Consider the following 72,089-nt stretch of genomic DNA (forward strand, 5'->3'; position numbering starts at 1 on the left):
CCGTGCCTAGGTGGTCGGGCAGTCACCGATAAGGCGGGAAGCTATACGGATACACCATGACCTTTTGGCATGGGCAGCACCACTAGTGGGTGGCATGAGATGGTATCCCGGACGCGGGAGGCCTGGATGCGGGCTAATATTATTGATTATCATACCATTCCGACATGGATGGGCATCTTGCATATGATGCATATGTGTTATGATAATAAGTATGAGTAAGACAACATACATTACTTCTTTTATGATTATCAGTCAGACCCAAATGTTTCGTGATGATGTTTCACTATATTATAGATGTCTTCTTTTATTGTTTAAGCCGCTCATACTCAGTACAATATTCGTACTGACGTCCTTTTTCTTTGGACGCTGTGTTCATTCCCACAGGTAGGCAGGGAGGTGAGCTTGGTCCAGATCCTCGATAGCAGTCAGCGGATTGAAAGCACTCCATCGTCCGGAGGTGCTTACTAGTATTCTTTTGGTGTAAATGCATATTTTGGGCACGGCGGAGTCTTGTTCTGTCTATGTATATATATATATATATATAAAACTACGCTGGACAAAACTATACAACTCGACAAGGCCATCATGAGAGACTATGCATAAAAAATATAGGCGGGGGGAGGGGGGGATTACAACGTCTAACTATTTGACCGTCTATAAGCCTCTACAAGAGTATATGAAATAATAAGGTCAGGACAGGGTCCTTGCCATACCCGTATACACACAAAAGTATAACGCACCAATAACACAACAGCAATTCCGGAACAACAGGAGGGCTTCAATATTAGCTGGACATCAATCTACAGTGGCGGATCATTAATTTGTCTACCAAAACCTACGAGCGTAAAATGCAGTGCCCCCAGAAAAAGAATGCCATCATGGACAAAGTACCGAGTATGTAAGTTTTGAGAGTAACATAAAAGACATATAAAAGTAGATAAATGAAATGAATGCAACCTGTATGTCTGAACTGCCTCTATGGGCCAATGATATGCATAAATACTATGCATGCCTGCATAGCGGTCATATATATATATATATATATATATATATATATATATATAACGCCTGTCAAGCCTCTGTGGGCATCCCATCATATTATATCGACCTCTGTAAGTCATCATCATCATGTGACCAACTGATCAGGTGGTAGTGTGTATATGACGTCGTCACCTTCCCCACATACTCATATATATAATACATAATATACGTACAGATAACGTCTGAGGGGTCATACATCTGTACACACACACACACACACACACACACACACACATATATATATATATATATGTGTGTGTGTGTGTGTGTGTGTTATATCCCGCATTTTGTACATTCGGATAATTCAAGATAATCGCGAGAAGTTAAGGACAAGGTTATATTGTGATTTTGTTTAGCACACAAGTTATTCATGAAAGTTCTTGAAGTGGAAATATTAATAAAGTCTAGGGGCAAAAAGGGAAATTCACAAGATGTCCCATGGAAATATTGAGGAAGGATAAGGGCAAATTTGGAATTCAAAAAATGTTTTTTCATGAATTCTAACAAAAAAAGATAGTCTTGTATAAAAAGGACAAGTGGGCCGTCCAAGTTGGGGTGGGCCTTGGCCCAAATAAAAGAATTGACCATGTGTATATTAGAAGACTTAATAGCCACATTTGTCATATTCCACACTTGCGAAAATTCAAGAAACTTGGAGAAACAAAGAGAGGGCCATTCGGCCATAGCAAGCAAAATTTGGAGCTCTCAAATCTTGATCAAAAAAATATTTTCTTCTAGCATTATTACTAATTTGAATGTCCTCTTTAACATGGTATAATTGTTAGATAAAGAAGACCTCTCTATGTTGCAAGTTCATAATCAAATCCAAGTGTGAAGCTAAGGGAAAAAGGTAAGAATTAACCTTCTTTTATATGTTATGGATGGTTATGTATGTTCTAGTATGTATAAATGGGTGAAATTCATGAAAATATGCATTATGTGTTGTGGCCGTGTGGTTGTGGTATGGTATGGAAGAGAATGAATCAATTTTTCTTAAGTATTTTGGTTATTGTTGTAATGGAATCTATGATGGGAATGAAAGTTTAATGATTCTAGTTGAAGTTGTAAGTGTTGGAGAGTTGTTTTAGAAGCTAATGTGATTTTAATGTCACTTTTTGTATTTATGGAAGGTAATGTTGTAATGTGTGAATTGTTAGTATAATTCATGAATTTGAAAGGAGAAAATGTGTTGTTGTTGTTGCTATTGCATTTGGGAAGTTTCGGGTGGAATGACATATTGGTTGGATTATTTTGAATAAAGTATAGATTCTTTGAAGTATTCTTGAATAGTTTTTGAATGGTTGCGGATTAGAAATCGAATATGTAAGCAATTATGACTTGAACGTAAATGAAACGCCGTCAAAGATTGTAGAAAGAAATTGCTAATGTTAGTATGGTTTTTGAATTGATTGTGTCTATTGTTAGAATAACTGTTGGTATTGTTGTAGATAATGTGGGCGATTTAAATTATCGGATTTGTTTTTGATGATATAGCCGAGTTGGATTCTCGGGGATGGTAGTATTTACAGTGGAAATGCTGCCGAAATTTCTGTAAATAAAGTGTTGGTTTAGAATGGGACTCCTAAGTGTTATGGCTAATGTTTGGTATGTATGAATATTGTTGTAGATCTTGCGAAGCCAAAGACTTAAGGTCGGATTAACGTAGAAAGCAGTCAAGGCATATAAGGCTTATCTTTCTTTCTTTGGCATGATCCTTACGAATAAGTATATGATGTATATGTATAACTTCGGAAAGATTCTTATTCTTAGAGGCACTAGGATGGCTCACATTCTTGATTTCCATAAGCTGTTTCGTATGGTGCTAGTGTGTATCTATGATGTCCGAGGTCCGGTTAATATGTTTCCTTATGGCCTTCGAAAGATAATTGATATGACTAAAGTTTTGATCTTTCAAATGCTAGCATGTTCGATTATTCCATTGAGTCTTTGATATATTTTGATAGGTGCATATGGTTCCAAAAGTTTTATTTGATTTGGTCTATAACGATATCCTAAAGGTACTTGACATGATTATGGCTTTGATTTCCCAAAAATGGCCTCTGAAACGCTTATAGAACGTTTTGTAGTTCAAACGCTCGTAACTTTCTCATACTAAGTCGGATTGACCCGAAACTTGTTTCCGAGCCTTCAGTTGTTGGTAAGTATACTGATCTATCGAGTCTTAATTCATACGCATATGGTTTCTCACTACTCTGCTCGTGCGTGCTACTATTAAATTGTTCGCCAAGTCTCGGGCCAGTTATATCATTGTGTGCACTACATTATACTTGCCACTAACATGTTATGTTATATGTGGATTGGAGCCGACGCCTCGGTAATATTTTATGGGGTCAAAGGGATCGGAACCGACGCCTCGGCAACATGATATGTTCTATTTTCTGTATATTTATATATATATGAACAAGAAATGTTTTTCAAAGGAAGTATTACTATTGATATTTGTATATAATATATATGGATCGGGCTGCACGTTCCGCAGCAGTATATATATATATATATTTATATATATATATATGGATCGAGCTGCACGTTCCGCAGCAGTATAATATATGTATGGATCGGGTTGCACGTTCCGCAGCAGTATAATATATGTATGGATCGGACTGCACGTTCCGCAGCAGTATAATATATGTATGGATCGGGCTGCAGTTCCGCAGCAGTATAATATATTTATGGATCGGGCCAAACGTTCCTCGGCACTATCACATTACCTATGGATCGGTGATATGTATATGTATATGGTGGCATATGATGTCGGCATGTATGATCTGTGTTTGGAAAGTAAGTATTTTGGTACTTTGGATGATTTACTCAATTTCGGTACTTTTTCTGACATATGACATCGGTAAGCATGATTTACGTTCAGAAAATAAGCACCTTGTATTCTGACTAATGTGCTTACTTTTTATACCGTTGTTCCAGTTATGTTTCTGTTTTCTGTATTCCATGTCTTACATACTCAGTACATATTCCATACTGACACCCTTTCTTCGGGGGCTGCGTTTCATGCCCGCAGGTACAGATGCTTACGTGAGTGGTCCATCAGCTTAGGCCATCCATTCTGCTGTGTTGAAGTGCTCCTCGTTCCAGAGCCCACACTTTTGGTACAGATCTTTTTGTTGTACATATTTTTGTATATATGACTATTTTAGGGGTACGGCGGGGCCCTGTCCCGTCATATGGTTATGTTATGTTTTTTAGAGGCCTGTAGACATGTATGTGGATCATGGGTCATTTTTATTCGGTTATGTTTGTGTGATATGCGCCTTAAGAGGTTCCAGTTGCTATGATAGCCTTAACGGCTTGTGCGTATGTATACGTATGTATATGTTTTTGGGCGATATGTCTTTCGACAACCTTAGTGGCTTCTGTATGATATGTATGTTACAGGTGACCGCTTGAGACGACATCTGTCCACAGCATCTGTATAAATTAATATATGTTGGATATGGATAAGTCATTGATATGTTGATTTGGTAAGTGAATGTGTATGGGTGTCTGATGAGTCGTGAAATTACGGCTCATTCGACGCCAATTACTTAGTCTATTGTAATTGCCCAAGTGCTTTTGATGTCGTTTCTCGTGTTTTTGTGTCAATTTGTAGAATAACATGTGCCGGAAGCAACTTGAAGCAAAACGAAGCAAAATGAAGCAAAAACCCAGCAGAACTGAACAATGGCACCACCTGCGAATCGCAGGTACCACATGCGAGTCGCAGGTGGTGCAGCACCTGTTGACAGAGAGGGCCAAATAAGACACCACATGCGAGTCCACATGCGACATCACCTGCGAGTCGCATGTGTAACATGCGAATCGCGTATGGTGTCGCGGATACTGCTCAACACACAACTGAAGACGCGACACCTGCGATGCAACCTACGAATCGCAGTTTGAACATGCGACGTCATACGCGATTCACACTCTATACATAGGGGCATTTTTGTCTGGAAATTGTTCCCGTTTTGGATCTGCTATAAATAGATTGCTAGGGTTTTGAATTGGATTATCCTGCAGTTTTTGGCATAAACTCTTGTGGAGTCATTTACTGTTGGTTGTTGAAGCATTTTAAGACAACAACTTCAATCTCATTCCATCTTGTATTTTGTATTGTAAGTTCATTATGTTTACTTGTAAGATTTCTTTGTTATCCAGAATTATGAGTAGCTAATTTTAAAGTTAAGGTTGTGGAACCCGTGATGGATATTATGTGAATGAGTTTCTATTATTGATATATGCATAATGGTTGTTGGTATTCATTCAGTTTTAATACTTTAGTGTTGGGTGATGATTACAAGCATTATCCTAAGCCATTATATTAACTGTTCTTGGGAAAGAAAGTTAGTGTTGGTAAGATTGAATGACAATAACTCGAGGCGTTAACCCTCGTTTAATAGACTAACTTAGGAATAAGAATAAGTCTAAATTGGCATTATTGGTCGCTCTTCGATTGTAACTCTTTTATATTCGGAAGAATCATAAAGAGGAAATACGACTTAACTGTTGGGAAACATTAAGAAGCCCTTAAGAGACCAAGTGCATATTTATAGAACAACCATTAGAAATATATCACATTGAAACCTGAGGCATAATATCTAATCAAATTGGGAACACAACCTTAGTCTCTCTTTCTCACATTAATTATATTTTAAGTCAAACTATTCAATTACATTATTCAACTATCAATTCAAACTATCCGGAATAGGATTAAAGCATTTAAAGACTGGTCTCGCATACGATTAGTACTCTTTTCTCTCCATATTCCCTATGGGATTCGACCCCAACCTTGTTGGATTACTATATTTGACAACATCCACTTTACGCCATTAATAGGTGTAATTTGAGCGTATTAGTGTCCAGCTCGGGCACTAGTCACGGTCCACGGGGTTGGTTCGTGACAAAAGTGGTATCAGAGCGGTTTCTCAGAATGTCTACTGGTCGTGTCTAGTAGAGTCTTTATCGATATGTTGTGCACCACATCTATAAATGTCACACCCTGCCTTTACTAGGGTGTGATGGGCACCCGACCCCATATCCGGAGCCGAGCGAACCCGCTGACTTTTATTACGCACCTAAATTTTTTTTTTGAACCTCTAAATCAAGTATACATAATAAAGCTTACTGAAATATTCTTTTGTTACTTTCAAACCAAATAAAATCTGTAACTGTGTAAAACTTGTATCATAATACAAACTGACTTCCGAAACCCACAAATCTATCTGGAAAGTCTCTAACATCAATCCAGAAATCCTAGCATACAAGCTCTGACTCGGAAGCACTCCCAGGAACAAGTGGGGTCTACCAACTTCGCTGGAACTTCTTCTATACTAGCTTCTGCTCATCTGGGTGTACCTGCGTGGCATGAAACGCAACCCCTGAAGAAGAGGGGTCAGTATGAGCAATGTACTGAGTATGTAAGGCATAAATAGTAACATAGTAAGAGATGAACATGCGAACATTAACTGTATGGGAATATAGAACATATCATAAGAATAAGGAGTAACCTGTACATGTGAGTGCCCCAGAGGGCGGATGCCATGCATGCTTATCTGGTCATATCATATCATATCTTTACCTTTAAAAATATATCATATCATATCTTTACTTTTGAAAACATATCATATTATATCTTTACTTTTTAAAACATATCATATCATAGCGCCGAACAACGTCGGCTCCCCCATATATCTCCCGCGTCCAAAACGATATTACCCGATGTGGGATTTGCCTAAACCAATGTGGGATTTTCCTAACCCAATGTGGGATTTTCCTAAGGCAAGTCTTATACTCACCCCCCACTCTGGGACTCAGCGTTCTTGCTGAGGTTTTCCCCACCATTGGGTTTGCCCCACCACCGGCTCCGATACCAACTGATCAGGTGGCTACACGTATATAACGCTCTGCCCTTTTTCCCATATTCCCCATATACATACATACATACATACATATATATATATCATATATAATATAGTAGCATGCAGGAGAGCCCAAAGAAAGTCATGTATCTATCGGAGTGACGTAAGGTCGGCAACCTTCGATTATATTATGGAATAGCCATAGGCGTCGTGTCTCACCTTGAAGGGAAAATTAATATAAGGCGAGACTATAAATGAAGAGTGTCATCATGAGAAAACATAGAACAGGACCATAAGGCATCGTTTCATATACTTGGAATCTTTAAAGTAGTCATTATCCACAATAGAGTTGAGATATCAAGAATTAGTTTAACATTTTCTTATTATCATATTCATGATAAGAACATATCGTCAACATATCTGTCATAGACATTTTCTCATATTTGACTTCATCGTTGTCATTATAAAATCATATTCATCATCTTAGTCATAAAATCTTTCAAACTCTTAAAACTTGATTTTTGGAAAATATGGACATTTTGAAAGAAAACCAATTATGAATTATTAGGAAAAGACTTATAACTTGGAGTCATAGACTTCTAGATTTTGCAAGTAAGGAAGATATAAAAACATTCAAGACATTATGACGTGGGGATCATGCCTTTAGAAGAAAGGAGACGAGCCTTACATACCTGTGCCGCGCCTTACTAGCTACGCTTATTCGTCCAACTTGTTAGTCTACATTCAAGAAGATCGACATTATCGTTAGATTCGTCAACATATACTTATCTTAACCTTTCAAGTACATTCACTTATGGTCTGCCGAAATTTCGGCAGCACCTCCCCTATAAATACACCATCCCCGAGATTCTAACTCGGCCAATTTTAATTAACAACAATCCGGGAATTCAACCCGGCCAAACTATCAACAATACCAACAATTATTCTAGCAACACTTCAACATTCAATTCAATTCAATTCGATTCAATTCACATAACTTCGAAATGATTCAATCAACATACTACTTCGTCCAACACTTCCCAATTCCAACAAAAACAGTAACAACTTAATTCCTTCTTTCAAATTTAATCACAACAACCCAACTTACAATGTTCCAAACTCAACAAGAACAATGACAACACATTTCTTTCTTCCAAATTTATAAACTACATCAACATCCCACACATTGACAACATTAACCACAATAACACAAGAACTATATGAAAATCACATTATCTTATCTAACAACCTACCAACGATTCTAACCTCAATTTAAATCATTAAACTTTCATTTCCATCATAGAATCTACATAACAACAATCAAAACACCAAATAAAATTTATTCATCTTATCTTACCATCACCACCCTTATTCGGCCACCACAACAACATACATATTTCCATGAATTTTTCATCTATTTCCAGACATTACAACAACAAGCAACACACTAAGAACAATTAATTCATTCTCCTCTACACCATGCAACAACCATACGGCCACAACATACATGTACACGGCCAACACACAACATCCATATTCTCATGAATTTCATCCCTTTTTACATACTACAACATGCACAAACATTCATAACATATAAAAGAAGATGGAATCTTACCTTCCTCCCTTAGCTCCACACTTGACTAGAATTTGTAAAGTGCAAGAACAAATGTTTTTCTTGCTTCAATAAGTACTCCACTTTGCTAGGGACCTTCCAATTTGTAGGAAAGTAATTTTTGAAAAAAAAAATCTCAATGTTCTCTTTTTCTCCAAGCTTGGCCGAATGGCCCTTGATATTGCTCTTCCTCTTTCTTTTATTTTCTCCTTCCCCAACTCTCTTGATATGAAATGAAGACCTCTCACCTATTTCTTAAATTTCTAGGAAAAGATGATTTATTTTGGTCATCTCTCTTTTTTTTTTCTTTTTTTTTTGTCACATGGCCAATATGAACCCCTTTTGGAACTTTCATGAACCTTATGTAAAATTATCATTTTGCCCCTCAACTTTCCTCAATATTACCATTTTGCCTCTAGCCTTCAGCATTATTTTCATGAACCATTTTGCGAATTCCTCTTTTTACCCTTAACCTTTCTCAATGTTTCCATACTACCAATGTTAGTAAATGATATTTATAACCAATTTGTACATTGAAATACATTTGGAAAATGGTCATTCCCTTAACTTTGCCATGACTACCTTGAAATATTCGAACGTATAAAATACGGGATATAACAATAAACAGGAAGCTACAGGATATTTAGGATGTAACCTTTCCTTCGATCTTAGATCGTGCGATAGAGATATAATATTAGGATGGTTCCCTTCCAACGAATTGTTGTGTCTACAGCGAGGCTCCAAAAAAGAGCGATAGTGTCAGTATTTTGGGAACTTGTTTCTAATCCTCTTCCTGCAGGTGAACATAGATTGACGAAAGATGAAAAGGACAGCTTTTGATGGTGGGGGTGCTAAGAAGACCCGTAGGATATCGCCAGGATCGAGTAAGAGGAGCCTCAGCTATTCGATTGAGACTGATCCTTCGGAGGATCTAGCAACAACTCCTCCAAAGTTTTGACCCCCAGGGAACAGGACCCTGCGGAGGGAAGTTACGATACAGATCCCTCAGAGGACCCGTTGATGATACCTCCAGAGTTTCTTGCCCATAGGAAGGAGGATAGTTATGATACAAATCCATCAGAGTATTCTTCTGGGACACCGGAGGAGGAGATTTTTTGGGGCCACGCTACTTGCTCCTGTGGTGGAGCACTATGTTAGACAGGCCTCCCCGGTAAGTGTTACAGACTACTCTAGTCCTTTGTCCTGGCCGTCAGTAAACCAGGAATTGCCTGGTTATCTATACTCCTCTGATTCAGATGCGAGCAACGACGAAAGTCAAACGAGCGGATGGCAGACAGACGATGATGAAGAGCACACTTCACATAGCAGCTCCCCAGATCAGACTCGAGACCGATCGGCTATAGGTATATGAGTTTTCTTGGAATTTTATATGTATGTGTAACTTCTATATAGTATCATTTGATGACGGCAAACGAAAATCTAAAAAGGGTCGATGACCTAGTGGTTATAAGTAACGGCGACTGGATGTCTCCACCACCAGTGGGAACCTAGGAACCCTGGATGAAAGGTAATCATATGTACAGATGGAAGTGAATATTGATGATTCAAAAAGGGAAGCACGGTAATTGTATGGTTAGAAAAGTAAAAGAATCCTCTCTAGATCGGGGTGGGACCCACTACAAGAACCCTTTTAAAAGTTGTTAAGACCCCGACTTGCCTTAGATTATGTGATGAAGGTCGTACGGGGTAGTGGATGCAATTATATTAGCATTAACGCATCGAAATGCATTAAAGTTTTGAGGTTAAGCGTGCTAGGGCCAGAGCAATTTTGGGATGGGTGACCCCGCTGAGAAGTGTACTAAAATTTCCACAAATATAGATATAAGAGACAAATGGGAAATTTGGGGTAACCTAAAGGAAATTATAATACGCAGAGTGGTTAGAAACCTTAAATAGGTTGTATAGGTTAAGGTATAATAGGCCGGTGAAGAAGAAGAATGCGCAACGCAACTTTGGAATCAGAGTAAGTTTGAATAAGCGTTTGGGAAATGTTTTGTAAAAGAAATGGTAGTAAATGTATATGTATGCATAGGACATCCCATTTATGACTATATCGATCGATAAGTGGACCCTAGCAACCAGTGTTGCGATGTATGAAAGACATTGACTGGACGGAATTCAAGGGACAAAGCGAAAGGTATGTTGCCGATGTTATGAGATAAACTGATACTGATTTCAGTACAGGTTAAGATTGGAAACTTCTAATACAACGATACTTGGAAAGGAAAGAGAGTGAGAAAATGAAAGATAAGGGGATCAAAATGTCGGAAAAAGTGAAAGGTAAGAAACATGATTGAGTAAAGCCTCCAAAAGAGCCGACGGGCAAAGCATGAAACTATTTGCGTAGAAATTTGAAGGACAGGTCTGTAAAAGGACTAGAATGTGATAGTATAGGACAAAAAGAGGAACAGGCTTGAGGAAGGTTAAAGGTGAAAATAGGACAAGCATATGGGAGTACGGAGGATACTTTAATAAGTTGGTGATAGCAAATCGACTACTGGCCAAGGAAGGACTCGAATCACAAGTTGTCATAAGTATAGTTGAATTGCGAAGGATGAGAGATGGCAAAGCAATATCACGTATATACGTCTGGATACTGACAAACTAGCCTTGGAAAGGAACATGACCATTATTCTTATAAGCGACAAAGTCATCACTGGATAAATACTTAGAATGTAAAATTAAGAAGGAAAGCTCGAAAGGGATACCGAAGAGATAAACACAAAGAATATGTCATTTATAAGCAAGGTGATTGCTCATTAGCAAGGAAACAAAGAAGCAACCATATAAGGAATAGATTGTGTCTATAACAGATGTTCAGGTGATAAAGTTATATGCCAAAGACGTGGTTTCGGTTAAAGTATTGAGGCCAACAATAATAAAGAAGATACGATCTAGGAATCCGAAAGAAGAAATGAAGAGGAAGTATACCTAATTGTTTTCTACGCCACAGGCAACTTAAGCCTTTAAACGAATATGTTGAATGATCGTATGTAACGACTATAAAGGAGACCCCCCGAAGTATCACAATACCCCATGAGGTAAGTTTAACATTCGAGGATGAATGTTCTAAAGGGGGGGAGGATGTTATATCCCGCATTTTGTACATTCGGATAATTCAAGATAATCGCGAGAAGTTAAGGACAAGGTTATATTGTGTTTTTGTTTAGCACACAAGTTATTCATGAAAGTTCTTGAAGTGGAAATATTAAGAAAGGCTAGGGGCAAAAAGAAAAATTCACAAGATGGCCCATGGAAATATTGAGGAAGGCTAAGGGAAAATTTGAAATTTGGAAAATAATTTTTCATGAATTCTAAAACAAACAAAAAAAGATAGTCTTGCTTAAAAAGGCCAAGTGGGCCGTCCAAGTTGGGGTGGGCCTTGGCCCAAATAAATGAATTGACCATGTGTATATTAGAAGACTTAATAGCCACATTTGTCATCATCCACACTTGGGAAAATTGAAGAAACTTGGAGAAACAAAGAGAGGGACACTCGGCCATAGCAAGCAAAATTTGGAGCCCTCAAATCTTGATCAAAGAAATATTTTGTTCTAGCATTATTACTAATTTGAAGGTCCTCTTTAACATAGTATAATTTTTAGATAAAGAAGGCCTCTCTATGTTGCAAGTTCATAATCAAAGCCAAGTGTGAATCTAAGGGAAAAAGGTAAGAATTAACCTTCTTCTATATGTTATGGATGGTTGTGTATGTTCTAGTATGTAGAAATGGGTGAAATTCATGAAAATATGGATTATGTGTTGTGGCCGTGTGGTTGTGGTATGGTATGGAGGAGAATGAATCAATTTTTCTTAAGTATTTTGGTTATTGTTGTAATGGAATCTATGATGGGAATGAAAGTTTAATGATTCTAGTTGAAGTTGTAAGTGTTGGAGAATTGTTTTAGAAGCTCATGTGATTTTAATGTCACTTTTTGTATTTATGGAAGGTAATGTTGTAATGTGTGAATTGTTAGTATAATTCATGAATTTGAAAGGAGAAAATGTGTTGTTGTTGTTGTTATTGCATTTGGGAAGTTTCGGGTGCAATGACATATTGGTTGGATTATTTTGAATATAGTATGGATTGTTTGAAGTATTCTTGAATAGTTTTGAATGGTTGCGGATTAGAAATCGAATATGTAAGCAATTATGACTTGAACGAAAATGAAAAGCTGTCAAAGATTGTAGAAAGAAATTGCTAATGTTAGTATGGTTTTTGAATTGATTGTGGCTACTGTTAGAATAATTGTTGGTATTGTTGTTCATAATGTGGATGAGTTAAATTCTCGGATTTGTTGTTGATCATATAGCCGATTTGGATTCTCGGGGATGGTAGTATTTACAGGGGAAATGCTACCGAAATTTCTGTAAATAAAGTGTTGGTTTAGAATGGGACTCCTAAGTGTTATGGATAATGTTTGGTATGTATGAATATTGTTGTAGATCTTGCGAAGCCAAAGACTTAAGGTCGGATTAGCGTAGAAAGCAGTCAAGGCATATAAGGCTTATCTTTCTTTCTTTGGCATGATCCTTACGAATAAGTATATGATGTATATGTATAACTTCGGAAAGATTCTTATTCTTAGAGCCACTACGATGGCTAACTTTCTTGATTTTCATAAGCTGTTTCGTACGGTGCTAGTGTGTATCTATGATGTCCGAGGTCCGGTTAATATGTTTCCGTATGGCCTTCGAAAGATAATTGATATGACTAAAGTTTTGATCTTTCAAATGCTAGCACGTTTGATTATTCCATTGAGTCTTTGATATATTTTGATAGGTGCATATGATTCCAAAAGTTTTATTTGATTTGGTCTATAACAATATCCGAAAGGTGCTTGACATGATTATGGCTTTGATTTCCCAAAAATGGCCTCTGAAACGCTTATAGAACGTTTTGTACTTCAAACGCTCATACCTTTCTCATACTAAGTCGGATTGACCCGAAACTTGTTTCCGAGCCTTCAGGTGTCAGTAAGTATACTGATCTATCGAGTCTTGATTCATATGCATATGGCTTCTCACTACTTTGCTCGTGCGTGCTACTATTAAATCGTTCGCCAAGTCTCAGGGCAGTTATATCATTGTGTGCACTACGCTATACTTGCCAGTAACATGTTATGTTATATGTGGATCGGAGCTGACGCCTCGGTAAAGCCAGTAACATGTTATGTTATATGTGGATCGGAGCTGACGCCTCGGTAATATTATATGGGGTCAAAGGGATCGGAGCCGACGCCTCGGCAACATGATATGTTCTATTTTTTGTATATATATATGAACAAGAAATATTTTTCAAAGGAAGTATTACTATGGATATATGCATATAATATATATGGATCGGGCTGCACGTTTCGCAGCAGTATATATATATGTATGGATCGGGCTGCACATTCCGCAGCAGTATAATATATATATATATATATATATATATATATATATATATATATATCGGGCTGCACGTTCCGCAACAGTATAATATATGTATGGATCGGGTTGCACGTTCTGCAACAGTATAATATATGTATGGATGGAGCTGCACGTTCCGCAGCAGTATAATATATTTATGAGTCGGGCCGAACTAATATGTTATATATATATATATATATATATATATATATATGTGTGTGTGTGTGTGTGTGTGTGTGTGTTTGTGTGTGTGTGTGTGTGTGTGTGTGTGTGTGTGTGTGTGTGTGTGTGTGTGTGGATCGGGTCGTACGTTCCTCGGCACTAATATCTTATATATATATATATATATATATATATATATATGTGTGTGGATCAGGCCGTACGTTCCTCGGAACTAATATGTTATAAATGGACCGGGCCGTACATTCCTCAGCACTAATATGTTATATATGGATCGAGCCGTACGTTCCTTGGCACTATCACATTACCTATGGATCGGTGATATGTATATGTATATGGTGGCATATGATGTCGGCACGTATGATCTGTGTTTGGAAAGTAAGTATTTTGTTACTTTGGATGATTTACTCGTTTTCGGTACTTTTTCTGACATATGACATCGGTAAGCATGATTTACGTTCAGAAAATAAGCACCTTGGTATTCTGACTAATTTACTTACTTTTTATACCGTTGTTCCGATTATGTTTCTATTTTTTCTGTATTCCATGGCTTACATACTCAGTACATATTCCATACTGACCCCCTTTCTTCGGGGGCTGCGTTTCATGCCCGCAGGTACAGATGCGCACGTGAGTGGTCCGTCAGCTTAGGCCATCCATTCTGCTGTGTTGAAGTGTTCCCTCGTTCCGGAGCCCACACTTTTGGTACAGATCTTTATGTTGTACATATTTATGTATATATGACTATCTTAAGGGCACGACGGGGCCCTATCCCACCATATGGTTCTGTTATGTTTGTTAGAGGCCTGTAGACATGTATGTGGGTCATGGGTCATTGTTATTCTGTTATGTTTGTGTGATATGCGCCTTAAGAGGTTCCAGTTGCTATGATAGCCTTAACTTCTTGTGCGTATGTATACGTATGTATATGTTTTTGGGCGATATGTCTTTCAATAAACTTGGTGGCTTCTGTATGATATGTATGTCACAGGTGACCGCTTGATACGACATCTGTCCTCAGCATCTGTCCTCCAATTTCCTTCTCCCTAACCCTAGCATAACTATCACATAAAATCAGAAACATGGAAATAAGATGAAATCTTACATCAAGAAATCATGAACACTTCAATTCCAAGATCACTTCACCTTGAAGTATCTTCCAAAGCTATTACAAGACGGAAAAACAAGCTCCAACAATACGTTGAAAACCTTTAGCACTTGATTCTCACTTTTAATCCTTGATTTCCCTTGGGGAGTTGATTACATAAGTTGGATAAATTACTAGAGGTGCTTGGGGTATGAGGAGATAAGGGAAAATGATATAAAAATGAGGGGATATGAAATATAACATAAGAAAAATCTAGCACCGACTTAACTTTTACGGACCGTAAAAAATTATACAGTCCATAAAATGGTCACAGAATATCCTCCCCCACTGTTACCATTATACAGTAGGAGTTTGTCTATTCTACGGGTTTTAGAACATTCTGCAGTCCGCATAATTGCTCCCCAATGCCAAACTTCATCCAAATGTATTCTCGTCGATTCGTTTAACTCTAATCCTTCCATCACATATTAAGCATGAAATTAAATCCTCGTATACTTAGGATGAACACGTCTAATCTCACATATCCTTGAAAATAATACCGCTTTCTGAATCTATAGCAACCAACTCATAAAGATACTTAACGTATAAAAGTACGGGGTGTAATATAAAACCTCTTCGGGGGCCAAGGCACTTGGCTAGGGGTCTTAGGTAAAACCTATGATATAAGTACCTTTCATGTATGCCATATCGTGCAACCTTAATTCTTAAGCATTTGTGGCTTTAGTATCCTCCGGGAGAGTCCCATTCTGCAAATAATTTACTATTTCACTCCGCTATTGCTATGTTAGGATTGTGGTATTTACCTCGTGCATGGAGGGGTTCAGAGCGAAGTGCAAGAGGTTCACTACAAAATCTAATTCTGATTCCGTTATGGTGGTCGAGAAGTCGAGGTTTTCTAATGCATCGGCTTAAATGTTCATTTCCCGAGGGATCCGGGCAACTTTCCACCGTTGGAAATGTGCTAGAAGCATTTTGATTTTGCCTAAGTATTCCCGCTGATTTACAATTAGTTGGGAGTCACTTTTTAGCTCGACCACTTCAGCTCCGAGTGCTCGAACCAGTTCCAAACTTACAATTGGGCCTCATACTCGGTCTCATTGTTAGTAAAAGAAAAATATTTTACGGCCTGCCTGATCACGACCCTTGATGTGGTTATCAGGGCTTCCCAGTATCGTACCCTTTGTATTGGATACCCCATCTGTATATAGGACCCATTCTCTGGAAGCAATCTCAAATTCCCGGGCCGCTTCCTTCTTAGCGTGGGGCATCAGACCCGGACTGTAATCCTTCAGAAACTCCACTAGGGCCTATGACTTGATAGCAGTCTGAGGCTTGTAGGTGATATTGTAATCATATATCCCAATTAACCAACTTACAAGCCTGGTCGAAAGGTCTGGCTTGTGCAAGGTGTTGCTTAAAGAAAACGTCACCACGCAAATGGGATGGCATTGAAAATAAGGTTTCAATTTTTGGGCCATGACTACTAGAGTCAGATCAGATTCTTCAAGATATGGGTATCGAGCTTTAGCCTCGGTCAAGGCTTTGCTAATATAGTAGATGGGTGATTGCATACTTTTAACTTCACGGACCAATACGACACTTACCACAGTGTCAGAGACAGCCCAGTAGACCAGTAAGAGCTCGCCTTCTTCTAGGATCACGAGCAACGGAGGGTGCGATAGATACTTTTTCAAGTCTCTCAATGCCTGCTAAAATTTCAAAGTCCATTTGAAATATTTCTTCTTTTTTAACATGCCAAAAAAATATTAGCAACGCTCAGACAATCGAGATATGAACCTTCCTAACCCGACCAGCCGTTACACCTCTTGGGATTTTCTCGATTGATTGGATATGGATTGGGTTAGCTTTTATTCCCTTGCTGGTCATAATGAACCCCAAGAATCTGTCGGAGTTTACTCCGAAAGCACATTTCTTTGGGTTCAATATCAAATTGTACCTGCGTAGGATGTCAAATATTTCTTGCAAATGCTTTATATATTCCTCTATTCCAAGAGATTTAATGATTATGTCATCTAAATAAACCTCCACACTTTGTACCAGCTGGTGTTCAAACATCCAGCTGGTTGATTGATGGAAGGTGGTGCCCGCATTCTTCGGGCCAAAAAGGCATGACGGTATAATAATAGGTACCATGGTATGTTATGAACAAAATATTTTCTTGGTTTGTTAGGTCCAACTGGATATGGCCGAACCCTGAGAAAACTTTTAAAAAGCTAAGTAATTCATACCTGGAGACCGAGTCGACAATTCTGTCAAGACGGGGCATAGGGTACGAGCTGCTTACGCATGCCTTATTCAGGTCTTTTAAATCAAAATACATTCGAAAGTCATGAGGAGTTTTAGGGATTACCACCACATTGTCTAGCCAGTCATGGTGTTTCACTTTGTGGGTTGACCCTAGCTTGATGAGTCGAGCCACTTCCTCTTTGACGAACTAGCTACGCTCCGCTGATACCAAACGCCTCTTTTGTTTCACGGGCTGACTGTCCGGGTGCATGATTATTTTGTGAATGGCTAACTCCGTCGGGATACCTGCAGCATCCACCCCTCGACCAAGTAAAGCTACATGAATTATTTGCTAAGAAGTTAAGTAGCTTCCCCGAGACTCAGAGTTCAAGCCCAAGCCCAAGCCCAAGTATACCTGCTCCTCGGAGGTATCTGGTCGATAAACAATCAACTCTAGCTCCTCCGCCATGGATATCCCTGCATCCGTCTCATATGGTGTGATGAACCCTTTAGGTACTCTGTCTATTGCGTCCTCTGGGGGAAATCTCAAAGGGACCGCCCTCATAGCATGTAGTCAGGGCCTGCCTGGGACCAAATTGTATGGCATCTATCATTCAAGGACGTCAAACAGAGCTTCTAAAGAGATTTCTCCCACATGAGTGACCAGCTTGATCTGGTCTTAGGTGGTTTCGCTCGATAGGTTGAACTCGATTAGAACTTTTATTACCAGGATTACTTGGTTCGTCACCTGCATCTCTTTGAGCACTCGAAGGAGCACTATATTCACGGAGCTTCCTGGGTCTATAAATCACATGTTTAATATTAAAATCAAAGATTTATAAGGATATTACCAGTGCATCAGTGACTTTTCCTCTGCTTCATCGAAGTTATGAAGTATGCCGGGTGATTTCTCCCTCCTTTTAGGAAGGGAGACGGGTCCTATTACTGCAATTCTTGAGATACCGCTCCTATTATCTTTCTTTCAAAGATCACGTTGATCCTTTCCTGTGGCGTTGACCCGTTGCGACAAGTCCCGGCCTCTTTCTCTCTGTCATGCTTGTTTCAGTTATCTAAGAACTCCTTTAGATGCCCCCTACGGAGCAAGTCTACATTCTCGTAAGTCTACATTCTCATAATGGATATGTTTGCAATCCTCAGTTAAATACCTTGGAATAGTGTCGTACTCACACCACAGATCTACGTCCCGGCGGTTGGGGTTGGACCTTATGATCGTCGGTAACCTGGCCCCGCCATGTCTTTCATTTCCATGACTAATTAACCGACTTCTGCATCGAAGTTATAGGATGCCACACTCGACAGACCCGAGTCTTTTGGCGGCCCATATCGTGGTGCGTCCCTGTCCCTCCTGGGCTGGCCCTGATCACACTACAGCCTATTGTTTCGGGTCTCATTTCTTGGAGGGGGGCGAGCCGCATAGGGATTATACCACTCTTATGGACCCCGTTGTTTAAATGGAAAGATAGTTTTAGGCTTTTTCTAGGGCGTCCCTTTGACTTCAATTCCGACTTTTGTTCTGAGATCATTCTCAGTCCTCATCTTGGTCGTGTACCTTATTTACTTCATTCCAGGACTTGACTTGGAACTCCCTCAAGCTTTCCTTTAGCTTTTTTGATGCGTCTGAACCACGGGTGTTTAAACCATTAGCGAATTCAGTGGCCGCCCAATTCTTTGGGATAGCTGGTAAAGTCATCCTTTCCTGTTGGAACCTCTCAACATAACTGCGGAGCGATTCATCCTTCCTTTGTTTGATGGTGAAGACGTCCTCTTTGTGTGTCTCCACTTTTCACACCCCCACATAAGCCTTTACAAAAGCATTTGCAAGAGCAACAAAAGAATCAAAAAAAAATTGGGTAAAAGGATATACCATGAGAGTGCTCCCTTTATGAGCGTTTGATTAATTTTTTTCAGCATGACTGATTCAATCTCGTGCCATTTGATATTGTGCCCTATGATTGAAGCTTCGAAGGTCGTGATGTGCTCTTCCAGGTCCATAGTCTCGTCGTATTTAGGCATTTTCGGTATTTTGAACTTTCTAGGGATGGGTCCAGAGGTCGCGCTTGATTTATAAGGTATCTTTCCATACTTTCTCACCCCCGCTCCTTTCAAGATTGGGAGAGCCCATAGTATCTGGCTCATCCGATCATGAAGTTCTTTCTTGAGCCAGGAGAACCTCGCCATGTCAGTGTTTTGCTCAACCAATCCTAGCCCTGCTTGCTTCACATCTTTCGCAGATGTCTCCAGCACTTTGGTGTTCACTGGGTCATCCAACGAGCGCTCTCCCGAGGCCATGCCAGACAGAGAGTTTAAGATTGTTTCCATACATTCCATTCTTGCATCACTGGCCGGTAGAATCTCAGCCAGGGTGGCATTCGAGAGGGGTTCACCTTCCTTATACATCCCTTCCACCACAGAATGAAGGCGCCTTCTTTTTTTGCTAGAATAATGCCCTCTAGGTGGTGCCTCCCTGCTTTCCGCTGAGTGGTCGAGTTGATCTTCCTCGATGGGGGCTTTGCCATGGTATTTTGTCGAAGGTGGTGTTATCTCCTCTCTTTCTTCCCATTTGCTCGGCGCTAAGTCATTCTCCCTCGGTCGTGAACCCTGCGGATCCCCTTTCGTCTAGAATACTACTTTTTGATGAACTATTTCCTGACTCAGGCATAACTGACTGTAACGTTATTGCTAAAAAAAAATGGAACCATCATGTGTCCCTTCTAGATTTTATGCTATAAATCAGGACGACTTCACAGTTGTCTATCCCCACAGATGGCGCCAGACTGTTTTCCGGTAAAAACGGATAATCTGTTAGAGATTTTTATTTTAAGGGTTTAAAGACAAGTAGGTCGTATCCAATCCTGAAAACTCTCCTTTCGGGGTCAGCGTGTTTGTGATTATAATAGCTATATCGAAAGAGCCGAGCTTAATAACAAGATAATGTAAGACAAATTGATATTCCAAGATAAATGATGTGCCCGGATGTATATTGCTCTTGAGAGAAAAATAAGAGATAGGTTACAAGAGAGGAAGTGAAGATACCTTACGTGATAAGCTATCTATATAGAAATCAAAACAAGACTTTTCAACCCTAACGTTCGACTGATGTGACCCTTCTACACCCCCATGTGCTTCCCAGCCGCAGCGCTCTGATCGAGATTCATTGATGTGACCCAAATTGGTGAAAGTGGATGTCAGCTGCAGAAGCCGTCCCGGTATCCCCGAGTTCCTGGGTGCGGAAAACAACCCGGGCACGGATTTATCCCAATACACCTATATGTTGAAGAAATTTCCAGGACATATCCTAGCACTTTCTATGAAGCTTCCTCCAAATATATGAATGACAAAGGATGCTTCCTCACACCTAGGAGTCACCTTCCTCTCACCCATGAAGCTTCCTCCAAGCTTCCTCACACCTTCCACCTATCTAGTTTTGGTCCTATAAATAGAGAAGCTTGTAAAGCTTTCTATCATCAGACATTAGATCATCACAACACAACCAAGAAGAGTTGTGTAATATCCTTGAGAGATTTGTGAGGTGTCTTTTGAGAGTTTTTTTTTTTGTTAGAGCTTGTATGTCTCTTATTTCTATTCTTGAAAGTAATAGAAGTATTTTTCTCTCATATTAACTCGATACTTTAATTACCCCAACAAGTGGTATCAGAGCCAAGGTTTTGTCTGAGTATGCTCTGTGGTTGCAGCATAGTCTGAACTTCCACATCAGAAAAGAATTACCTTGGTGCTCTTGAATTAGCTGCCACGACACCGGTCAGTTTTGTAATTTTGAAAAATTGCAGTTTGGTCCCTCAATTTTTTTTGAAAATTATTCAGAAGGTGAAAAATGACCATTGACGAGTCAACTTCATCTTCTGGAGCTATGATTATGCTCACGGATACCAACTACACGTTGTGGAAACCTCGGATGGAAGATTTCCTCAGTTGTAAAGACCTTTTTGATCCAATAGAGCTGAAGGGTATTAATCCTGACCCGCCCAAGTCAATAGAGTGGAAGAAAATTAATAGAAAAACTATTGGTCAAATCCGACAATGGATTGACCATAGTGTCTTCCACCACGTTGCATAAGAAATCGATGCTTATGTCCTTTGGAAGAAGTTGGAAGACATGTACCAGGCCAAGACCGCTCGGAACAAGGCCCTTCTGATGAGACGCCTTGTCAATATGAATCTCAAAAGTGGAACTTCTGTTGCCGAACATACCAGTGAGTTCCAGAATCTGGTAAATCAATTATCTTGTGTAGAAATGCCACTTGGAGACGAAATGCAATCTCTACTACTTCTTAGTTTCCTTCCTGATAGTTGGAAAACACTAGTTGTGACTCTCAGCAACTCAGCCCCATATGGCAAACTTACCATGTCTGTGGTCAAGGATGCATTGTTCAATGAAGAGGCAAGAAGGAAAGACATGAGCACAGATCAGACTCATGCCCTTGTGATGGAGAATTGAGGAAGATCACAAGGAAAACAACAAAGAAACAGTAGAGGAAAATGGCAAAGTAGAGGCAAAAGTCGGGGGAGATCATCGGATGGCCGGAAACCTTCTTATTCCTGCCACCATTGCGGTATAGAGGGTCACATGAAGAAGAATTGCTACAAATGGCTAGAGGAGCAAGGCAACAGCAGTTCTCAACCGAAGAACAAGGGTGGTGAAGCGCTCATCACAGTCTCAGGTGATGTAGCGTACTGTACCACCCATGATGAGACATGCGTTCACGTCTCAAGAGAAGACACGGAATGGGTGGTAGATACTGCAGCATCCAACCACGTAACTCCCCACAGGCACTACTTCACAACATACAAAGCAAGAGACTTTGGAGCGGTGAAGATGGGTAATTCCAGTTCCTCTAGAATAGCCGGAATTGGTGATGTACAAATAAAGATAGGTACCGGGAGCACAATCACTTTGAAGGATGTCAGACATGTGCCAGATCTTCGGCTCAATCTCCTGTCAGTGGTATCTCTTGACAAACAAGGGTATGAAAACCATTTTAGCAGAGGCACATGGAAAATGTCAAAGGGCGTTTTGACAATCGCTCGAGGACATATTTGTGTCACATTGTACAAAACGCATTTGAGAATTTGTACAGACAACCTTAACATTGCAGAGGAGGCTTCTCAGGATTTATGGCACCAGAGACTCGGCCATATGAGCGAGAAAGGGTTGACTACCTTGATGAAGAAGAATCTGATAAATGTTGACAAGAACGCCGCACTATGTCCTTGCAATCATTGTCTTTTCGGTAAGCAACACAGAGTGTCATTTAATTTCACTTCAACAAAAAGATCAGAGTTGTTAAGTTTGGTACACTCTGATGTCTGCGGTCCTATGGAGGTTGAATCACTCGGTGGAAGCAGATATTTTCTGACTTTTATCGATGATGCTTCTCGGAAAGTGTGGGTGTATTTCCTGAAGACGAAGGACCAGGTGTTCGAGTGCTTCAAGTCATTTCACGTCTTGGTGGAACGTGAAACAGGAAAGAAGCTGAAATGTCTCCGATATGATAATGGAGGCGAGTATACTTCCAAGGTGTTCGATGCATATTGCAGAGCATATGGTATTCGACATGAGAAGTCAGTACCGCGCACCCCTCAGCACAATGGTATTGCTGAAAGAATGAACCGGACTATCATGGAGCGTGTCCGGAGCATGCTGAACATGGCTAAACTTCCAAAGCCATTTTGGGGAGAAGCAGTCAACACCGCATGTTATCTCATCAACCGATCACCTTCAGTACCACTCAACTTTGAAGTTCCAGAGAGGCTATGGACAGGTAAGGATCCTACATACTCACATCTTAGAGTATTTAGGTGTTCATCATATGCACATGTATCCAAAGAGCTCAGACAGAAGCTTGATGCGAGAACTATCCCATGCATTTTCATTGGCTACGGAAATGAAGAGTTTGGATACAGGTTATGGGATCCTAAGGAGAAAAAAGTTATCAGAAGCAGGGACGTTGTGTTTCACAAAAATTTAACAATAGAAGACATTGAAAAATCCACGATGTCTCAGAAGTCAAATGAGGGTGCTCAAGTTTCAAATGAAGCACCGGAATTGTTCTTAAGAAATAATGACGAAGTGCCAGAAGAAAACTCAGAAGCAGAAGAAGATGAGGAGACAGAAGAGAGTGTTGAGCAAGGGGAACCACAACCCACCTCACCAGAACCATCACACGACACAAATGACGGTAGTTCTTCTCAGATGGTTCCAACTGTTCGTAGATCTGAACGAGGCCATATACCATCAAAAAGGTACTCATCATCTGAATACCTTTTGCTTACTGAAGATGGAGAACCAGAGAGTTTTCAAGAAGCTATGTCTCATAAGGATAAAGCAAAATGGCTGATAGCAATGCGGGATGAGTTAGAATCTCTACAGAAAAATCAAACTTATGAGATCGTAGAACTTCCTAAAGGAAAGAATGCACTGAGAAACAAATGGGTGTTCAAGTTAAAGAAGGATGCAAGCGGACAAGTGGTGAAACACAAAGCTCGGTTGGTTGTCAAAGGGTTCCAACAGAAGAAAGGAATTGACTTTGATGAGATCTTTGCACCAGTTGTCAAGATGACCTCAATCCGAGTTATACTTGGATTGGCAGCAAGTATGAACTTAGAGCTTGAACAAATGGATGTGAAGACAGCATTTCTTCACGGAGATTTGAAAGAAGAAATCTATATGCAGCAGCCAGAAGGTTTTGAGGTTTCAAGTGATAATATCGTGTGCAAGCTATCTAAAAGCTTATATGGTTTGAAGCAGGCACCAAGGCAGTGGAATAAGAAGTTTGACTCATGCATGAAGAGTCAAGGCTATAAGAAGACTACTGCGGATGAGTGTGTATATATCAAGAGACTTACAGACGGTACCTTCATTGCTCTTTTACTATATGTAGACGACATGTTGATCGTTGGGAAAGATCAAATAAAGATAAACCAACTGAAGAAAGAACTCTCTAAGTCTTTTGATATGAAAGACTTAGGACCGGCTCAACAGATTCTTGGGATGCAGATCACTCGAGATAGGAAGAATCGCAAGTTATGGCTATCTCAAGAAAAGTACATTGAACGGGTACTTGAGAGATTCAACATGAATAATACCAAACCAGTTAGTGTTCCACTTGTGAATCATTTCAAGTTGAGCAAAAGAACATGTCCCACATCCAAGGAAGAGATCGGGGAGATGTCAGCGGTGCCCTATTCTTCAGCAGTTGGAAGTCTGATGTATGCCATGGTATGCACACGGCCAGATATCGCTCATGCAGTGGGTACAGTGAGTCATTTTCTTTCTAACCCCGGGAAGGAGCATTGGGAGGCAGTCAAATGGATTCTCAGATACTTGAAGGGTACCACGAAGTTATGTCTTTGCTACGGAGGAGCTGATCCAGTCTTGGAAGGCTATACAGATGCTGATATGGCCGGAGATATTGATAGTAGAAAATCTACTTCAGGATATATCTACACTTTTGCAGGGGGAGCTGTTTCTTGGCAATCAAGATTGCAGAAGTGTGTCGCTTTATCTACAACAGAAGCAGAATACATTGCTGCCGCTGAAGCTGGTAAAGAAATGTTGTGGCTAAAGCGCTATCTCCAAGAACTTAGGATCCAGCAGAAAGAGTACAAGATACATTGTGACAGTCGAAGTGCTCTAGACTTGAGCAAGAACTCCATGTACCATTCCCGTACAAAACATATTGATGTTCGGTATCACTGGATACGCGAGACGATTGATCAACAACTATTGAGACTAGTGAAGATCAACACAAAGGAGAATCCATCAGACATGCTGACAAAGGTGGTGACACGAGATAAGCTAGAACTATGCAGAGACATAGTCGGGATGCTTGTTCTGAATATGCCTGGAAGGGGAGAATTGAAGAAATTTCCAGGACATATCCTAGCACTTTCTATGAAGCTTCTTCCAAATGTATGAATGACAAAGGATGCTTCCTCACACCTAGGAGTCACCTTCCTCTCACCCACCATTGAAGCTTCCTCCAAGCTTCCTCACACCTTCCACCTACCTAGTTTTGGTCCTATAAATAGAGAAGCTTGTAAAGCTTTCTATCATCAGACATTAGATCATCACAACACAACCAAGAAGAGTTGTGTAATATCCTTGAGAGATTTGTGAGGTGTCTTTTGAGAGTTTTTTTTTTTTGTTAGAGCTTGTATGTCTCTTATTTCTATTCTTGAAAGTAATAGAAGTATTTTTCTCTCATATTAGCTCGATACTTTAATTACCCCAACATATGTGGCCTTACAATAAACACAATCTTGAATGGCAACCTATTAGTATGTTTTCTTGGACTATAGCAACTATCACAACGCCTATACGTGGTTTTTAACAGCAATAAAAACAACATTTATAGACACTTCTGTTAATGACCGTTAAAAGCTTTTTGCAACCCCATATACAGTAAGTAAAATTTGATGGCCACTAAATATTTTAGCAACAATTTCTATTGATGCTAAAGGCCTTTTTATTGCTGCTAAGACCATTCTTTTCGTAATATTGTAGATGATAGATCTCTAGGAATGTTATCTTTGATTGAAACATCTTCCCGTTTGTCACGACTGATCTATCTCAATCATCTTCACACCTCACATTATCTCCTCCGCCATATTATAATAAATATAAATATGGGTAGTTAGACCATATCTCAAATATTTAATAAAATTATAATATATTTTATCCACCTAAAGGAAAACATATTTTTAGCACAGTAGAATTTATGCATGTAAAATCGACACAACAATAATGACAATCTTTGAATGTACGTCTATGCAATACACTGGTGGTAAGGTCAGGATTTTGTATTCTTGTCGATTGCTGATTGGTTGATTTCACTGGTTAGTTTTCAATAAAAAAAAAAATTGTTTAAACATTAAACTTTTCGACATATTGTATATTGGATTGGACTGGTAATTCTTAAAAATCTTTAAGCTTTCTGATGACATGTTTTTGCTAGAAGTTTTTCCAGTGTTGCCTACGAAACTTTTATGGTTAGACATGCTAGGAATTCCATTTTGAAAGAAGAATTTCTGCTAGTTTTATTATTTTCGGTACAACTAGGTGTGTGCAAGTTGCTCCGAACATCACAATTAAAAATATATATATAGAATTCTAATGACGCCAACCTCTGTGAGAACTCTCTAGCTATTTTGTAATAATGAGTATATTAGTACTAAGTATATGTTTTATCCTTTTAATTTAACCCCCAAAATAACAATAAGAAAGTGGACAAGAGAACCCGATGAACAGAATGTAAGACCCAAATATATTATATAGGTGTATCAACTATTGCCTCCTCAATTAACTTATAGATGATGTGTTTCATAGAATTCAAAAATAAATTAAAAAAAATATGCTTACAAACTTACTATAATAAAATTATATTTAACACAATTAATGTAAAATGTATAAATATCACTTTATTATATTTTCAAAGGACGCAGGTATGGTGTTTAGGACTGTTTGATTTGTTTTTTTAATATCTATTTTATAAATTTCTTTTTATTTAAAAATTAATAAATATAATATTCAGTAAGATACTAAGCGAATCTAATACTATATCAAATGAATATTTTTAGAAAATTATATGGTGGCTGGTTGTAGTTATTATGGATGGCAGTAGTTGATGGTGGTAGTTGGTGGGGATGTTTTATTGTAGTGATTGGTGGTGGTGGTGATTGTGGCCAAGGATAGTGGGTGGTAGGTGCTGGGTAGTAACAGTTGATACTGGTAGGAGTAATCATGGGCGATGGCGGTAGCGGTGATTGGATGGAATTGGTGAACTGTCATCCTTTTAGAAATTCTTAAATAGACCCTTCAATGATATTAGAGATTTTGTTACAGATTTTAATCATTCAGATCATACACATTAAGTGATTGTAAATTAAAAAGAAACAAAACATTTAATGATTAAAATCTAAATGATTAAGATTCAGACCTATAAATAAACAAACTTAATAATTGAGATATGAATTATTAAGATTAGGACACTGCAGTGCAAATAAACAAGGTCTTATTGATCATCCCTACTTCATTTTTTTCAAGTTAAGGTTTTTAATATTTTAATGTGAAAAGATTAAACTACGGTGTGTTAAAAATAGAAACGAGAGCTACCTACCACAACTAGAGGGCATAGGTTAGGACTAGATGAGGTTTGCCCGTGCTACCAACAATTTTGACACTTAATTTTTTTTCTGCATTTTCTTACTTGATGTTCTTATTCATAAATCTCGTTTAGTCGTTTAGTCCTTATTCATAAATCTCACTTTAAAAGGAGTCTTTGCTAAATGTGATTTCATACCCAGAATTCAAACCTAAAACCTCTGATTAAGATTGAAGAAGTACTTACCACTTCATAACTTTTGATAATTTTTTGGCAGTCAATTGTTACCCTTTCTTCTCCTTGTCTTTTAATGTTCGTTTAGCATCAGTGAATTTAATTAAGTAAATATAGTTCATTAATACACTACAAGCAGGTTCCTCGTCGTGAAATAATTAAAAATTATTAGATTTGCAAACAAGTTCTACATTAATTAGGTTTCTCATCGTGAAGTAATTGGAAATTATTCGATTTGCAAACAAGTTCTACGTAAGTTAAATTATAAAAATAAGAATATGTTGATTAATAATCTTTACGTTATTGTATGTATTATCAAATCTTTCTTTGGTCTATATAAGAAAGTTTTATTAATAATAGTATTAGCTGTATAATCATATGTGATCAACATAATGAGCATTAAATAACTAAAAGTCAAATTGTAATTGCTAATTTCACTTATCTCGAATAAAAGTAATTTTTAATAGATAAATTTTTAGCGTAAGCTATATTAACCGTGAATTTGTCTACTACCTCAACCTTAGTGACAACGAAATAATATATTGGTTTGGAAGTCTGGCAATAGCTTTAATAGACCCTTTTTCGATTTGTTTGTGACATCCTCCTATAGAAGCGATGTTAACATTTTTCTATCATTTTAATTTTAGTGGATATCTCCAATTGGACGTCCTCATGAAAATTATCAATTGCTAAATTTAACTAAAGCTTCGCTTTATTCATGCTCTTATAGCTTATTCATTGTGTTCGTACAAGTTTTAATTGTATGTTTATTGAAGTCAAAATAACGATTTTAAGTATTTATGCAGAAGCGGTAATTTCCTTGTTAATAACAAGGAAAGTCATAGACTTGTAATAGTCATCTTGGATTTTCATTGTTGCTAAAAATAAATCTTAAACGGTCAACTAATTGTGAGATTTCCAAATTGGAGTAAGGCACCCAAGAACAGAAATCAATCCTCGGTAGGGAACAGAATAAAAATGAATATGTATCGGTCTATTCCAAAAAAGAAAAATATATGTAACGACTTCCATATCATTTTAAAACACAAAAGTCATATAATTTCCTAAATATATGTAGAGAATATATTTTTTGTTTACCTTATGACATTTTGTTAAAATTCCTCACTCAATTAAATTATACATTGTAATAATATCAAAGAATTTTATGATACTTCATGTGCTAATCTTCTTTGGATTAACTTTTTTACAACATTTTTAATCAATTCTATTAAAATATAAATGAATGTTTCGAAAGATAACTTGGTTCGGCTCAAACTTGGTAGTATCTTAAACAAATGAAGCTCGTTCACTCTTTAGCTAGGCTGTTTATTTTTTTGAGGATTTACGTCTGCATATATAATTATAAAGAGCCTAAATCTATCAAGCACACAGAGTGTTATATTTATTCCCTCTGGTTCATATTATGTAGTATCTTTAGCTTTTCCATTTAGTCAAAATAAATGATCTCTTACATAATAAGAAATGTAATAATTGTTCTTTCTAAACTTGCCCTTATTTAAATAAGTGTGTTTATACATAACCAAGAAATCATATTAAATAGGTATTATTTAATTAAGTATAATATAGTGAAAACATGTCTTACTTCTAAGGGTGAGGGAATTTCTTGCAGAGTGCGCCCAAAATAACAAATATCATATAATATAGAACAGAGGGAGAATTTTTATATTAGAAGTAAAAAAAAAATATTATTCTAGTTATTAGGTGAAATCATATTAAAGTCAATTTTATTCCAAATATGCACATACAGTACGAATTGTTTTATATATGTGTTGAATTTAATCTCTTATCAAATTACATTATTTGTCATGTCATATATTTATACAATTAATTTGAGTTTTAAAAGTTCTGAAGTGAATATTTGAAAATAACCTACTACTACATTTTTTATTTGGGATATATTTGAGAGATCTAAAAAATAAATGTAGCTATAAATTGATGGAGCATGGAAATTAAAATTTCCAAAACGAAACGAATATCAAAGTAGGCACGTGGCTATCAGAAAAAGGATGCAAAGTATTGAAAACTTACGGGACCCACAACTGTAGGAAATGAGTGATTGGGAAATAGGGTCCACGGGGGAGATTCATTGGTTGATGCACTTGATAGCTTTGAAATTACTATTATACCCTTGGCCATCTTGCTTTCATTCTTCTATATAGTATATTAGATGGTCTATGCTCGTGCGCAATATTTTAGATTATATTATATCTATGTATATGTAGTTGTATTTGAATAGTGATATATATATATATATATATATACACACGCACGAAGCATGGGTTTTGTGTTTCGCATCTAAAACTTTATTATATTTGTGTTTGCTACGAAAATTTATTAATACTTTTTAAAAAAAAAAAAACTTGTTTAAAAGAAACTATTTTCCTCTCTTTGAGATAAAACAATAGCTATATTTAAGCATGAATTGATACTTCAATTTTAATTTGATTAATTTAAAGGTGTAAAATACTTATTATTTTTTATCAAATTTTGATTTGGATAATTCTAATTCTAATTATTAAATTAATTTTACATGTTTAAAACTAAACAAAGTAGAAATTGATTTTCTATTTAAACGAATAAATGCTATTTTTTAATTTTTGGTAAATATTCTCGGTTTAGCTCATTTTTCTTGGCATGTTGTCGTTTGCATGTTTTTTAAGGAAACGTGAATTAGAATTAGAATTTGACTAATTTACCCTATTTATTATTTGATCTTCATTTGATATTAATCTCTTTTCACATTTATTAGAGTAAGAATAAAAATAAAAAAGTAATTAAATAGTATCTTATTTTTAAAATATATATACTTAAGTATATTTATTTTAGTAAACATAAAATAAATGACATGGTGGAATAACAAATACAACAATTAAATATTTTGAAGAAAAGTAATAATATGGGGCTCGTGTTTTTTGCTATGCAATAATTTTATTTGCTCTCACTAATGGGTTAATATGCATGTGGCAATGAATCCACTATTATTGACTTGATGGGGATACTTTGAGAATTACATGAATATTGTTTGATATTTAATATATGGGGTGCACATTTTTTTTTTCGAAGTAGCCTTTTTTTAATATAGGGTCCACGTTTTTTTCATGAGTTTGGAGAGGGTGGGGTCCACTTTTTTTTCTGGAGTTTGGAGATGGTAGGGTCCACTTTTTTTTAAGAGTGACTGACGACGAAGCATAGTTAAACCGATGCTTCTATATAGTAAAAAATAGAAATATAATAAAGTATTTCTATCTACTTTTAGAAGAGTGGGTAATATAAAGCATAAAATGTCATTTTTTTGCCCTTAAATAAAAAAGTGGGCGGGACCACAAAGAAATTTTTTGCCCTTAAATAAAAAAGTGGGACCGAACACGGACGACGATCTTGCCTCTATAAACCGACTCTTCTATATAGTAGTAATAGTAAAGTAATACATATATTATGTTCATAACACGATTAATATAACATTGTATTTTGTGCTCTATATCCAAAACTTTATTATATTAGTGTTTGCTATGAATATAAAGTTAGCAAAAATTCATTAATACTTTTTAAAAGAGAAGACTTATTTAAAAGGAAACTATTTTTCTCTCTTTGAGATAAAACAATAACAACATTTATGCATCAGTTAATACTTTGAATTTTGATTCGATTAATTTAAAGGTGTAAAATATCCTATTGTTAATGTATGTAGATTGGGCCTAAACAATACCTATGATTTTTTTTTTATCAAATTTTAATTTGGATAATTCTAATTCAAATTATTATATTAATTTTACATGTTTAAAATGAAATAAAGTACAAATTTGATTTTCTATTTAAATGAAGAACTTCTATTTTTAAATTTTTAGTAAATATCTTTCGTTTAACTCATTGCACTTGTCATTTTGTGTTTTACACGATTTTTTAAGGAAACATCAATTATAATTAGAATTTCACTAATTTACCTTATTAATTATTTGATCTCCATTTAATATTTTTTATAACATTAATCTCTTTTCACATTTATTAGAGTAAAGAAAAAATGAAAAAGTAATTAAATTCTATCTTATTTTAATATATAAGTATTTTAAGTATATTGCTGTACAATAATTTCATTTGCTCCCACTAATAGGTTGATAAGCATGCGACAGTGAATCCATCATTAATGATTTAATGAGATACTTTGAAAATTACATGAATATTGTTTGATTTTTTAATATAGGATGCACTTTTTTTACATTGTTTTTTTTTTAATATGGGATTCATTTTTTTTATTATTGCTTGATTTTGTTAATATGGGGTCCACTTTTTTTTTCTTGTGAGCTTGGAGGTGGTGGGTTCCACTTTTTTTTAATATTGGTTAGTGTTTAATATGGGGCTCACAATTTTTTTTAAATATTGATTGGTGTATAATATGGGGCCCACAATTTATTTTCTTCGTGTTTAAAATTTTATTATATTAGTGTTTGCAACGAATACAAAGTCTGCATTTTTTTTTGATATTTTTTATTTTTTTTAATATGGGATTCACTTTTTATTTTATTTTATATATTGCTTGATTTTGTCAATATGGGATACTATGTTCAAAACACGATTAATATATTATTATAGTTTGTGCTCTGTATCTAAAACTTTATTATATTAGTGCTTGCTACAAATACAAAGTTAGCAAAAATTTACTAATAGACTTATTCAAAAGGAAACCGTTGATACTTTAAACAATACCTATTATTTTTTATAAAATTTTGATTTGAATAATTCTAATTCTATTAATTTAAAAGTGTAAAATATTCTATTGTTAATGTATGTAGATTGGGCCTAAACAATACCTATTATTTTTTTTATCAAATTTGATTTGGATAATCTAATTTAAATTATTATGTTAATTTATCATGTTTAAAATGAAACAAAGTAGAAATTCGATTTTCTATTTAAATGAAGAACTACTATTTTTTAATTTTTGGTAAATATGTTTTGTTTTAACTCATTTTACTTGTCATGTTTTCTTTTGCACGATTTTTTAAGAAAATGTGAATTAGAATTATAATTTCACTAATTTACCTTATTCATTATTTGATCTCCATTTGATATTAATCTCTTTTCACATTTATTAGAGTAAAGATAAAAATGAAAAATAATTAAATTCTATTCATTTGCTCCTACTAATGGATTAATACGTATGTGGCAATGAATCCATCATTATTGATTTAATGAGATATTTTGGAAATTACATAAATATTGTTTGATTTTTTAATATGAGATGCACTTTTTTTTTTGACATTGTTTGTTTTTTTAATATGGGATTCATTTTTTTAATATTACTTGATTTAGTTGGGGCCCACGTTTTTTTTAAATATTGGTTGATGTTTAGGTGGTGCCCACACTTTTTTTTTTGTTGATGACGACGTCTCATTTTTTTGTTTGTTTGTTGATGACGACGAAGCAGACGACCAAAATGGCCTCAACTCGTGCTTCTAATAAGTAGTAATAAATAAAAATATCCTCATCATGCGCACGTTAATTCCCTCTTATATGTGGTTAGGTTTGTTTTGATATATTGACAGAGATTAAAGCAGCATCTTAAGACATGGTAATCAATCGAATATTGGTTTTAAGATCAATCAGATGACTTATCATCTTAAGACATGGTAATCAATCGAATACGCTTCTCTTTTTCCTACACTTCGTGTAGAGAAGTGCTAAAGGGCGCATATGTTCGACTGAATGGAGACGAAAGCTTCCTTGCTTTCAGCCAGTCTGAATACATATGATAATTATATGTTTATCGAGTTAGTGTAATACCATGTGTGTGTAAGTTTTATATATATATATATATAGATTAAAAAATTCTCTGTCCTTTTACTTAAGCTAGATCATTGACCTCTTTTTCTTTTCCAATTTTTCTTCATGCAATCGATCAATTTGAGAGTTAATGACATACAAATTACATATATCTATACATTTATCACCCGCTATAATTTACGGGGTCAGAGTTACATTCAGTATTAGCTACGGGTTCGGACGAGCTCAATATCCCCATTAGATATGTATAAATATTTAAGTTTGAAAACATGTAATTAAAACGATATTTAGGTTTTGGTCCAAATTCAGAACTCATCAACTTCAAATACTGATTCTGTCTCTGATAATATGTTAATAAAAATCAATATTTTAAAAAAGATTTATATTTTGTTTTATATGCTATATATAGCCAAAATAAAGAATTTTTGTATTGGTATGACAAATTATAATAAAACAAACAAAAACAAATAGCCACTTAGTAAGAGTTGGATGGGTTGTGCTATCATTTCAGCCCTAGTAATTAACTCGCTCATTTACTAACTCAACCAATTTTGACCTTCATTCATCCCGACACACCCATTTGACAGTACTATTTGTAAACCAATTTTAATATACATGCAAGAGCTCTACAAACCAAAGACATAATGAAGAAAAAAAAAACCCTACTACCTTAAGAAAAACTTCATCATCTATATAAAGAGACTCGATAGAGACCATAATACAAACCAACACATATATCTTCTTGACCCAAAGAAGAGAAAAAATTAAAAATGTTGAAACTTCAGCTTCAACAAGCATCTCATACAAAAACCCTTATTCCATGGGGTACTAAGCCATTCATTTCTGGAGAAATCTTAGCCTCTTTTCCTATAAATATTTTAAATAAAAATATTGGACAAAATAAGAAGAAGAATTTTAGGGTTCATTATAATGCTGCAAATAGCACCAAGGCAGTGCTTACTTCCACTGACAAATCCACAGGTGTGAAAGCAGTGGTGACTGTACAAAAAACAGTTAATTTAGCTTTATCAAGGGGACTTGATGATATTGGTGATTTGCTTGGTAAATCACTCCTTTTGTGGATTGTTGCTGCTGAGCTTGATCCTAGTAAGTATTAATCACTCATTAATTGAATTTTATTTAGTTGGTGTTTAGATATTTTTTAAAATTTCGTGTGTGCGCGCTTGTTGAAATCAAAGGTGGATTACAGAGTTTAAAAGTGATGATCTCAACTTTAAGGCTCTTATTCAAAACTTGATCGTTTAAACTTGAAGTTGAGTGACTTCCTCATTTAAAAACTTAAGTTATTGCCAAAAAAAAAATGTACTAGTGATCACAGTTTTGATCTATAGCTTATTGTCCTTTGACTCCTGCTAATATATGTTGTTTCTTGTATTCCGACTACTATATGTTGTTTCTTGTATTTCGATTATTTTATTTATCTATGGTAGATATTACTCTTTTTTTCCAGATTATGGGATTTCACTGAATATGTTGTTGTTGTTGGGGAAAAAAATACTTTTAACCATTTAATTATATCATATTTCAATAATATTATTTATTTTACTCTTTCTTCTAATTTTATTGTATCCGCGTGTGAGGAGGATTCACCTTTTAAACTTGATGGTTCAACTTTTAAACTTTAACCCTCTATTTGGATGGTTGTTTCCCGTGGTTCATTAATGTACAGTATGGTATGGTACAGTATGGGGTTGTATTACATTGTACTGTATTAATGAATACAATGTTTGGGTAGACGGTATCGTTTGTTGTGGTTTAATAACATTTTTATTGTTTGGTTTGACTATATGGTACTGTATAATAACTTGTAAGTTTACTAAAATAACCTTAACTCTTAATTAGAAATATATATATTAATAAAACTCAGTTAAAGAATAAAATAGGAACTTTAAAAAATAAGTAGGTAGTGGGTGGGGGAGGGGTGGGTGATTGTGAGATGAGAGTGGGGGTAGTAGGTAGTATGGTAGGGGTGAGTGGTTGTGGGGGTGGTGGTGGGTGGTGGTGAGGGGTAGTGGGTAGGGGTGGTGGAGGGGTGGGTAGTGTGGGATGAGGGTGGGGGTGAGTTGTTGTAGGGAGGGGTTGGGCGGTGGTGAGGGGTAGTGGGTGGTGGTTGGGGTGGTGGGGGTGGGTGGCAGAGAAGTAGGGTAGTTGGAGTGGGGGTGGGTGGTAGGGCGAAGGTAGGGTTGGTGTAAGTGGCGGGAGGTGGGTGGTAGGGCGGGGTAGGGTCGGGGTGAGTGGCGGGGGTGGGTGAGGGTGAGTGGTAACGTGGGGCAGGCGTGGGGGTAGGGGTGAGTGGTAGGGTGGGGGTGGGGTGGGGTGGATGGTGGAGGGTATAATGGAGAAATGAAATATGTAACTATAGAAAAACCACCAAATTCGTGGTTTCAAAATTAGGACTTTTCATGGTTATATAACTAAGGAATGAACCACGGGTTTACAACACCATACCACATAATTTTAAGAACAATGGAAACAAACATGGTTTTCTAGAAAACCATACATTAATGAACCACAGGAAACCACCATCCAAACAAGGGGCAAAGTTCTAATCAGTGAATTTATTGTAATTGTGAAATTTTGTGTTCAAAACTTAATACTCCGTCCGTCTCATAATAAGTGTCACCTTAGTCAAGAACACGCATATTAAGAAATCAATAATGCAATGTGAAATTTACCAAATTACCCCTATATAATAAAAATAAATTACTTTTACGTTTTGATTAGAGCATGCACAAGAAATAAACCTTTTGACATTAGAAATCCAAAAATACCAAGTTACTATGTATCTTTTCCAATCATCATTTAGATATTACTTTATTGTCTAGGGATAAAATTGAAAAAAAAAAACAATTCAATTTATGTCTTGGTTTCCTAAGGTGACACTTATTATGAGACGAAAAATTTTGGCTAAAGTGATACCTATTATGAGAATATTTATTAAAACTGTAGTAAATTTCACTTGAATCCGATGAAATGAGCTCCCTTCGCCTACCCTGAGATTAGCTCTTAAAGAGGAGAGGGAGCGAAAGCGAGTCCAAAACGTACATTTAGTTACGGAGCCAGAAATAAGTACGAGGGAATTAAAAAAAGAATGAATTTTGAATCTCCTTTGAATTACTAGAACTTTTTTAATATGTTAAGGGAGTTTAACAGTTTAAAAAAGAAATTGTTCCCTTCCTCCCTTTGAGAATTGGCTAGGTTTGAAAAGGAGGAGGGGGCAAAAACGAGTCCAAAGTAGGAGGAAACATACATTCAATTGCAGCGTCAGAAATTTGTATGAGAGGATTATAAAAATACGAATTTTTTGAACCCCTCTGCATAACTAAAGGTTTTCTTTATGATAAGGGAATTTAACAATTCAAAAATGACAATAAATCATTTTTGCTCCTTCCTCCCTTTGAGAGGGTTAGCTAGCTTTGAATAGGAGGAGGGAGAAAAAGCAGTCAAAAGTAGGAAAATATATTCAGTGGCAGAGCTGAAATTTTATATAGAAAAATCTGAAAAAGAGGATACTGTACTTTTTAATCTTCTTTTATCACCGTACTAAAATTGATCTTCGAAATATTAGGGGATTTAATAGTTTATATATAACAAAAGAAATCATTTTTATCTCATTCGGGCGGTATAATATTTTTACCAAAAAAAATTAATTTGACCCGTATTCATAGCCCCTTTGTACAATTTTTTTTTTTAATGCTACAAACAAGCGCTGCCTACACGGGGATGCTAGCTCAAATGTTGCACTCTAGATAAAAGGGAAACTTACCTTAATGTACACTTCGGTCATCTAGTATATCAAATATGGTGAAGTATATACTGTTTATACATCTCGACTGTATAAGTATTGTATATGCGTATTTAGTATATACTATCTATACATTGTGTATATATTTTGTAAACTAAATGGCCAAATGGTATTTGATTGTAATAATAAACCATGCACGAAGCATGACATGTTATAAGTACTGCTGGATGCGAAATTAGATTTTGTTTGAATTGGAGGATTGACAGTTTGATGTAATTAATATTCTATCCGTCCTAATTTATGTTCTGTTTGATTGAACACGAAATATAAGATTTTTTAAAAGCTTGTGATTTAAAATGAATCTTAAATATTTGTGTGGTTGTAGATCATTTTATTAAGAAAAAAATTAAAATTTTAAAGCACAATTATTTCTGAATATAAAAACTTAGACATTCGTTTTAAAATAGACAAACAAAGAAATTGTGTACATAAATTAAGGACACTATTAATACAAATGAAAAGAGATTTTTGACCACAGTTTTGTCGTGTGTTTTCCTCGTGTTTCACGAGGGTTTCTTTCTTCCTATATATTGCCTTCTCTTTTTTATTTTTTCTTCTTCTTCTTTTTATACTTTTTTGTCCCACCTTCTGTTTTTTAATTATAATCTGAAAATATTAAAATCAATAGGCAAAAGTATTAAAGAAAAATATATAAAAGGTCAGTCTGAAAGCAACCCCTCCTTTTTTATTTCATTTTTAATCTTTTAGTAAATGAAAATAAATAATTCAATTGGTTGACGTTTTTGTTTAAGCTTTTCGATTTTTTTATGAAAGTGGTTTGAGGGTGTTTTTCAAAGAAAGCCTTTTCAAAATATACTCATAAATTTTCGATCAAACATATACCGATCGCAATTTTTTTTTTCCAGAAAGTTGTTGCAACAAAAATAAATTTTACTCCTCCTGTTTTATTTTATGTTAACATGTTTGATTGAACCGAAGTTTAAAATGAAACATACACCTTAGAAATTTGTAATCTTAAACATGTCAATATATTCGTCGATAATATGCCGTTAAATAGCATGTGCATAGCTAATATTTTTTTTTGATAATTTGTCACTATTGATAACGTCCAAATCCACTTCTCAAAGAGAAAGTGTACACGGTCGTATGCAATATAATTTACCCAACTATAAGTCGGGGTCGATCCCACAAGGAACAATATGCTAGGCGATTAAGAAAGTAAGGAACTTTCACCAACTAAGCTAAAGCCAAACGATAGATAATATTTTGGTTTTTTAATAAAATTATAACTAATGTAGAAATGTAAACTAACTTAGAAAGCAAGTAAAATGATCAATGGCCACAAGCATGGATAATGGGAGATTACACTCAAGTAACGATCCAATGTATTTCACGATATTACAACTAAGAACGAGGTTATGCTAATAGATAATGATTTCTAAAATCTCATTGGAAGTCTTTCAACCAAATTAATGAATTTCACTCTAAGCTTTTCCAAGCCTTAGAGTGTGATATTAAGCACAATCAATTTAACCTCAAGTAACTATCCTCTTCCGATCTCAAGTTATTAGATGAGTTTAATGACCCAAATTCTTGTTAATTAATCTTTTCCATTCTAGATTTCCTCTTCCGAGCTCAATCTAAGTAAATGGGCGAGTCTTAGGGTTAGCTAATACCTTAAGAAACATTCAAGAACGAGATTAATTAAAGAAACAATAACCCATTTCATTAGGAATAAAAATCATTCAATACATAAGCATAACAAGAGTTTCAACCAACACTTTAGTCCTAGAATATTTCCATAAACAAGATTCAAGTGAAGAAAATAAACGCTACACACTTAGATATACAATACAAAGCAAGAAATTGAAGAAATAAATTAAAGGTTTAAGAAATACTCAACCAAATCTTCAACCCCAAAGTGTGGTGTAGAAACCTATTCTCCAAAATTGATGAAAAACTGCCAAAGATGAAAATGTTTTGCCCTAAGCCTCCCTTTTATGCCCCAGATTTCAGATTTGCAATTCTGCCCGTTTTTTTTTAAATCTGTCCCGTTTTTACAAAACGGTCCAATTTGGACAGTTTTGCAAATCTATCCAATTTAACCTCTTTTTGACTTTATTTTCACTTGGTTTCTTCTGATCACTTCTAAATCATATAAAATTAATTTATCAGACTCGCAGGTCAAGCTTCTTCTATGTTCATATGTTTTGCTCTATTTTGGTCTATTTTGCTCCGTTATGCTCTCCGAGCATCTTATCCTACAAAATAACATAAATACACTAAAAGTAACAACAAAAGTGTTTGAAGAGTCACAAAAGCTTAAGGAATTACCATCGAATATCCCATAATTTCACGGCTCATCAACTATCCATCATAAAAAGAGTGTCACACAAATTGAAATGAAGGAAGTATTATCTTTAGAAAATACTCCCTCCATCTCAATTTTATGACACTCTTTTCTTTTTTGTCACTTTCAAAAAGAATAACACCTAGTAATAATTTAACATTAACTTTTTCAGTTTATCCTTAATGAGATGATTTATAATCACTAAATTTCTAGGGCTTGTTTTAGAGCATAAGTTATAAAAAAAAAAAATCTTCTTAAACTCCGTATCTAGGCAAATGCAATCATAATCACATAAATTGGGATGAAAAAATACTAAATATTGAAAAGTGTCATTTTTCGAGAATGACTAAAAAAGAAAGAATAACTCATAAATTAGAAGGAAAAAATATTATTAAAAATGAGATATGTCACATAATGGAGAGGAGAGATTAAAAAGTTTTCCTTATATCTACATCAAACTTCAAATCCTTCATTTGTTGTCTAACCACTTATAATTGCGAAGTACCTAAATGGTTGTGCCTTGACAAGACCTCTGTGGATGCAATTTCGTTTGCAAATTTTCTTCTTTCGCGTTCCATATGTCCGAAGGTACTATATGTAACGTACACAACAGAAACAGAAGCAAATTGTGCTATGAACACTTCTTTAAAAAAATAATGAAAACAATTTAAAGTTTAAGTCAATAACTTAAAACAATACATGTGATGAGAAGAGAAAAAAAAATACACGTGATTGGAAGTACTTGGGAAATTTTCTACATACATGTGATTGAAAGTACTTGCGAAAAATTTTGCACCACCAATTCAAGATGTTATATATCTCTAAAATCTTCTTGGACGGTATAACATGTTCTAGGGTTTAGGGGTGGACTGGAGATTTTATTATCGTTTATCTTATGAATTTTTGGCGAGCTTAATTGAATTATCTAAACATGCTAAAGAGAGTGAGTTTGCAGCTAATAAAAAGATTCAACATGCTACATGTGGTTTGAAGCACTAACAGCAAATAAAAAGATTGTGACTATAAGATCATGTCATTAAGGATAAAATTGAAAACACAATAAAGAAATAAGAATTAATTATGAACTTCATCGATAATAATCTGTCACTAAATACCATGTAATTAACAGAGTATTTTTACGTTATATATTTCATCATTAAATAAGATTACCGGCAGATTTTTTCTTTTTGTCCAAAGGTACTATGTAACCTGCACAGCAAAAGCAAATTGTACTATATATGAACAGTTTTTTTGAAAATTGAAAACAATACATGTGATTGGAAGTACTTGCGAATTCTTTTACATAAATGTGATTGGAAGTACTTGCGAATTCTTTTGCACTACTAATTCGAGATATTATATATCTCTGACATCTTCTTGGACGACATAACATGTTCTAGGGTTTAGGGGTGGACTGGAGATTTTATTATCGTTTGTCTTTTGAATTTTTGGCGAGCTTAATTGAATTATCTAAACATGCTAAAGAGAGTGAGTTTGCAGGTAATAAAAAGATTCAACATGCTAAAATGCAGTTTGAAGCATTAAAAGTAGGCTCAACTGGCAAAGAAGTGAGATAACAGATAATCATTTTTTTTGTGCGGAATGCCCTTTAAAGGGACTGGTCTTTAATTTTTGCTCCTCAAATTTGAAATGTTTAATTTTTGTCCTTAGCCTAAAAATTTATTGGTTTCGGGTTCAAAACTCCGCTCAATCAAATATTAAAAAAAATAGCAAGGCAGAGATTTGTAGCAAAATTACATTTTTTTTGCGCGGATTGCCCTTTTTTTGGGGTGGTCTTTAAATTTTGCCCCTCAAATTTGTGGTCTTTAAATTTTGCCCTTCATATTTGTGGTCTTTAAATTTTGCCCTTTGCTTGGAAAGATGGGCGAATACATAAAGTTCTAGGTTCGAACCCCCGCTCAGGCATAAAATAAAAAAATAATTTCGCATGGCAGGACTGGGGGAATGTATGCCGGATCCAGCATACAATCTTTAAGAAAAAGTTAAAGTTATACCGGATCCGGCATAACTAAAATTCTGCCCCTCAAGGCAAAGTCTGCCCCCTCCGGCAGACTCTTAGTTATGTTTAACTAAAAGTCTGCCGGAGGGGGCATACAAAATTTAAACTTCGCCTTATAAGACAAACTTTTAGTTATGCCTTAAGGAAAACTTACGCCTTGTGGGGCATACTTTTAGTTATGTTTTATGGGCACACTTTTAGTTAAGGCGTTACTAAAGGTTTACCTTGAAAATTTTAAAAAAAAATACATATATATACTTCAAGGCAAAGTTTGCCCATAAGGCATAAGTATGCCCCCATCGGCATAAGTTTGGTAATTCCTTAACAAGTTTATGCCGATGGGGGCATACTTTTAATGAGCAAACTTTTATGTCGGATCCAGCATAAACTTGTGAAGGAATTACCAAAGTTATGCCGGAACCGGCATACTTATGCCAAGTCTGCCCATAAGGCATAAGTATGCTGGGTCCGGCATAACTTTACTAATTCCTTCACAAGTGTATGCCGATGGGGGCATAGCGAAATTTAAACTCTTCCTTGTGAATTTTTTTAAAAAATTTGACTGTGTGGGGGTTCGAACCTAAACCCATGAGATCTAGCGAAGGGCAAAATTTAAAGATTTCGAATATGAGAGGCAAAATTTAAAGACCGTCCCAAAAGAAGGGCAATTCTGCGAATTGCCCGCAAAATTAAGCCTATTTGGGCAAAGTTATGCCTATTCAGCTAAGGATTGCCTTAAGGCCTAATTTTGGGTAAAGGTCTGCCTTCTGCCTGAATAGGGCTAACTTTGCCGAAAAAGTAGGCCTTTTAAACAGAAGTTTGTCTTAATGCCTAATATTGGGTACAAGTTTGTCTTAAGGTAAATCTCTTCCTGAATAGACCTAATTTTGCCCGAATAGGTCTAATTTTGCTACAAACTTCTGTCTTGAATTTTTTTTTTTACTGAGCCGAGGTTCGAACCCAGAACCTCAAGGTATTAGATGAAGGATAAAAATTAAGGACCAATAATTTGAGGGGTAAAATTTAAATACCAGTGCGTTTGAAGGCCAATGGTGCAAATGATAGTAAATAGATTGTCTAATGAAGAGAGAAGCACACTGAGATATAATAGCTAAAAATGATTTACAATTGGGCCAAAGGTATACAGTTGACGAATTCGAGAATGGACCTATGGGGAAAATGGGAAGAAATAGTGCTCACTAATCACTTTTAGAGATAGGACTGAAAAGTAGTTAACGACCGCTATTCGAAAAATAAATCTACCTATATTTGGCTCAAGTGTAGGAGTGTGTGTCTACCATCTTATCTGAAACATTGAACAATTAGAGAGAAGTCTATTTTATTTGTTTATTTATTTTAAGCTTATACCATCACTTATATAGTAGTGTGTCTACCACTCCTATCTTAAAGATTATAAATAAATAAAAATAAAAAGTCATTTCGTAAAGTATTTATATATAATTCACTAAATATTTATAAATATTGCCTTGTGAATTCAGTTTTTATGGTATATTAATTTGAGGTCACTATTGAAACCCATAAACTTATAATCCTGAATTTGCCTCTTCTTTTAGTATCTCTTTTATCCTAATTTCTTGCTCATAATTGTTCAAATTTTCCCTCTTTTATGTTAATTTCTTCCTCCAATGTTTTCCAACTTGCATTTATTTGTAGTTCTTTGAATATTAGTTAATTTTTTTTTTCTCTATATCTTTTAAAGAGACTGGAATAGAGAAGCCAAGCATTAGGACATATGCACATCGTGGACGAGATGTGGATGGTGACACACATTATGAAGCCGATTTTGTAATTCCTGAAGACTTTGGGGAGGTTGGAGCTGTTTTAGTAGAAAATGAGCACCACAAGGAAATGTATGTGAAGAATATAGTAATTGATGGTTTTCCCCATGGCAAAGTTAATGTTACATGCAACTCTTGGGTTCATTCCAAATTTGATAATCCTATACACAGGATTTTCTTCACCAATAAGGTTTGCAAAACTTACCCTCTCCTCTCCTCTCTTTATTTATTTTATGCTTTATTTACCTCGAAAAAAGTAATACTATAACTGTAGTTCCTTTTCTTTTGATTTATGCTTAGCATATTTTTTTGTTGCAGCGATTGTCCATTTTTCTTAGTTGACCTGCTTTATTATTGCTTTATTCTGAGTCACGAGGTTCTATCTCTATCTCCAAACGTAAGGGTGAGGTCTGAGTACATTCTACCCTTCCCAGATCCCACTTTGTAGGACTACTCTGGGTATGTTGTTCTTGTTGTTTATGAGAAAATTGTGATCAAAGAAAAACTTATTTGAATCTCAAAATTCAAAAGTGCCACATAAATTTAGAGGAGGGGGGGGGGGGGGGGGGAGGGAGTATTATTTACTCAATTTATGTGTCATCTTCCCATAATTGAGGTGTTTGTAGTCTCGAGAACAATTACTACTAAGGGTATAATGGAAAAATATAATTGATTTTGTTTTGAACTTTTGAAATAGCAAATAATTTGAGATAAATATTTTAAAATGTCACAATAAATTATTTGAAACGGAAGGAGTACTTTGTATCCCGAGAAGATAACATGAAACCATAAATATCACTCCGAGGTAGAGCCATATTTTATTTACCATCCAAACATTTTTACAAATTAACTATAACGTGAAATTTAGGGCTGGCAGTTAGAATAACGTTAACGAGTTACTCCCTCCATCCTAATTTAAGTGTCTTACTTTTTTTTTTTTGGTCTGTCCCAAAAAGAGTAACTCTTTCTATATTTGGTAAGTTGGCAATTCAAATATTCTATTTGACAAGTTTAAAATCAAAAGATTCAAAGGACATTTTCTCTTGCAATCTTGCATTGACTTTGTTTCTTTTGAGCCCAGGGTTTATCGGAAACAGCTTCTCTACCCCATAAAGGTTGAGATAAGGTCTGCGTAAATCTTATCCTTTCCAGACCCCACTTGTGAAATTATATTGACTATGTTATTGTTGTTGTATACAAATATTTAATTTAGAACTGTAAGATTTAAAAGTCTTTTTTTTTCTTTTAAATTTTATGCGCTGTCAGAACACTTAAATTGGGACGGAGGGAGTACCGTCAAAAGGCAATCGAAATAATCGACCACATATACATAGTTTGTAGTGTATACTTTGTTTTATATTTCATGTTTCACTTATTAAGACAAAAAACTGGACCAAAAAATTGGCTTGTGGACCTCGTGGTCCTATTATTATTAATTAAATCATTAAATATACAAGACATGTGTACCGGCTGGTGCTCTATTTGTGCACCTTAGATTAATTGTCCTTTTCTATAGCGACATGAATTTTGTCAAATGTGTAAGAAAACGATAACATGACAAGATAATAAATAAGTTATCCCAGACACATTATTATCAATAACATAACAAAAAAAAAAGATATGAGAGGGACTGATAGTGATATATGAAAAAATCTTTTTAACAAGGGATCGCAGACGTAATCAGACACATAGGGTGGGTCATTCAGAACCCATTGTTGAAAGAAAAAAGAAAAAGATGAGAGAGAGATTGAGACGTTATTTTTTTTAATTGATTGCATTATAGGGGTGGCAAAATGTATCCTTAAAAGCATGATTGCCCAATCCATCTAATTTGGGCAGGTTAAGGACACGTGCATTTATTAATTTTAGCCTCTTTTGATTCATTTTTTTTGTGTGTGGATTGCCCTTCAAAGGCACTAGTCTTTAATTTTTGCCCACCAAATTGGTGATCTTTAGGTTTTGCCCTTCACTTCGTTTAATAACCTGAGGTTCTAGGTTCAAATTTCGGCTCAATTTTTTTTTTCTAAAAAAAAATGAAGAGAATTTCGCAAGGCAGAGGTTTGTAGCAAAGGTAGGCTTATTCAGGCAAAAGTTAGGCCTTAAGACAAATTTTTACCCAAAATTAGGTCTATTTAGGCAAAAGTTAGACCTTAAAGCAGAGATTTGTAAAATTCCAAATAAGTAAAAGAAGCCCGAAAACAAAACTCTATCTTGCGAATCCAAACTCTACTTTGAGATTTTTTTTTTTTTAAATTTATTGAGCGGGGGGTTCAAACCCGAAACAAATAGATTCTTAGCGAATGACAAAAAATAAAGACCACAATTTGAGGGATAAAAATTAAAGACCAGTACCTTTGAAGAGACAATCGTGCAAATGACCCCTTTTGATTTGGTCTATCTAAACGCCCGGCATATTTGGGCTTAATGTACTGCGTAGTTCAAATTGGGTAAAGTTTAAAAATAGCCATTTCCGGACTTGTAATTTAAAATAACCACAAATTCATAAATCATTGAAAAATAGCCATTTTTTTGGTCATGACATGTATCCTTGATGCTCACTTGCTTGAGTTCGACGTCCATGATACTTTCATGGTGTTTCCAAATCAAAAGTAGATACTTCTCAACAAACAAATTTTCAACTACTGGCTATTTTTCTGAAATCGTTCCAAAAAGTGGATAGCACCCGTATAGTTTCAGGACCTAATTACCTAACCTGATATCATATTATAGCGTAAGACATGTTATGAGACGACAATATATAAACACCATAACAACGAAATCAAACAACGTACAATTTTACGTGGGAAACCTTAAAGGGGGCGGCCGGCCCCTGCAACCTCCACAGTCATGCCCACAAACTTAACACGACTATCCCTTAAAAATGCTTAAACAGTTAAACATATATATTTTTGTTTACTTATTTAATTATTTCTTCGGCATTGAATGGTTAGACTTATTAACATGTTAATTAATGTTTCTTTCCATGGATGCAGTCATATTTACCCTCTAAAACTCCAAGTGGGGTGAAGAGGTTAAGAGAGAGAGAACTTGTGATACTAAGAGGTGAAGGATTTGGAGAACGAAAACAATTCGAGAGGATATATGACTATGATGTATATAATGATATTGGAGAGCCTGATGGTAAAGGTGATGGTAAAAGACCAGTACTTGGTGGCAATAAAGAATTACCTTATCCTAGAAGGTGTAGAACTGCGACCAAGAAGCAAAAACGGTAAGTCATCCGTTTCAATTTGTTTAACTTACTATCTTTTTAATTCGTTTAAAAAAAGAACATCTCATTTATGGTGTAAGCAAGCAGTTATTTACTACTATCATTTGTTCGTTAAGTGGTCTGTTGCTAATTTCTATTTTGTAATTTATACGGGCGTGCATACATATTAGTTGTTACTTAGTATAGTTTGCAGGTTAACAGATCATGCTTGTTACAGGATATACCTGTAACATAATTTTTTTAAAGTAATGTGTGTGACACCACAACTAGGAGATCCCACATCAGCAAAACACGGGAGGGATATTGGGTATATAAAGAAGCAAGTCTTGGACCCTAGTGACGCGTTTTAAAGCTGTGCAGGCCTAGGCCCCGAGCGAAAAATATCACTAGGGGACTAGGTTGTCATAGATAGTATCAGAGTCACTACGATGTCAGCCTTGTCGATGTGGTGTAAAATTCAACTGAGTTTAGGCGAGTTCAGAAAAGGTGACACCCCAACTAGGAGAATCCCACATCGACAAAACACGAGAAGGATGATAGGTATAAAAAGAAGCATGCCTTAGAGACCCTAGAAACGCGTTTTAAAGTCGTGCCTAGCCTGAAAACGGACAATATCGCTAGTGGGATGGACTGTTACAATGTGATAATTAACCGTAAAATTCTCTATATTATAGGTGCCTAAAAGTTAAACTCAATTGAATTTGATACTAATGTTCAATTTTGTGTATATGCAGATCCAGTATCCGAATCAAGGAGTACATTTGTGTACATACCAAGAGATGAAGCATTTTCAGAAGTGAAGAGCTTAACATTCTCCGGCAACAATGTTCACTCCGTCCTACACGCCGTTGTGCCAGCGTTGGAGTCCTTTGTCAATCTTGACCTCGGATTTTCCCATTTTCCGGCCATCGACTCGTTGTTCAACTTCGGCGTCGATCTTCCAGGAATTAACAATAAAATTGGCTTGATGAATGTCATACCAAGGCTCATTAAGGCTATTTCTGATACTCAAAAAGATGTCTTGCTCTTTGAATCCCCTGCATTGCTTCAGAGTAAGTCCACAAAATTTGTTGCTAATTTATTATTAAATAGTTCGTAGCTAACATGAATTTTTAATAAGTTGCTATTCGTCGATAAATAGGATTAGGAACAGATTTTTGTTGTTTAACAACAGAAATTGTTGGTTGCTAATTCCAATTTTTTGAATTTGTAGTTGGATCGTACATGTATTTTCATGTGATCCTATCTGAAGCATTTTTTAAAACTAATCAGAATCTAAATACTACACCAGAAACCTAAGTTGCTCGGATCCTCTGAAAACACTGTTGCACTCGTTTGGATTCCTAACTGATATGTATTTTGCTTGTTAATTATTGCAGGGGACAAGTTTTCTTGGTTTAGAGATGTGGAATTTGCTCGCCAAACCTTAGCTGGTCTGAATCCATATAGTATACGACTGGTTACGGTGTGTTATTCCTTTAGCTATTTTATTATTTTATTACAATAGACATTAAAAAGATGGAATTTGCTACGAATTATGTCGTTAATCCTTCGTTAAATTGTTGTAGCTAACAAACATTTTTTTTAATAATAAATGTCTCTAAATATGATTAACAACGTTTTGCTTTTTAGCTAATTCTTGTTTTTCTAGTAGTGAAAAATCATGGATTGGTAACCAGCAAAAGATTGGTAAATGACTTGTTACAGCTGGTAAAAACACACTGATCAGATCAAAATTTCTTGTGCTATATATGTATCCATACATGCCATGACTATAAGCTTTTGTGAGGCCTATCTTGGAAAATTACAGCCCAATGCATGTGGCTTGTGGGTGATCTAGTTTATAAAATAGCCAGCAAATGTATATCCTATTGGAAAATTACAGCTCCACACCTGTGGCCTGTGAGTGATCTAGTTTATAAAATAGCCAACAAATGTATATTTACATTTAAATATACATATATTATATATAACACACATATACTATACCTGTAACATATATATATCAGTGTATAGGTTTTGTAAATTTGTAAATAGCCAGCAAATGTATATGCTATGTATATTTATAAATAAGAGCATACATTTTGGGAAAGAGTTACAATTTATTGATTGAAACATTTTGAGCTAAAATACTTCATGAAAATCCAGGAATGGCCATTGAAGAGCAAGCTAGACCCTAAGGTCTATGGACCTCCAGAATCAAAAATCACAAAAGAGCTAATTGAGCTAGAAGTTGGAGGAATTATGACTGTTGAAGAGGTACAAACAAATCCTTCTTTCTTCTTTTATTTGCACAAATGGCTTTTCTAGGCCATTGTCCCCCCGTTAGTTCAATGGGCTAAATTTGTCTGTAAAGAAAAAGAATCAGCTAACTACATTTAATAAGGGTATATTTTCATGATTATCTAGGTGGAATAAAATATTTACCCAGCTCGTACTCGTTTCCAAAGTTTTTCCCTTAGTGGTCGTTTGGTTAGAGGTCAAAATAGTCCCGGGATTACAATTCCGGGACTAATTTATCCCATCAGTTGGTATTATTTTATACCATCTAAAAGATGGTATAAAATAATCCCAGTATAAGTGGGTTAAGAAGGTATAAGTTGAGTTATTCCAGCACTAATTTTTATACCACGTTTGGTACAAGGTATAAAATAATCCCGGGATAAATCTATACCTTATACCAAACGTGGTATAAATTACACAGCAACAAGTATATGAACGTTTTATACCTTCTGGTATATAGTTCACTTTTTGTATACATTAATGATATACAACAATAAGAATAGTTGAATTACACTGCTATGTACCCGGAAGATATACGATATGTGAGTTGTATACTCAGACAATATATAACATACATACATGCTGGGTATTTTTTTTAATTTCTTTTCTGAATAAGTATGGAGGTTTTTTTTTTTTTCACACAACTTTTTTTGACCACCTTGGCACAGTGGGTACGTAATGTCCCTATTTATAAAGGCGAAATTCAGCCCGCTGAGCTAACAAGAGACAAAGTTAAACTGTGGCCTAAAAAAAGACCACACTGTGCAAATAATCCACTGACAAGCGCCGCGTCAGCTACATGATTATACATGATCCTATGTTACGCAAATTCTCCAAAAAAACAGATCCTCCAAACAGATCCTACACACACCGATGACATTTTTGAAGAATTCGAGCTACATAGACACATGATCTATAAAGTCTTCCTCGTGATTTTAATTCTTGAATTACACATAACCAATGCAGGCAATTCAACAAAAGAAGTTATTCCTCCTAGATTATCATGATTTGTTGTTGCCATATGTCAACAAAGTGAATGAACTCAAAGAGAAAGTAGTTTATGGATCAAGAAGTGTGTTCTTCTTGACATCTGATGGCACATTGAGACCTTTGGCAATTGAGCTAACTAGGCCACCAGTAGATGATAAACCTCAATGGAAGGAAGTTTATTGCCCAACTTGGCATGCCACTGGTGATTGGCTATGGAAATTAGCTAAAGCTCATGTTCTGTCTCATGACTCTGGCTATCACCAACTAGTTAGTCACTGGTAAGTGATGATACATGAACTTTGTCAATGTATTTTAAGTTATATACACTGGCAGTCTATGTTGTTATGACTCTCCTAAATGTTGTTGCATGCACCCCTGTAGGATTCTCCAAAAATGCACTCCTTTTGGAGATTTTTGGAGGATCCGACACGCATGTACCCGTTGGCATTAGTAAAGAGTACAGACAACAAAGTATCAGCATTGTAATGGATTTATATACTATAACATCACCTAAAAGATGTTACATATAAGTTTTCTTAAAACGTCTGCGTAATTTTGAAGATAAGATAAGTTACATGTTACAACAAGTAAAGATGTCTTGATGGTATACAAATTCCTTAAGCTAATGGTGCATATAACTTAAACTCTTTGTGACTTGACTCCTTACATTACTCTATTACTTAGACGACATTTAAATAAGTTTATAAGCAGGTCAAATTAGCTAATAAGAACTTTTTGACTTATCCATGTACTTGGTAAACATCAGAAGTGCTTATAAACTAAAGTCAATAAAAAATCATAAGTTAATCAGTCACCTGCATGAGGTGCAACTTATGCCTTTTCAAGTTCTAAGCAATTTTAGTTTTATCAAGATTTTTACTATTTTATCCATAATATGTTTTTCAGTTCTTGATATACCCTTTTCATTTCAAAACACTTAACTTCCCCTACATCTAATTCCCATCGTTCATTTCTCATTGTGAAGAAATCTTTTAATTTTTTTTTGGTAAACAACTCTAACGGTATTTTAGTCATTTAACCATTAAAGATGTGTATCAACACCTTTTTAAAAATATATTAATTGTTTATTATTAGTTTCAACACTTCTCATCAAGCTCGTAATTGCTATTTATAAAATTTTGCAGGCTAAGAACTCATTGTTGTACAGAGCCATACATTATAGCAACTAATAGGCAACTAAGTGCAATGCACCCAATATACAGATTATTGCATCCTCACTTCAGATACACAATGGAGATAAATGCCTTAGCTAGAGAAGCACTTATTAATGCTGATGGCATTATTGAGAGTTCATTTTTCCCTGGCAAGTATGCATGTGAGTTGAGCGCTGTTGCTTATGGTGTTGAATGGAGATTTGACCAAGAGGCACTCCCAGAAAACCTTATCAGCAGGTAATAATTCACTAATATTCTGTTTTTTGGTTTCCGAGTCAATGTTCAGTATTCGCTTTAGGACTTGATTAATTCAAATTCGCGATGAAAAGTTTTACTTCGGGGGTAAAACGCTCCGAACTATAGTAACTCCATTCATAGAAGTATAACCCGAGATATCTGGTTAAAGATGGAGAGGGTGCTTACCATCCTACCACAACCTTGAGTAGTCACTATTTTTTTTTTGGGCGGGGGGGGGGGGGGGGGGGGGGGGTTCCACCTAGTTTCCGCTATCCATTTTGGCCCAACTAATTCAAATTCACTTGGGAAATCCCACATTAGAGTTAAAAAGCTCCCAATCAAAGGGGACTCCATTCACAGGGGTTGAATCCGAGACTTTTGGTTAAAAATGGAGGGATACTTACCACCTTAAAACAACTTTTCTTGGTCACTAATCTTCTGTTAGGTTTTGTTGAGTTTAAATTCTATGCATTGACATTATAAAAATATTCATACAATTAGGTCAGTTATAAATTATAATGTATTTACAAGTAAATCTCTATAATAAACCTTAATTGGTTACCCAATAAAAAATGATAACTACCCTACTACCACAAGTCTACACAAGTACTTTAAATTTTTTTGCACTGTCAGTATATATAACTTGTATCCTATTTTAATTATCAAGACCTAGACTATAAGATATGATTTTTTGTTGATTGCTACTACAAGGTGAAAAGAATTCTGAATCAAGACGCTATTTTGTATATCAGTACGACATAAGAGGGGAAGATTCATTATTTACTAGATTTACATAAATATAATTTTAATCTTAATATACAGTATAATTTTCCGACAAACGAGGGTCCGAACCTTGTGCCCCCTCCAACCCTGCTTCCACTAACATGTTATTTGTGCAAAATTTCCAGGGGAATGGCTGTGGAAGATCCAAGTGCACCATATGGTTTGAAACTAGCAATAGAAGATTACCCTTTTGCCAATGATGGTTTAGTACTTTGGGACATCCTTAAACAATGGGTAACAGACTATGTCAATAATTATTATCCAGAAACAAATCTCATTGAATCTGACAAAGAAATCCAAGCTTGGTGGTCAGAGATTAAAAATGTTGGCCATGGTGACAAGAAAGATGAGCTATGGTGGCCAGAGTTGAAAACCTCAAATGACTTGATTAAAATTATCACAACAATAGTTTGGGTAACTTCTGGCCATCATGCTGTTGTTAACTTTGGACAATACAGCTATGCAGGTACTCACCTTAGCTTTTTTGCTTTACATTTCCATATTTATAATTTCACTTACTATGAACAGTTGCTTGTAGATTCTTTTAAATAATCTGATAGTATCAGAGTTCTTTTATATTATCAGTATATATATAAGTTAGATGAAGGGAAGCCTAGAAACAACGGTAAAATTATTTTGATCTATAGGTCACCAGTTCGGGATCTGGAATAAGTCATTGATGCTCGCGTAAGGGTAGATTGGGCCTTCCCCGGACGTTCTGTGAATCCGGAATGCTTAATGCACCAGGCTATCCTTTAGCATATATAAGTTTTTAAAAAATCTATGCAATCATATCACTTAGAAGTTAATTATAAGTAAATCTTCACGATAACTATCAGTTGGTTAACATGTAGGTAAACATTTGTAACTAACCTGTTATCATAGTAAATTTACACTGATAGTGTAAAAAATCTTTCCATTGTCAGTAATCCTTTATAGTCACTACTTAAAAACGTGAATTTCCATCGACCTTCCCATCGGAAATTCTCATTTTTTTAATAGTGAGTGTACAATCATCATCCCATCCACTCTATCCTAATTTCTTTAAAATGAAAAAATTATTTTACTACTTATTGTGTTTACACACACATATATATATATATATATATATATATGTCCTCAACTCTTAAAATACTGACTCTTCTATTGTATATGTAGGCTATTATTCCCAATAGGCCAACAATTGCTAGGTTAAAAATGCCAACTGAGGATTCAACACCTGAAGAATGGGAGTGTTTCTTGAACAAACCTGAAGAGGCACTATTAAAATGCTTCCCTTCACAACTTCAGGCAACAAAAGTAATGGCAATTTTGGATGTTTTATCAAACCATTCACCAGATGAAGAGTACATTGGAGAAAAAATTGAACCTTACTGGGCTGAAAATCCAGTAATTAACGCGGAGTTCGAAGTATTTTCTGGGAAATTGAAGGAGCTTGAAGGGATTATTGATGCTAGAAATGGTGATCCTAATTTGATGAATAGAAATGGAGCTGGAGTTCTGCCTTATGAATTATTGAAACCATTTTCTGGTCCTGGAGTTACTGGAAAAGGTGTACCTTATAGCATTTCCATTTGATTTTCAATTAATGTTTCTCAAAGACATGGATTTTGTAATAAGCAAGTGAAAGAAGAATAATGCAAGCCAAATGTGCTCTTCTTGTTTTGCAAATGCCCATCGTAACAATATTAGTTGTACTCAATTTAGTTCTAACCATTTTTGGTTTATTGGTATCCTAAATTGTGGTTGTCGTATTTGGTTTCTTTTTTAATCCTTGGAGGAAAAATCTACATAAATGCATCAACCTGCATGATAACAACATAAATGTTCCATTCGTTCTCGTTAGTTGAAATACAGAGTGGCAGTGCAATTCAAGCCCTGATAAACCTTTGTGAACCCAGAATGCAAGTATCAGACTGATAAACCAAGAGAGCAGCTCCACTTTTTATGCCTGAATCTTCAAGATGTTTCAACTACTCCTCCGTGTAACAGGACTTCGCTGGAAAAATTTCGGGTGCAACAGGCAAAACAAGCTCAATAGGCGAAACAAGCTCAACAAGGCCATTGTAGTTTCTATTAGCCTTTTGAATCAAAATTTCGAGTTGATCAACACTTGTTTTAAACCACGGGACCTCAATATCACGCCAAGCTCGAGTCAGACACCGATGAACCACTGGCCACCACTTTATCAATTCAGACACCTCAATAGCGCGCCAATCGTTTCGGTCTAATGATTGGAAAATTTCTCACCGTTCATTATCTAACTTCACAGGTGCTTTATTGCTGATATTTGGAGTAAATATCTCAAAAGGTTACTCAATTATGAGAAATTATGTAGTAAAGTCATTGAATTTTATTTTGCATCAATAAAGTTACTCAACTTAGAGTTTTTCTTTATAAATCACTCTACTAAATCTGTCATAAGAAAGCCCACTTTACTCCGTTATCATTTTGGGGTTGGGATAATCAACTCCCTTGATCTTAAATCAATGGTTTCGAGTTGATCAACATTTTTTTTAAACCAAGGGACCTCAATTGCGTGCCAAGCTCGAGTCAGACACCATGAACGACCAATCGTTTTTGGCCACCACTTTATCAATTCAGACACCTCAATAGCGCGCCAATCGTTTCTGTCTATTGATTGGTAAATTTCTGGCAGTTCAGCCAACTATTCATCATCTAACTTCACAGGATTGTATTGTACAATTCTCGATCTGCACATTGAATTAATCTTGAAAATCAATATCAATGGGTACCCTTTTCCTTCTTTTATTCGAAAATGAGATTTAGGATCTTTCTGCAGCAGATTCAACAAATTGATTTTTCTCGTTTCTGCAAATCGATGTTAGGATTTGAATCCCAAATCCAACCTTTGTAAGAAGGTTCCCAGGAAAGATTGGAGGGTTACAGCTGGATCACTTAAATACCAACCTCCTTAGACCGAACCTATTTACGCCGTGATGTAAGCGAAGAATAAATAACACACAGATTTATAGTGGTTCACCCTCAATGTGAGAGCTACGTCCACGTTGCTGCTGCAGATCTTATTAAAGAATAAATATTACAAGTGTTTACAACACTCAACCTCACAACCCCAATCCCAATTACACTTAAGAATTTTACCACAGAAAATTCTCTCAAAGACCTTCTCTTACTTAGGCCTTTCACTAAGAGTATTTCTCTTAGATTTTTCTCTCTATGGGATGTGTTGTCTTCTTCAATTTTTGGTGTGTTTTGCAAATGATCTTGGTGTGCCTATTTATAGGAATGAATTTCCTATGATGAGGTAAGCGATTACATCACGACTAAGATGAGGTAAGCGCTTACATCACGACTATGTGAACAAAAGAATTGACTTGTTGGTCAATTCCACACCTAACAAATCTCCCACTTGAAGACTAATTTTAATTTGTCCTCACACTTTGATCGATGCAGCAACTCTTTCCTAGTTTCATACTTCGTGCAGGCCAATTGAAGCTGAGCATAGCTTCAGTTTGTCTATCGTCACTGCCTTTGTCAGCATGTCTGCTGGATTATGACTCCCTACGATCTTCTCAAGCTGATCTAATGAAATGGTACCGGAGTTGTATGTGCTTCGTTCGAGCATGGTAGACCGGGTTCTTTGCCAAATGAATGACACTTTGGCTATCACAATGTAGCACACTTCCCTCATGGTCCTGATCCAATTCCCGCAGAAAAGATTATAGCCACATCATTTCCTTTGTGGCCTCCGTCACAGCAACGTACTCAGCCTCACAACTAGAGAGAGCTACTATCTTTTGCAACTTGGAAACCCAAGAGATTGCAGTACCTCCGAAGGTGTAAACATACCCGGATATGCTCTTTCTGCTATCAATATCACCACTGTTGTCAGCATCAACATACCCTTGCAATCCTATTTTTGATTTTCGAAAATACAGAGCTGAACTCGAGCTGCCTTTCAAATATCTAAATATCCACTTCACAGCCTCCCAGTGTTGCTTTCCCGGATTGCTCATAAATCGGCTGACAACTCCCACTGCATGTGCAATGTCTGGCCTTGTACATATCATTGCATACATAAGACTACCGATTGCAGATGCATAAGGTATATTGTCCATCTGCTTCTTCTCATCCTCGGTTGTCGGCGACTGATCCTTTGACAACCGAAAGTGTCCAACCAAGGGAGTGCTGACTGGCTTAGTTCCATTGGGTTCTTCCTTTATCTGATAAACCCATTTATTTTGCAATGCCTTCTTATCCTTTGGAAACTCGGCTAACTCCCATGTATGATTTGCCGATAGTGAATCCATTTCATCTTTCATTGCCTGCTCCCACTTGGTCGATTCATCGACTTGCATTGCTTCTTCATAACATTCCGGCTCCCCTCTATCAGTGAGTAGAATGTAGTTGAGGGATGGAGAGTACCTGTGAATCGGCTTCCTGATTCTGGATGATCTACGCAGTTCTGTGATTGGCGTCTGTTGATTTGTTTCAGAATCAACACTTTCATCAGCACCTTCTCGGATTGTTTGTTCCTCTGCCTCGGTTGTACCTGGCTGCGGCTCAGGTGTCGGAAAGTCCCTCAAATCGACTATTTCCGATTCCTTGTCCTGACATTCTGAATTCTTTTGCAGCTTGTCTTTGTACAGTACCTCTTCGTTGAAGACAACATTCCTGCTTCGGATGATCTTCCGATTTTGTTCATCCCAAAATCGGTAACCAAGATCGGTGTCACCATAGCCAATAAAGTAACACTTCTTTGATTTTGGATCAAGTTTGCTTCTAGCCGTATCATCATTATGAATATATGATAAGCAGCCAAACACTTTCAGAAATGAAAGATTTACCTTCTTGCCACTCTAGACTTCTTCTGGAATTCTGAAATCCAAGGGAACTGACGGTCCTCGGTTAATTAAGAAGGCCGCGGTATTGATTGCATCTGCCCAGAATGTCTTGGGCAGTCCAGAGTGTATCCTCATACTCCGAGCACGCTCGTTCAACTTTCGGTTCATTCTTTCAGCTACTCCATTTTGTTGCGGCGTTCCAGGAATAGTCTTCATCATCTTGATCCCATTATCGGCACAGTACCGTTTGAAATCACCATCAGCGTATTCTCCGTCGTTGTCGGACCTCAAACACTTCAACTTGAGGTTTGTTTCATTCTCGACCATGGCTTTCCATCTTTTGAATACACTAAATACATCAGATTTATTTTTCATAAAATAAACCCATACCTTCCTGGTTGAATCATCAATGAAGGTCACGTAGTAGTGTGATCCTCCAAGAGAGGGGACAGTGGTAGGTCCCTACACATCTGTGTGCACCAATTCCAGCTTCTCGACCTTCAACTCCCTGCCTGCATTTAAGAAGCTTACTCGCTTTTGTTTTCCGAGAATGCAGCTCTCACACGTATGAAGGTCCACCGTCTTCAGCTCCGGAATTAAACCATTTGTCACCAACAGCTTCATCCCCTTCTGGCTGATATGTCCCAGCCGACAATGCCACAAATCTGTCTTCTTTATGTTGTCAACCACAGCAACAGTATCACGACAGCTAGTCGTCATGTAGAGAGTGCCAATTTTCTTTCCTCGACCAACTACCATAGCACCTTTCGCCACCTTCCAAGACCCATTACCAAAATTGAGATCATATCCCTCATCATCAAGCTGACCTACTGAGATCAAGTTTCGCATCAGCTTTGGAACATGTCTAACTTTTGTAATCTTCCACGAGGATCCATTTGACATCTTCAAATTAATGTCTCCCGTGCCAACAACATTTAGCGGCTCTCCATCGGCTAAATAAACTTTGCCGAGATTCCCAGCCACGTAGTTTGTCATTATATCATGATGTGGGGTGGTATGAAAGGACGCTCCTGAGTCAAGCACCCAAGAGTCTATCCGGCTGTCAACCGATAGCAATAACGCATCGCCAATGTCTTCCATAGCAGCATTGATTCCATCCCCCTTGTTGTCCTCCTTATTTGGCGCCCTGCAGTTCTTCTTGAAGTGACCTGGTTTTCCACAGTTCCAACACTCAAATGTTCGTCCTGGTCTGGATTGACCCCTGCCATATCTTGACTTCGATCTGCCCCTATTTCGGTTGTAGTTTCTGTCATAATTTCTGCTTCTGTTTTCAACATTAAAAGCAGAGCTCGTCGATGCCTCTCCCGAATCTGTCCTGCGCACCTCCTCAGCAAGGATACGATCCCTAACATCGTTGAACTTTAGTTTATCACTGCCGACAGAATTACTAACCGCTGCTCTCATTGGCTCCCAGCTATTTGGTAGGGATGCCAATAAAATTAGAGCTTGCACTTCATCATCGAAATCAATTTTTTTTACCGATGACAATTGATTTACAATGGTATTGAATTCATTTACGTGTGTAGCAACATGAGCGTTTTCCATCATCTTTAGATGAAATAGTTTCTTCATGAGAAATACCTTATTATTTGCCGAAGGTTTCTCATACATGTCAGACAATACCTTCATCATATCTACGGTGGTCTTCTCCTTTGCCACGTTGTGAGCAACGTTCTTCGACAACGTTAGCCGAATGAATCCCAGAACTTGTCTGTCGAGAAGATCCCAATCTGCTTGCTTCATCTCCTCTGGTTTCGGACTCAGAGGTTCATGAAGCTTTTTGCCATATAAATAATCTTCAATTTGCATTCTCCAGAACGCAAAGTCTGTACCATCGAATTTACCGATGCCGTGCGTCGTACCATCTTCGCCTCCCATCGTTTCTAAATCACAACACAACCTGTTGCTCTGATACCAGTTGTTAGGATTTGAATCCCAAATCCGACCTTTGTAAGCAGGTTCCCAGGAAAGATTAGAGGGTCACAGCTGGACCACTTAAATACCAACCTCCTTAAACAGAACCTACTTACGTCGTGATGTAAGCGAAGAATAAATAACACACATATTTATAGTGGTTCACCCTCAATGTGAGAGCTACGTCCACGTTGCTGCTGCAGATCTTATTAAAGAAGAAATATTACAAGTGTTTACAACACTCAACCTCACAACCCCAATCCCAATTACACTCGAGAATTTTACCACAGAAAATTCTCTCAAAGACCTTCTCTTACTTAGGCCTTTCACTAAGAGTATTTCTCTTAGATTTTTCTCTCTATGAGATGTGTTGTCTTCTTCAATTTTTTGTGTGTTTTGCAAATGATCTTGGTGTGCCTATTTATAGGAATGAATTTCCTATGATGAGGTAAGCGCTTACATCACGACTAAGATGAGGTAAGCGCTTACATCACGACTATGTGAACAAAAGAATTGACTTGTTGGTCAATTCCACACCTAACAATCGACAGGTATTTAAGATTTTTGTAGGGATTTATAACTGAGCTCATTACATTTTTGAAATTATAGATTTATAATCTAATGTTTGTTACAATTTTTCGTTTTGGCGGAGATACGGTACTTATAGTACCTTTAGAAGTCTGTTGGTAACAAAGCCAACCATTACCAGCAAGTGCCTTTTCAAAGACAAGCAGAAAAATTCGGATGTTGTAGCGGTCGCGTCGCACTCGCCATACCACCCAAATTGGGTGCCAAACGTGTCGGACTCGCCACAGCACCCAAATTGGGTGCCACAGCATCACACTCGCCATAGCACCCATTTGGGTCTTCGTTGGGTACGGTGCATCGGGCTTCTTCTCGCTTCAAAATTCATTTTCTCATATAATCAATACCAAGTATTCCAACAGTCCCAATAGCAATGCACCAAACTGATTCTTGACCTTTAAGAACGTAACCAAAAATTTCATGTTCACATAATAGCCAAAAAAATTATTTTCATAAAACTATACGTGATTCAAAATATGTCACGTGTTAAACTGCCAAGAAGTATCTATTTGATAAGTTGCTATCTACCTTAAATCCAACGTGTGGATCTAAATTCAACACATGCAACACATATTTTTTTCTTAATTATTGCCGCTCGAATAGATTATATTTTGTAGACTATACCAAGATGTACCACGTGTTGAGTTTGACTTACCATTTGATCCTTTGGACCAATATAATGTATATTTTTTACATATGATAACTTGAGTTAATTTCATGAATAACATACATGCATGCTATCGAGGATAACAAAAAAAAAGTTTGGGCGGCCAATAATGGAGTTCCAACTGTTTATTTTTATATGTTTTCGTTAAATATAATAATTTTTTAGTAACCACCAATTGTATTAATCACCAAGGGCGCAAATTACAAAATCATAGCATAACATTAGTCACAACTTGCTATCTCAGGTTCTGGACATCAGCAGACACATCTAAGGACCAAAAAATTTACATCAGATAACACCAAACTCAAAAACTATAACTACGTAGCAACTGTGCATAACTAGGAGTAGCTCTAACATTGCAAACATATGCAACCTCCCTAGCTATGCTTTCCACCTCTCTAAATGACTGTTGAAAGACTCGGTGGTTCCTCTCAATCCAAATAGCACGTGTGACTTTAACAAAGAGCATGCATCCTGAAGATGCAAGCTTTTAAGGGATTTGTCCTTGGTAGCTTAAGAAGCCCATAGTATATACTGATCCTGATAGTTCCAAGTGCATCTGTGTTTGGATGATTGTCAAACTGTTTCAGAACCAGATAAGAGACCGGGCCTGTAATATGCTCTCTGTGCACCTTGCACTGTCGGCAGAGACAGCTGTAAAGCGAAGCCACTTATTGCACACAAGTACAATACTGAGCTGGCCCATGCTTTAGGTCAAAGTGAACAAGTGGTCTTTATCCATCCCGCATGCTCCTACTCTATACACAACATGATGACAACATATTGGGTAGACTATGTATACAACATGATGGCAAAATATTGAGTAGACTTGAAAACCGAATCAAAATCGAGCAAATCTTCGCCGTCACAAGTTCTCAAGTTCTCTCAAGAACAAGTCACTTTCAAAACTAAAGAACCCGATTCAGACACAGAATTAGTTTATGTTCTTTATGTTGTTGTAAGTCTCTGTTCATTTGTGCTTAAACTGTAAACCTACTCTTCTTGTTTAAAAGCTGGTTGTAGGTATCTTAAATTCTCAAAGTGTGCTTGTTGGAAGTGTGTTTCCACAAGTTTTGAGTGGTACACTAGGCTAGAGTTAGTCTAGATGTATTAGTGGTCCTTGGATAGAGTTAGTCAAGTGGAAGAGCTTGCAAAGTCAAGTGGAGGTGCTTGCAATCGGAGTATTACAAGTGAGGAGGGACTATGAGGGTTAGTTCTTAGGTTGTATAAGTGTTATTATAAGGGTAAGGGATTATGGGAGTTAATTCCTAGCTTATGATAGAGTTGTAACCTGAAGTTGCTCGTGTAGTGGAGTTGAAATCCTACCGGGATAGGTCGTGGTTTTTAATCCCTTAAGCAAGGAGTTTTTCATGGTAAAATCGTGCCTTTTTTGCTTACTGCATTGCATAAGGGAGCAAGTACACAACCATGTCCCTCGCATACTGTTTGGTGGACGCACAGCCTACAACAATCCCAATTATCTCCAAGGGAAAGACTCTTTTGCAACCACACCAAAATTCTGGACCATAGGTGTAGAGTAAAAAGAACAGGTAACAAAGAGGTGTTCCTTCGGCTCATTATGTTATTTATAGGGGGTACACTTTGGATCCACATCAATACCCCATTTAAGCATCCTTTCAGCAGTAAGCAACCTCCCATGAAGATGAATCCACTTAATAAAGATGGCTTTTGGTCTTGCAGAATTCTAGAACATAAAGCACTTTCAAGGTACAAGAGGAGTCCTACCAAGCAAAAGATGGTATAGATGTCTGATAATACTCTTGCCCTTGTAAAAATCACCATGAACTTGAGCAAGAGTATCTCTAGCACCAATAATTTTCCTCACTATCCAACAGGTTTGACCAAGAATAGGAATTTCCCTAAGTAGTTTACCCTTGATATAGTAGGAATGTATACATTTGATCCAGAGTGTGTCCTCTTTATTTCCCAGATCCCAACAAGTTTTAGCTATAGCAACTTTGTTCCACACTTGCAAGTTTGATAGGTTTAGCTTACCATAAGCTTAAGGCATGCTCTCTTTCCCAAGCAATGATAGACTTCTTTGTAATCTCATTAGTATCAGACCAAATATAACTTCTATAGTACCATTAATAAGTTTTAGTACCTTGGCAAGGATAATAAATAATTGAGCCCAAAATGCTTGAATAGCAAAAAGAACAGTTTGTACTATTTGTATTCTTCCGACATAAGATTGCTTCTTGACAGTCTAAGAGGATATTCTAGCAGTAATTTTATGTATTAGGGGTTTCCACTAAATAATAGACACCTTCCCAATGGCGGAACTACAATGCAACGCAGGAGTTTGGAAAAACCCAATAGCTTTTCCATAAACCCTGTATTAGCACTACATAATCCAGTGAATATATATGAATATAATACAATTGAACCCACTAACAAAAATAGTGGATGGTTCAGTGCTGCCTAATTGGCTAGCAAAACCTTCTGCTCTATGAGACGTGGGTTCAAAATCCAGTTCCAATATTCCTTTTTTGTTTTTTGCTATGCGCTTTTAAAAAACAAAAAAATAAAAAAGATTACATAAAAACAGAAGACTATGACACGCCTATTGTCCTCCATCAAACAAAAGTTCTATCTTTGGTTACAAATTCTCTAGTTCTTTGGATATACATAATCAACCCATTTTAATTTAAAGAGTAGCTCATTTTAAAAGTTGAAAAACAGCTCATTAATCAAGCTCATACAGAAAAAATCAAAGCGAACTTGAAAAAAATCAAATGTTGTTCGGTACACACATTCGAATAACCAAAAATCGAATAACCAAACGCCCACCCGTACTTACTCGTTAGTTTGATGGTTGTTATATATTTGATTAAGGTTGTTGTCTTGACTTAATTCGAACCCAGAAACCTCAAATCCTGGCTCTGCCTCTGCACCTTCTTATTTTAGAAGGAATGTCTAGGTACTTAAAAGGCAGTTCTCCTGGGCCAAAACCAAGGTGATGCAAAATAGTTGTCCGGGTTGCCTGATTCTCCCCACCAAAATAGACTGAGCTTTTTTGTAAGTTTGCTTGCAAGAACAAGAATATAAAGCTTTAATAGACAAAAGAACACCCTGTAAATAAAAGTAAACCATCAGCAAAACTAAGACGGGCAATGCCGATCTTTGAACACAGATGGTACTAGAACTCTGGATTGCTTTGTAAACCAATGAAAGCACTTACTAAGATATTCCATACAAATGGCAAAGAGGAAAGGGGATATGGGGTCCCCTTGCTTCAAACCTTTAGCAACATCAAAGAGGACAATGGGTTCACCTTTAATAAGGATGGTATAGTTGACAACCTTAACACACTCTAAGCAATCAAGAGATAAGCCTACTTGGGAAGCCAAGTTCCTCTAGGAGTTTCTGTAAGAAAATTCACTCAACAGAGTCATAGAATTTCTGAAGGTCGATTTTAATCATGCATCTAGAGGAGATATGCTTTCTAGATTAAACTTGAACAAGCTCATGTGCAAGTATTACATTTTCCCTTATCTTTCTACCTGGGATAAATCCAGATTGTCCAAACCCATATTGTGCAAAACAAATGATATGTGCCATGACCTTTTGGAGTCTCTTAGCCAGGATTTTGGAAATCGACTAATAGAGAATGGTGCAACAGGATATAGGTCTGAAGTCCTTGATAGTTTCAAGCTTATGAATTTTAAGAATAAGGGTAATTGTAGTACAATTGATAGCTTTAAACATTTTACCAGTATGGAAGAACTCTGTGATAGCTTCTGTCACATCCTGTCGGATAACAGGCCATGATTTCTTGAAACACACAGCATGTTTTTCATAAATTTGGTAGAGAAAGGTGCACCCAAAACTTAATTGGAAAACAAAAAAAAAAGTCTTAATTTTTTTTTACTACTATTATAGAAGAGTAGGCCCACCATAATTTTTTAGTTTTTATTTAATTATATTACCCACGCTTTCTCTCTCCTCTGCTCTCTCCCAGATCTGCCCACCCACCACCCCGTCTGGCGACCATACGTCACCACTGTTCAGGTGACTTCGGCGACCAGGTAACGCCGGCGATCAGGTAACGCCGACCACTTTTTCCGGCTAGATTTACTTTTTTTGTCTCTTTCCTTTTCTTCTTCTCCTCTTCTTCTTCTCTTCTCTTTTTTTTTCCTTTATAAATCTGCTCCTGGCGCTGCCAGTACACAGCTGCGCCATCTCCGGCGACTTTTTCCGGCCAGCCCTCTTTTTCTCTCCTTTTTCCCTTTTTCTTTTATTTTTCTTTTCTTCTTTTCTCCCCCTATTCTCTTCTCCCTTTCAGGTATTTGTGAACATTTTTCCGGCTGTGAACAGTACTCGACCGTGAACAGTACTCGGCCATGAACAGTATTTTCTGGCGAAACCAGGTTCAGTCCAACTGGAGTTGGTACCTGATGTGCCGCGAATTTTGTCACATTCTATGCCTTTGCGACTAGAAATATTGCTTGTTTTTAAGTATTTTTACGTTATTTTTTATGATATTTTTGTGTTTTATAGGGGTGGTTAACTAAGAAGCAGAAATGAGATGAAATGCTGAATAACGGACAAATTGGAGCTAAACGACGGTCCGTAACTCATGTTACGGACCATAACTGCCTCCGTAACCCATGTTACGCTCCGTAACATTGAACCGTAACAGGAGCCAAATTTCCATAAAGTTTTATGAACTTTATCGGTGTTACGAAAGGATGTTACGGTCCGTAACCCATGTTACGGTCCGTAACGTTGAGCCGTAACATCAGCTAAATTTCCAGAGAGTTTGCAATGAAATCATCAGTGTTACGGTGTCATGTTACAGTCCGTAACGCATGTTACGGTCCGTAACATATCACCGTAACATCAGTCAAATTTCCAGAGATTTGCCAAGAAAAGCCACAAGTTACGCCTCAGAAGGACGGACCGTAACATAGGTTACGGTCCGTCGCATGGTGACCGTAACAACAAATAGACAAAAATACGAAGCGAAGGACGGACCGTAACCTGAGTTACAATCCGTAACAATTCAGCGTAAGGGCCTTTTTGTCCAGAAACTTGGCGCGATTTTTGGCTCTATAAATACTTAATGTAGGGTTTTAATTCATTATTTAGATTTTGTTTTGGAGGCACAAACCCTAGGTTCCTAATCTTAGGATTTGTTGGAGCATTTAAGACAAGAACTTCACTCTCATTCCACCTTGTAATTGCATTGTAAGTTCATTATGTTTACTTGTAAGCTTTCTTTGTTATCTAATATTATGAGTAGCTAAACTCACAACTAAGGTTGTGGATCCCATGGTGGATATTATGTGAATGGGTTTCTATTATTGATATATGCATAATGGTTGTTATTATTTATTCCATATTTGTGATTTAGTGTTGGATGATGATTGCAAGCATTATCCTAAGCCATTATATTAACTGTTCTTGGGAAAGAGAGTTAATATTGGTAAGATTGAATAACAATGACTCGAGGCGTTAACCCTCGTTTAATGGACTAACTTAGGAATAAGAACAAGTCTAAATTGGCATTTTTGGTCATTCTTCGATTGCAACTCTTTTACATTCGGAAGAATCATGAAGAGGTAATACGACTTAACTGTTGGGAAACATTAAGACGTCCTTAATAGACCAAGTGCATATTCATAGAACAACCATTAGAAGTATATCACATTGAAACCTGAAGCATACTATCTAATCAAATTGGGGAACACAACCTTAGTCTTTCTCTCACATTTATTACATTTTAAGTCAAAGTGTTCAACTACATTATTAAACAATCAATTCAAATTATCCGGAATAGAACTAAAGTATTTAAAGACTAGTATTGCATACGATTAGTACTATTTTCTCTCCATATTCCCTGTGGGATTTGACCCCAACCTTGTTGGGTTACTATATTTGACAACGTCCGCTTTACATCATTAATAGGTGTAATTTGAGCCTATCAGTACCTCTGGTTGTCATATCCATTATTTGTCCATACAATTGTAGTTATATTTTGCTGACTTTAGACCTTTGAATAATTTATTAGTTCATACTTATTTTCGTGGCTTTGGTTAGTGATGGTAGACTAGGGTCATGTTCTCGTTCGGGGACGGGGGCGAGGGTTAGGAGGGGTAAGTGGGTTAAAGGAGCCTCTAAGTTGAGATTAGGGTCTTGGAACATTGGGACGTTAATGGGGAAGTCCATAGAGCTAGTTAAGATTCTTAAGAAGAGAAAGATTAATATAGCTTGTGTCCAAGAGACTAAATGGGTAGGTCCTAAAGCTAAAGAGGTAGACGGGTATAAGCTGTGGTTCTCTGGTAGGTCGAAGTATAGAAATGGGGTGGGCATTTTAGTAGACAGTGATTTAAGAGACCAGGTGATAGAGGTTAGGAGAGCCACTGATAGGATGATGTCGATTAAAGTGGTCGTTGAAGGACTCACTTTGAACATTATTAGTGCATATGCGCCGCAAGCGGGCTTAGGCGAAGAGGAGAAGAGGCGCTTTTGGGAGGATTTGGACGAATTAGTGGGAGGCATACCGCCTACTGAGAAGTTATTCGTGGGAGGTGATTTCAATGGGCACATCAGACCTATTTTGGGAGGTTATGATGATGTGCATGGAGGCTTTGGATTCGCGGACAGGAATGGAGGAGGAGTCTCACTTTTGGATTTTACAAGAGCTTTCGAGTTGGTGATAGCCAATTCGAGTTTCCCAAAGAAGGAGGAGCATTTGATAACCTTCCGTAGTTCAGTGGCTAAGACCCAAATAGACTTTTTACTCCTTATGAAGGACGATAAAGGTCTGTGCAAAGACTTTAAGGTCATTCCGAGCGACTATCTTACAACCCGGCATAAGCTCTTGGTGATGGATCTAGGGATCAAGATGATGAGGAAGAAGAGGGTCATGGATGACCGACCTAGGATCAGATGGGGGAGTTTGACCACGACTAGTGCCGCGGAGATGGGAGAGAAATTGAAAGTTATGGGGGCCTGGGATAGTAGTGGGGATGCGACAAGTATGTGGGATAGGACGGCTAGTTGCATTAGGGCGGTAGCAAGGGAAGTGTTGGGGGTCTCGACAGGTAGTCGTGGCCAGCATCGAGGGGACTGGTGGTGGAATGGAGAAGTTCAAGGGAAGGTGGAAGCAAAGAAGGTGGCGTATGCGAAGTTGATAGAAAGCAAGGATGAGGTGGAGCAGTGGACGAATAGGGAACTTTATAAGATGGCGAGGAAGGAGGCGAAGTTGGCGGTTTCGACGGCAAAAACGTCAGCTTTTGAACGTCTTTATGCTGAACTAGAAGAGAAAGGAGGGGATAAAAAATTGTTCAAGCTAGCCAAGGCGAGGGAGAGAAAGGCACGTGATGTGGTTCAAGTGAAGTGCATCAAAGACGAGCATGGCAATGTATTGGTAGAGGAGACTCTCATTAGACGGAGATGGCAGTCATACTTCTCCAAACTCTTAAATGAAGAAGGGGACAGAGACATTGTGTTGGGAGATTTAGAACATTCAGGAAGACATCAAGATTTTGGGTATTGCAGGAGTATTAAGGTTGAGGAGGTTAAGGGTGTTGTTCGTAGGATGCGCAGGGGAAGAGCGACTGGACCTGACGAGATTCCTGGAGAATTTTGAAAGAGTGCGGGCCCGGCAGGTTTGGAGTGGCTGACTAGGTTGTTTAATGTCATCTTTAAGACGGCAATGATGCCTGAAGAATGGAGGTCAAGTGTAATGGTCTCTCTATACAAGAACAAGGGAGATATCCAGAGCTGCAACAACTATAGAGGTATTAAGCTGCTAAGCCATACTATGAAAGTGTGGGAAAGGGTAGTGGAGATGAGAGTAAAGAAAGGCGTGTCTATTTCAGAGAATCAGTTCGGATTCATGCCGGACGCTCAACTACAGAAGCCATCCATCTTGTGAGGAGACTGATGGAGCAGTATAGGGAGAGGAAGAGGGACTTACACATGGTATTCATCGACCTAGAAAAGGCTTACGGCAAAGTTCCAAGAGAGATCCTATGGAGATGCTTGGAAGCTAAAGGTGTACCTGTGGCGTACATTAGGATGATCAAGGACATGTATGAGGGATCCAAAACCAGGGTAAGGACAGTAAGAGGAGACTCAGAGCACTTTCCAGTTGTGATGGGGTTGCATCAAGGATCAGCTCTTAGTCCGTTCTTATTTGCCTTGGTGATGGATGTATTGACGCGGCAAATTCAAGGTGAGGTGCCATGGTGTATGCTTTTCGCGGATGACATAGTCCTGATTGACGAGACTCGTAGCGGAGTTAATGCTAAGCTGGAGGATTGGAGACAAACTCTGGAGTCTAAAGGGTTTAAGCTGAGTAGGACCAAGACAGAGTACTTAGAGTGTAAGTTTAGTGAAGCACCTCAGAAGGCTGGCTTGGAAGTGAGGCTTGGTACCCAAGCCATCCAGAAGAAAAGTAGTTTCAAGTATCTTGGATCTATTATGCAAGGTAGCGGGGAGATTGACGATGATGTCACACATCGTATTGGGGCAGGGTGGATGAAATGGAGGCTTGCTTCCGGAGTGCTATGTGACAAGAAGGTGCCACCACAACTTAAGGGCAAGTTCTACAAAGTGGTGGTTAGACCGACTATGTTGTATGGGGCGGAGTGTTGGCAAGTTAAGATTTCTCACGTTCAAAAGATGAAAGTTGCCGATATGAGAATGTTGAGATGGATGTGTGGCCACACCAGGAGTGACAGCATTAGGAATGAGGATATTCGGGACAAGGTGGGAGTGGCCTCGGTGGAAGACAAGATGGGTGAAGCGAGATTGAGATGGTTTGGGCATGTGAAAAGGAGAGACACGGATGCCCCAGTGCGGAGGTGTGAGAGGTTGGCCATGGATGGTTTCAGACGAGGTAGGGGTAGGCCAAAGAAGTATTGGGGAGAGGTAATTAGACACGACATGGCGCAGTTACAGCTTACCGAGGACATGACCTTAGATAGGAGGGTTTGGAGGACCCACATTAGGGTAGAAGGGTAGTAGATAGTCTCATTATCCTGTCTTATTAGTAGTCGCATTATCATAGTATAATTTCTTGTGCTCTAATTTATGCTATTATCTGTTATTTTCTATGCTTTGATTATTTTATGTTATCTGTTTCGCTTGCGTTACTTCATTTTCATATCACTTTGAATCTCTTAGCCTTATGTGATCTCTTTTTATGTGTTTATTGAGCCCGAGGGTCTCTCGGAAACAGCCGTCCTACCTTGGTAGGAGTAAGGTCTGCGTACACTCTACCCTCCCCAGACCTCACGTTGTGGGATTTCACTGGGTTGTTGTTGTTGTTGTTGTTATATTACCCACTCTTCTAATATAGTAAGTAAAGTAAAGTAAAGTAAAATGTCATTTGTGTGTCATTAATTCTCAAACGGATGGATTGCATGAAGCAATTTCGGATAAGAAAAAAGGTCAATGCTCTAGCTTAAGGAAAAGAACGACTTTTTTTTTAAAACTATATATACAATATCAAGAAAAAAAAACTTATCTACAGATGCAATTACACTAATCCAATAAATATATATAATTAATTATTAATTATTATTTTTACTATATATACAATATCAAGAAAAAAAAACTTATCTACAGTTCTACACATGGAATTACACTAATCTAATAAATATATACTATTAATTATCAATATAGATCTTCGATTAGAGGAACCGAAAGCAGATAAGATGCAAAGCCGGCCCAAGCTTAATGCAAGTAAAATACTTGTTTAGGCCCAAAATTAATAAGTACTAACATTATATGGTATATGTGATATATATATTTTTTTTTAATAATTTCAAACCATTTCTTTCATACATTAAAGTTTTAAAAAATTCATTCTCTCTCATTACTTCTTATAACATATTTTATTTTATCAAATCTTAAATTAGCATCATTTTAATTAACTTCAACCTGATATCGAATATTTAGACTTAAAAAAAATGGTTTGATGACTATATATTTCAAGTGAAATAATGATTTTCATTCATCAAATTTATTATTTCAAGTGTAATCCATATGCAGACACAGTTTCAACTTCTAAGTACCTTCTGATTTTCAATAACTTTAAATACTCATTTTTTAAGCATCAACTAAAGAATATATGTGTCTTATCAAATATTTATTTTGTTTCAATTTATGTGTGTTACTTTACTTTTTAGTTTGTTTTAAATAATATATTTTTCTATATTTAGTAAGTTTTCAATTCCAATTTAATTTCTAATTTACAATTAATGACATATTTTGTTATAAGAATGACATGTCATGTTTAAGATTTGAAGGGTGTTTTTGATATGTTATATACATATTTTGTTTAAGATCACAAGATCCAAATTCTTTTTTATACATTCTTAAAGTTTGCGTTGAATCAAACTAATATACAAAATGAAACAAATGGAGGACATTTAGAGCCCGTTTGGATTGGCTTATAAGCTCTTTTCAGTTTTTTTGAGCGTTTGACTGATCAGCTTAAAGTCATTTTATGTTTAAAATAAGCTCAAAAAATAATTGAGCCCATTTGACTTAGCTTATCCAAAGCAACTTATAAGCCAAAAAAAAAAAGTTAGACTACCCTAACTTATTTTTTTAGCTTATAAGTTATTTGCAGCTAATACGCATAAGCCCATCCAAACAGGCTCTTTAAGGTCTTTCTCAAAATTTGTCTTTGAGCCACCGATACCATTAATTCACCTCTGCTACGATGATAAGTCATCGATATGAGCTTAAAACCAATACTTTGGCTTAAAAATATATACTGCTTTAATTCTTAGCTTTAAAATATAGATAATTTTATATGCAATTGTATAAAGGTGGGCAGAAGTTTTTGAAGGAGATGTTGTACCGGTAATTATTGGTACGGTGGCTTTTTTGGTGGTCGTCTGCTGGTGGAATAATTGTATGTCGAGCATATGTTATTTGTATGTCCAATGTAATCACTGGACATACAATGACATATAGACGACATACAAACAACATTTGAAATACATATAACAACATATAGAATTATAGATTGTAAATTTTGTGTATATTTTTACAGGACTGTATATATTTTGTTAAAAAACTCTTGCTAATTTGTGGAGAAAAGGACAAAAATGGTCCCTTAACTATGATAGTAGGTTCAAAATAGTCCCTTAACTATGCACTTAACGGTTTTAGTCCTTTAAGTTTATTACAAGTTAACAAAAATGGTCCCTTAACTATGAGAGTAGGTTCAAAATAGTCCCTTAACTATGCACTTAACGGTTTTGGTCCTTTAAGTTTGCCATAAGTTGACAGTTTTAGTCTCGACAAAATATTCATCGAACTCTATTCGTTAGATTTGACGAGAACTATGAAAAAAAAGGAAAGAATTAGTGAGAACTCTAGATCGGTCAAATAACTCGGAACAAAACCGACAGACGTTAGTCGGTTATAGGAAAAAACTGAGGAAAAACCTACAGACTTGATAATGTCAAAAAATAGTGTCTCGGAGCACAAAGACCGACGGATTCTGTCGATCAAAATCGAGGGAGTCCATTCGCTAAGTAAAATACACTAGATTCGTTTTTACTGAAAACTAGAGAAAACTAAATACTTCCAGTATAGTGATTCTTTTTTTTTTTAAATAGTTTCCGTGCATTTTTCCTCAAAAATAACCGATAGACTTCCGTTGGTTTTCGTAAAAAACAATAAAAAATTTTAAAAAAAAATAGTGTCCCTCGATTTTATCCATCGGTTTTCGTCCATCGGTTTTTTCGCTTGTTTTTG

The 72,089-nt window shown here is 36.6% G+C and overlaps 1 pseudogene; it reads left to right on the forward strand.

Annotated features, from left to right (window-relative positions):
- The first annotated feature begins 34,416 nt into the window (after window positions 1–34,416).
- LOC132625989 (linoleate 13S-lipoxygenase 2-1, chloroplastic-like) lies at window positions 34,417–53,996 on the forward strand (annotated as a pseudogene).
- The last annotated feature ends 18,093 nt before the right edge of the window (window positions 53,997–72,089 follow it).

This window comes from Lycium barbarum, chromosome 2 (assembly GCF_019175385.1).
Source record: "Lycium barbarum isolate Lr01 chromosome 2, ASM1917538v2, whole genome shotgun sequence".
Lineage (NCBI taxonomy): Eukaryota > Viridiplantae > Streptophyta > Magnoliopsida > Solanales > Solanaceae > Lycium > Lycium barbarum.